Raw genomic sequence first — 70,290 nt, 5'->3', positions numbered from 1 at the left:
TAATGAACGCCAGCGACCTTTTAAACGGCCAAATGCACATTCTACCACCATTCTGCACTTGCTTAGCCTGTAGTTAAACAGCTCCTGACTCCTGTCCAGGCTGCCTGTGTATGGCTTCATAAGCCATGGCATTAAGGGGTAGGCTGGGTCCCCAAGAATAACTATGGGCATTTCAACATCCCCAACGGTTATTTTCTGGTCCGGAAAGTAAGTCCCTTGCTGCAGCCCTTTAAACAGAGTAGTGTTCCTGAAGACGCGAGCGTCATGAACCCTTCCCGCCCAGCCCGCGTTGATGTTGGTGAAACGTCCCTTGTGATCCACAAGTGCTTGCAGCACCATTGAAAAGTACCCCTTGCGGTTTATGTACTCGGTGGCTTGGTGCTCCGGTGCCAAGATAGGGATATGGGTTCCGTCTATTGCCCCACCACAGTTAGGGAATCCCATTGCAGCAAAACCATCCACTATAGCCTGCACATTTCCCAGAGTCACTAACTTTCGTAGCAGCACCTGAGTGATTGCTTTGGCTACTTGCATCACAGCAGCCCCCACAGTAGATTTGCCCACTCCAAATTGATTCCCGACTGACCGGTAGCTGTCTGGCGTTGCAAGCTTCCACAGGGCTATCGCCACGCGCTTCTCAACTGTGAGGGCTGCTCTCATCTTGGTATTCTGGCGTTTCAGGGCAGGAGACAGCAAGTCACAAAGTTCCATGAAAGTGCCCTTACGCATGCGAAAGTTCCGCAGCCACTGGGAATCGTCCCAGACCTGCAACACTATGCGGTCCCACCAGTCTGTGCTTGTTTCCCTTGCCCAGAATTGGCGTTCCATGGATAGAATCTGCCCCATTAACAACATGATCTCCAAAGCACCGGGGCCTGTGGTTTCACTGAATTCTGTGTCCGTGTCCATGTCCTCATCATGCTTGTCGCTGCGCTGCCGCCGCCGCTGCCTCCTCGCCTCGTTTTTCTGGTCCTGGCTGAGCATAAACTCCACGAGAACGCGCAAGGTGTTTGCAATATTCATGAGTGCTGTCTTGACCTCAGCGGGCTCCATGCTTGCCGTGGTATGGAGTCTGCAGTGTTCACCCACCCAGGAAAAAAGGCGCGAAAATGGTTGTCTGCCGTCCGTTGCTTTCATGCAGGGAGGGAGGGAGGGAGGAAGTGAGGCTGTACCCAGAACCACCTGCGACGATGTTTTTTGTCCCATCAGGCACTGGGATCTTAACCCACAATCCCAATGGGCGCGGGAGACTGCGGGAACTATGGGATAGCTATGGAATTGCTACCCACAGTGCAACGGTGCAGAAATCGACGCTAGTCCCGGTACTTGGACGCACACCACCGAATTACTGTGCTAGTGTGGCTGCACTCATTTCGACTTTATACAACCTGTTTCTCAAATCCGAATTATCTAAATTCGGATTAATCCCGTAGTGTAGACATACCCTTAGGCAGGAAATTACTTTTCCAGTCTCTGAACTTTAACACAACATGAAAAGAGGACAAATTGACAGTACCATATTCCTATGAGAGTGAGAGATGATTTTTCTCCTTTTCTGTTCAACCCCAGACAAGAGAGAGAAAAAAAATAACCCTTCAGTACTGATTGTCCCCCTTCAGCGATCAGTAGCGTCTCTACTTCTTTTTACATTGTCTCCAGCTCTGCACAGGGCTGCATATAACTACTTCCCTTTCATAGTCTCCGCACAGCCCTATTTATTTTCATAGAGATTTTTTCAGGCTGAAGATTCCGACCACATTGTATTCATTCCTTGTACATTTCTGTAACTCCTTGTTACTTCATCACTAATGATTTATAAAAACAGGCTTGAGAGTAAAACAAGAAGGTAATAAACCGATTGTTTTTTAAAAAAAGATGTGTCCTCAATTAATAATATTGAAAATTGTTTTAATTTGTTTTCTATTTATCTTTTATGGCAATGTACTCTGCTAAAAATATTAAGGGAACAGTAAGGAAATTAGTAGCTCAGAGCTTGTGTTAACATCGTTTGAAGAAGAACAAGGTGTTGAGTCTTCAAAAGTGTTATAGAAAAAATGTTATTTTAAAAGGGGAAAGTGATGTTGTATGTTAAAAGGCAGGCTTAGAAATTTCCAATGATTATTTTCTGATTCCTCACACCCCGATTCTGCCTAGACAGGAAAGCAGGGGAAATGTGATCATCGGTCAATAGATGTTTCTGACATGAAATGGGGCCATGAGGCTGTTTGTAGTTAGCTCCAAAGAAACAGAAGAGGGGGAAACTGCCAGCTGGGAGCTAAATATGCAGGACTCAAGTGGACTCAAGTGGTTTAGCCCAGTGGTTCTCAACCAGGAGTTTGGGGACCCCTAGGGGGCCGCAAGCAGGTTTCAGGGGGGCCGCAAAGCAGAGCCAATGTTAGTCTTGGTGGGGCCCAGGACAGAAAGCTGAAGCCTTGCAATGTTGGGCTGAAACCCAGGGCCCTGCCACCTGGGGCTGAAGCTAAAGCCTGAGCAACTTAGCTTTGTGGGGACCCCTGTGGCATGGGGCCCTGAGCAATTGTCCTGCTTGATACCCCTAATGCTGGCCCCATCCCTGGTCCACATCCCCACTCCTCCCCTCCCTCCCAGCTCCTCCTGCACACCACTGAACAACTCTTCCGTGGTGTGCTGGGAGGGAGGAGGAAGAGGGGAGCAGCTTGGCTGCCAGTGGGTGCTAAGCACCCGCTCATTTTCCAGCCCTGGAGCACCAACGGAGTTGGTGCCTATGAACTGGAGTTCTACTAACCCTGGGCTTACACGGCAGTGTAGACATACATTGAGTTAACTTATCTGTGTTCGGGAAGCACAGTGCTGGAAAGGAGGGTGAGGCGTCTGTTTACTCAGGTGCAGAGTGCGTGGGGGAAAGCATTGTTCCAGGGAAACAATATCCCCACCCCCTCCCTGGGGACTGAATAACCTGTGACCATTGGTTCAAACAGAATTATTTTGTATGTGGAACTGAGGTGGATCTTATGAGAAGGCAGGCGGAGACCTTGAGACGGCAGACCCTCGGACTTCAGTTTGCCAGCAGGCTGCTTGGCTGGATATCGCCTGGTAAGAGATCCCCCAATAAGATTTGAATTGAATTTGACTTTTCTACATAAAGTGTTCATCATCTTTCTTCTTCTTCCTCTGCTGGGCTCCAGCTAACACCTGTAGCTTTCATTAGACCTGTTTAAAGAATATTAACTGCATAAGATTCACCCTCTAAAATCAGTGAGAGCAGAATACGGGTCCGACTGTTCTGTGTTGCTTTTATACCAAAGGTCAAGACACACCTTTATTACAGAAGGTGATGTTTCCTAGGCAGCTATTTAAGTACAGGATCAGCTAGTGTGTTCTCCATGAGCCTGCTTAGCTCAGTTGGTAAAGCATAGAACTTTTAATATAAAGTTTGTAGCATTAAGTCCTGTGTTGGGTCAAAGGTGATTAATCATTCCCAGCTCAGTACAAATTTTCCAGTGGGCTGCGCCCCCAATATTCTGCACATTCATGCACTCGCCTGTCTTTGGTCTTATAAATGTGCCCTGGTGACAGCTCATTTGTTGGCAGGTCCTGTCGTCCCCTCCAGTAGTGGAAACTTAGATTCGTAATTTCAGGCGTAGTCAAAATCCCTTCTTTGGTAGCAGATCCAGAGAAAGAGGAAACCTGTGGTTCTAGCAAGTCCTTTGTCTTGCATGAAGTCCAGTAACTCATAAGAGAACATTGTTTTCTACTTGTAGCATGGAGGTCAGCAGCTACACTATTGGCATTGAACGTGGCTTTTGTGTTTGCTTCAGGGCTTGGAGCTCAGCCAAAGGGAGCAGGAGGGTGTTTATCATAAGAGATGACTGAATAGCAAAGTAAAGATGATTCAAGCCAGGGCACTCATGAGCCCCAGGAAGATGAATTACAAAACAAGGAGGGACAGATCCTTAACTGACCTAAACAAATTTAGGACCATTGACTTCAAAGGAGCTACGCTGATTTACAGCACTGAGGATCTGAGCCAGAAGAGAGCACCCATCCGTGTACTTTCTGCCCTATGTGCCCGTGACCGTATTCACTTTTCTTTCTTTCTTTCTTTCTTTCTTTCTTTCTTTCTTTCTTTCTTTCTTTCTTTCAAATGAAACATACCAGCAAACCTCCCAGTATGGAAAATATGAAAAACAGATTTACTCCCAATCTAACTCCAGATCTTCTCTCTATCAGGCTAAAAAAATTCTAGTCCCTGAAATCTCTCATCATATTACTCTGACCAATTTTGCTGACCTACTCTGGACCTTTTCCAAGCCAAGAATAAATCCCTCCAGTGGAGGAATCACTGGGTGAAACTCTACATCTTGTGCTATGCTGGAGGTCAGACTAGAATGATCACAAACATCCCTTCTCCCCTTAAAATCTGAATCTCAGCTACATCTTTCTTAAAGGGAGCTGATCAGAATGAGACAGATGGCCCCAGATTATATTCGTCAGCAGCATTTTATCCTGGTTTGTTGGCTGATTTGCAATTGGGATAGAGCTGCAAAAGAAAAATAGCTGTTGTTGCAAAAATTATCCACAGATCGTTAATTACATTCATGTGGTCAGAGCCTCAGCTTCATGCCTATTCGAAAAGATTGTTAATGAAAGAAAATACAAAGGCAGACAGGCCCAGCTATTGTGTGTGTTCCTTGGGGGCTTCCTTCACCACCTTTTTGGAAATGTGATGACCACTGAGTTTTTTCTTGGGGAAGTCAGAAGGTCCCTTGAGCAGGCAATTTGTACTCTTTACTGTAGAGCAATTTTCAAACTCATTTTTTCCACCCTACAATAGGGAAGGCACTGCATAAGCCGACAGGCTCAGAGAAAGCAAGACTGAATCTCTGCTCCACCACAGCCAGTTCTGGAGATATCCCTGGTGGTGTTCTGCTGAAGCACGCTCAGGCTGTCCAGTTCATCTTACCTCTTTCTCTGCTGACATGAAGGTTTTTTTCGTGGGACTGGCCACTCTCTTGTGCTTTGCAGGAGGTAAGTCCAGGACAAAAGTTGAATTAAATTGAATTTTTAAAAGGACAACATCCAGATGCTAGAACAGAATTCAGATATGAATTTCCAATGGGCTGGTTGTTAGACACTGCAGAACAAAGGTTTCTTTAGCTTATAAAGAAAGGCTGGTCCATTGGCTTGGGTTCAATTCCATGTTCTCTCCATGCCTTAGTCCCAGTTCCTCAAAGGTATTTAGGTGTCTTATTCCCATTGTTTTCATTTTAGTTCTTTGATAGATTGATTCCAATACCTTTGAGCAGGGCATAAATTCTCACACAGTATTTCCCGGAGCTCCCATTTCCAACCCCCCCCCCATTTGGGGCTCTGGGTTTCAGTTGTGGGTCAGGGTCAGGGGCGACAGATTCTTCCTAAAAGTGTTGGGGGATCCACGATGCCTTGCCCACTCCAGGGCCCCGCACCTTTACCCCTGAGCCCTGCCGGGGAGCCCAGGCCCCTCCACCTGTCTGAGGTGGGGGGGCCCAAGAGCAGCCCCCAGCCCATGTCTCCACCCACCGGACTCCCTGCCCAGGGCAGATGGAGAGTCCACAACTCCCCACAGCTGCTCATGTGGTTCTTATCCCGACCCAGCTCTGGCTTCTGGCCTGGCCTAGGGGCTAGGCTTCAGGGAGAAGAGGAGGGGCAGGGGGCCAGGGCGAAAAGTGGATGGGCCATGGCCCGTTTGCCCACCCCGTTCTGGCACCCCTGAGCAGGTATCTTGGGGCTTTAGCCTTGTGGGTGTGCCAGGGTTTGGGGCTTCTATGGCGCTCCAGGGCTCAGGGCTTCAGCTCCACAGGAAGCACAAGGACTCAGGCCTTGAAAATATTTACCAAAGCTCTGCTCCGAAGAGCTCTGGCAGAATCTAATCCCTGCCTTGGAGGCTCCGGGTCTTAGGGCTGGTCTACACTGAACAATACACAGCCCTCAGAGATGTAGTTAAGCCAACCGAAACTCCGGTTAGACAGTGGAAGACACAGCTCTAGGGCTTGTCTACACTTAAAATGCTACACTGGCGCCATGGCAGCTGTGCCACTGTAGTATACTACCTATGCCAACAAGAGGGGTTCTCCCATTGGCAAAGGTAATCCACCTCCCTGACAGGTGGTAGCTAGGTCACCAGGAGAATTCTTCTGTGCTGCCTACCCGGGGACTTAGATCGTCTTAGCAACGCTCCTCTGAGGTGTGGATATCTCACACCACTGCTCATAGATATTGGAATCACTCAAAGAAATTGAAAACAATGGGAATAAGACACCTAAAGTTTAATCTTTCAATAAAGGTTATGTCCTGGGATGAAACCTCCAGGAATACATCCAACCAAAATTGGCAACCCTAGCTAGTGTAGACCAGGCCCATGTCTCTCTAGGCTTGTTTCTCATTGGTAAAACAGCACTTCCCTGCCTTGTATGGGTGTTGTGAGGATAAATGAATTAAAGACTTGAGGTACTCAGACAGTATGGTAATGGGACCTGTATAAATTCCTAAGATATCTAGAGAGAGAGCTGTATCTGCTCAACCTCCAGGAAGTGTAAGATATATGACAGAGACCAACAAACTGATAGATTTCAGAGTAGCAGCCGTGTTAGTCTGTATCCACAAAAAGAACAGGGGTACTTGTGGCACCTTAGAGACTAACAAATTTATTAGAGCATAAGCTTTCATGGACTACAGCCCACTTCTTCGGATGCATACAAACTGATGACACCTTTAATGGGTCCCCCTAGTGGACAAAGCGTGAAATGCTGTCTACATCCCGCCAAATAATGTTTTTCTTTGGAGCAGTACCAGGCCTTGTGCTGTGGGTCTGCTCCTACACCCATTGACTTCAATAGCCAGTGCTCCATTATGCCATCCAACTCATTGTCAGATGAAGCCCTGCGTTGTTTCTTCTGTTTATCTGACGTAGGGGAGGCTCTGCGCTGCAATGTCTGCAAACGCAAGTTTCTCCTCTTTGGATGCGTCCAGGGATCAGGTGAAACGACGTGTGGATGGAGGGAGAGATGTGTGAATATTAAAGCTTCTCTTGGTATGTATGGATTTCAAGGACTACTGACATCGAACTGTGTACTTATAGTGGGGTTATCCCTGAAGCAAAAGTTGTGCACCACAGACTTGATGGACAGGGGAGCAACAGTCAGACTGGGATATGGGGAGGGGGCAAGTTGAAAGAAAGTAGCAATTGCTTTCTTCTCAAGTATTGCCCACAACTCCAAATTCAACCCACAATCTCAGACTCAACAGAAATACTTATGGCACACTGGTGTCCTGGTTAATGACTCAGCCTTCTAGGTGCGATGATAATAATGGGTGTATTTTTTGCAGGCCTGGGGTCTTGCTGTGTCACTTAGAAGTCACTTGTCTTTCTGTGCTTTCTGCTACACATAGTTGTCTGGAACTGTGTGTAGCAGAGCTGGTCAAAATATTTATTTTCAACTGCAGACCGTGATGCTGGTGCGGGAGTGTTCTAGACCAGTGGCTCTGAACCTTTCCAGACTACTGTACCCCTTTCAGGAGTCTGACTTGTCTTGCCTACCCCCAAGTTTCACCTCACTTAAAAACTACTTGCTTGCAAAATCAGATGTAAAAATTCAAACGTCACAGCCACTATTACTGAAAAATTGCTGACTTTCTCATTTTTACGATATAATTATTAAATAAATCAATTGGAATATAAATATTTTACTTACATTTCAGTGTATAATATATAGAGTAGTATAAATAAGTCATTGTCTGTATGAAATTTTAGTCTGTACTGACTTTGCCAGTGCTTTTTATGTATCCTGTTGTAAAACTAGGCAAATATTTAGATGAGTCAATGTATCCTCTGGGAGACCTCTCTTTACCCCCAGGGGTACGAGTAACCCTTGTTGAGATCCACTATTCTAGAGAGAGTTTGATGGATGGATGGTGGTTGTTGAAGTTGTTGAAACTTGAAAATTTGTGTCAGGGCCGTCCCTAGTCGTTTTGGTGCCCTATGCAATCACCCCCCGCCCCAGGGGTGTGTGGCCCCAGGCCTCTGCAAGGGGGGGGGGGCTGGCCCCAGGCCTCCGCAGGGAGGCAGGAGCAGGCTTGGGGGGCAGGGGGGAAACCACCCCCCAGCATGAGCCGGCAGAGCAGAGTGGGTTGAGGCTGGGTCACTCCACTTCCTGCCACCCAGTGAGTGCAGGGCAGGCCCGACCCCGTACTCATGGGGCGGCGGGAAGTGGATTGACCCAGCCCCAGCCCGCTCTGCTCTGTTCCCCTGGCTCCCAGCCTTGGGGCTTGGGGGTAGGGGGAACCGCCCCCCAGCATTCACCGGCGGCGCGGCTGGGAGCCGGTGGCATAGAGCGGGCTGGGGCCGGGTCACTCCACTTATCGCTGCCTGGTGAGTGCAGGCCCGACCCCTGCTGCAGTCCTCAGGGGAAGGGGTGGAGTGGGGTGGGGTTGGGGTGGAGCAAAGGTGGGAAGAGGCAGGGCTTGGGCAGAGCAGGGGCAGGGGTAAGGATGGGTAAGGATGGCCCAGACTTGTGTCTTTCACCAACAGAAGTTGGTCCAATAAAAGATATTACCTCACCCACCTTCTTGCTCTAATATCCTTGGACCAACACAGGTATAACAATATCACAAATAACAATTTTTAATCTGTCCCTTTTCACGGCAGAATTTTCAAAGCTATTTATTTTTTTAAAAGATTAATTGCCTTTTCTCTTTCTCTCTCTAAATCCAGAATTGTTCTGTTTTGTTTTGTTTTGTTAAGGATTGAGAGATCATATATATTCACAATCCCAAAGTCGGTAAAACTACTCACAGCAAAATGAAACTACTCATATCATATATATAGGTATTTCATCAGGTGACTAAAATTGACAATACAGAAATACGTACAATGAAAACAACAAAAAAATGGGGAAAAATTACAGAACAACCAACAGACTTCCCCCCCCCCCACACACACACATTTCTTTTCTTCTCTTTAGCTCTATCAGAAATCTTCAGAAAGTGAGAAAGTTAAATAAACACGTCCATGAAAAATTCATTTTTTTAAAAACAAACCTAACATTTCAATGACATTTTGTTCTCTTGGAGAACTGTGGCTCAGCTCCGCTGTGTGGCATCAAGTGAGAAGAACAACATTTTGCTCCCTAAATCCTTTAGAGATTCTTGAATAGGAGATGCTACAGAAGCTCCCAGTGCTATTTGCCAGTGAGGGGTGTGCACAAAGGGGGGCAAAGGGGTGCACTCCGCCAAATCTCCGTGTGTTCGTGCAGCTCATGGAGGGAGGAAGTAGCAGGGGGGCTGGCTGCTAGCTGAGCTGTCCCCGCCCCCAATAGCTACTGCTTATCCTGCCCTGCTGCTGGAGTCCCCGGTGTTGCCGCTGTACTATACACTGAAATGTAAGTACAATTTATTTATATTCCAACTACTTTATTTTATAATTATATGGTAAAAATGAGAAAGGAAGCCATTTTTCAGTGATAGTGTGGCTGTGACACTTTTGAATTTTCATGTCTGATGTTGTATGCAAGTCGTTTTTAAGTGAGGTGAAGCTTGGGGGTAGGCAAGACAAATCAGACTCCTGAAAGATGTACAGTAGTCTGGAAAGGTTGAGAGCCGCTGCTTTAGACTTTTCTCTGCTAGATGGAAGGGCCCATTATCAAATATTTGTTCCCCAGGTAAGTACTTATAGACTGTAATCAAGTTGGATGTATATTTTTCTAACCACGCCCCTTTTCTATCTCTCTCCTCAGGGAAATTGCCTCTCTACTACCGGCTGAACTGCACCTCAGTGTTAAATTGCGGCAAGGTGAGGGCACCCGACGAATCTCACCTTACTTATGACTACACCTGCTGCAACACTGATTTCTGCAATTGAGTTGGAGGGGAGGAAGGTGTGTGTGTGGGGGGGGTCAGTGTCAGTGAATCATTTCAGCTCTTTTTGCTGTCTCTCTTCTTCGCAGTGCAGAGAAGGGGAACGGATCATGAGTCTCTTTTTCTATATTTCTTTTAAATTCAGGGTTTTTTTTTTTAAGATTCAGAGATATTTCCATTCTTCCAGGAAAACACCTGCTTTCCTATTGTCTTTAAAGCAGGGATCATGTCTCATAGTGATGAGGCTTGGGGTAAAATGTTCTAAAGTGTCACTGTCAGAAGACTAATGTGGAATATTGGAAACTGTGTTCAAAATTACATACTGTCACTTTATGTGTGAGGGGGTTGCCTGGCCTGCAGCCAGGCTAGAGGGCTCTGAGGGAAACATGTGATCTGAGTTGTCTGAGTCAGTTAACAGACAACCAGGTGGGGTGAGTTGCGCCTTTCTGGTTGTAGGGAGCAGCCTGCTTTGTCTCTCTCTGTTTCAGAGTTCTTGTGTGTCTTATCGTTCAGAATTCTAAGAAATCAAGTTGTGTTACGTTGCAACCTTCCAGCAAGAGTATTTATGTTCTGATCCAACTTCTCCATGTGTATGCCATGAATATAACACCTAAGTCCCACTAACTTTCCATTTTACTCATAATCATTTTTCTTAGTTCCAAAGTCATAGGGTCTTTAGGAATCCATGATCTACTAAAGTCAATGGGACTGAACTCATGTAACTAACAGTAGAACCTAGCCATGTGTCTATATTTTCTTCTCCAGCTGGTCTTATTTATCGAGGTCTAAACTTGGCAGGTCTGATGCTGTAATGGCTGCTTAGCACACTGTTCGGAGTCACCTCGCTTTTGCCTTGTACTCCCCCCATCTATTGGTTGTATCCACTTGTGGTGTCTCCTTCCTAAACGTAGATGGTAAGTGCTTCAGGGCAGGGACTATCTTTTTGTTATGTGCGTGTACAGCGTCTAGCACAATGGGACCTGGGCCCCTGTCTGGGGCATCTGGGCACTACCACAATAAAAATAAATAATAATAATAATAACATGATCTCTGTGTTATGGAAGGGAGCAAACAGATTTTTGGTGCTGGGGATCTTAAATCAACAAGAATATTCCACTCAATTTACTGTCTATTTAGATTGTGTGCTCATGACTTAGGACTATCTGTTGCTTTGCTTCTGTGTAGTATGCTGCAAAATAAGGTCCTGGTCTCAGGTGCTACTGCAATATACATAATAATAATGTTAATCTTTCAAGGAAGAAATACACACACCAGCCACGCGTATTTAAATTGCCAAATAAATCATTCAAATGTGAAGCCACTTCAGTTTTCAGTGATTCATTTTCACCCTCTGTAAAACAGGGATAACATACTCACGAACCATGCCAGGGGTTTGGAGGCTAAATCCATTAATGTTTGTAGACCACGTCAGGATTCCCCACTGGAGAAGTGCCAAACATGACAGGTATTATTCTATAAAACTGGAAGGCAAAACAGTTTAAAAATGGAAAGTCAATAGGAAGATATTTTAAACATAATCCAAAACTCGCCTGTGGAACTCAGTACCACAAGGTGTCACTGAGGTCAAGAGCTTGTAAAAAGGATTAGACGTTTATATAGATAATGAGACCATCCACAGTTACATCAGACAAGAAAAAAATTGATGGATATAAATTCTGATTCTTTGGGGCATAAGCCATACAACTGGGAGAGCTCAGGGAGAAACTTCTGTGGGCATAGTTGCCCTTTAGGGCGTTACTTTTACCTTGTTCTGGTTGGGAGCAAAGACATATTCAGGCTTAACTGCCATGATCTAACGGTCTGACACTCTAGCACAAGTAAAATTGTGTACGTGCAAGAAAATGCAAGTAAGTCTGTCTGTGAGCAAATGAAAGATACAAGGAGGCACAAAGCTGGAAGAGAACAGTTTGAACTAGCACAAAACAAATCGGGGAAGAGAGCTAATGTGAAAATTAGAGGCTAATCCATATGTATAAGGAAAGGTAGTAGAAAGTTATATATAGTTGGCATAACAAAGGATCAAGGAAGCTGTGAATTGACTCGTCCTGGAGGTGACTGTGTTGGTACCATCCCATTTACCAATCTGCTTCCCACTTGTAAGTAACCAATCACTGCTTACGGATACTTTTCCTTATTAATAAAGATTTGTTTGTTCCATCTACTGGGCAGTCCTAAAGCAACTGGTCATTGTCAGAAGCAGGAGAATAACTGACGAGATGGATCATGGGTCTAACCTGGTCTGTCAATTCCTGCGCTCCTATGAAAGGCAATATCATTTGAGGTCTTGGGCACTAGGTGAAGTGCAATGTACTCCCTCAGTGGGACAATGTCTGGGCTCCCCTGCTTTGCATCCATGTCGTTATAGCACTTTCAGCTCCCACCAGGCCTTAAATTCAGATGAAGCTGTCCAGAGCAGAGCTCTGGTAAACGTTTTCAACCCCCAAGAATTTCAATAGCATGCTGGGGGTGGCATGGGCAGCTCTAGGAAATACTTTAGAGAATTTAAGCCATTGCTCCCACATAAGTGAAACATCCCCTAAGGGAGGACTGATTCACTGGGGCAGAGAAGCTTTCACAACAGGCTGCAGAAAGGGGCACTCTACCCTGTACCAGGTGATTGACAAGGGTGCCTCTTTTTAGAAAGAGAAATCTTTAATCAGACTGGGACTTTTCAGCTTGGAACTCTTTGCCAGAGGATGATGTGAAGGCCAAGACTATAACAGGGCTCAAAAAAGAACTAGATAAGTTCATGAAGGTTAGGTCCCATCAATGGCTATTAGTCAGGATGGGCAGAGATGGTGCTAGCCTCTGTTTGCCAGAAGCTGAGAATGAGTGACGGGGATGGATCACTTGATGATTGCTGGTTCTTTTCATTCCCTCTGGGGCACCTGGCATCAGCTACTGTCAGAAGACAGGATACTGGGCTAGATGGACCTTTTGTCTGACCCAGTGTGGACATTCTTATGTATGTTAGAGTTGGTTCTTCTGAAATGAGCAACAAGGGGAGGGTTAATTTAATTAATGGAGATATCCTATCTCCTAGAACTGGAAGGCACCTTGAAAGGTCATCCAGTCCAGTGCAGTCCCCTGCCTTCACTAGCAGGACCAAGTACTGATTTTGCCCCAGATCCCTAAGTGGCCCCCTCAAGGATTGAACTCACAATCCTGGGTTTAGTAGGCCAATGCTCAAACCACTGAGATATCCCTCCCCCCAGGGTTAAACTCATCAGCACCCCCTCTGGATGGGATGGAGCTGGGAGACAGATGGGGGAAGGGAGGAAGGGTGCTGGATCTCTCTGCCCTAGAGGGTCCCTCTCTGTCCTTCCAGCTGAGAATCTCTGCCAAGGGACAGACCAGACAAGGGGGAAGGAGGGAAGTGGAGAGAAGAGCGGGAGTGGAGAGAAAAATGCTGAGGGGAGAGGAAAACAGCATGGAGGGTGGGGGAGAACAAGCGAAGGAGTGGGAGGCTGGGATGGTGGGGGCGTGTGAAGAAGTTTCAGTGAATGATTTTTTTTTTTTTCAAAAAAGTATTTGATAAATAAAAGAGTTACAGAAACATTCAAAAACATGACAAATGGATCCAGTTTTGAACACTATGAAATATAAACAACCAACATTTTGATTTTTTTCATGAAAAACAATGTTTATTGGAGCCTCATGGCATCTGTGCCAAAATAAAACACGTTCTAGAGGCTCTTCTGAAGTTGGTCAGTGGGAATAATATTATTTGTGGGGTTTTGTATTTTTGCCACCAGACACTGTACTTTCCCCCCCCCCCCATACCATTTTTAATGATTATTCATGCCAAGCAATTCTTGCAAAACTAAGGAAAGATTGGCATCTTGTGGACACACTGAAAATAGCCAGCTATAAATCATAGACTCATCAGCACAGACATATCCTCATCTTCTCCGAGGATCCAAGAGGATAATTGGACATGGTCCATGCTGAGTCCATGCTGGTGCAGTTATGACAAAAGTTATACACAAGTCTGGACAGAACGTACAACCTAAATATCAGATAAGAACCTTGGGTCTGGATCTGGCTTTGTGTCCAACCTCCAATCTGAATCTCTCTCCCATTTGTCTTCAAACTTTCAAAAAGTTTGGAATCAGATCTGGATTTCATATCCCAATGTACAGGTGTGTCCTGATCTGATGTTTTGTTTCTATCCACAGTAGATCTAAGCTTTCTGAATTCATAACCAGAGATTTGTTTCTGCCCATTATAAAGCTGTGAAATTCAGATCAAATCTTTGTTCCATAACTCAGAGCCAGAATTGTTTACCGCTTATGGAGTTCACATCCAACCCTAGATGTAGAATTTGCCTCCAAAGTTTTGGGTTGTGTCCACTATGGCGCAATAAAAGTCAGGTCTAGATCTGGGTATGGAATTCAGATCTGGGTTTTTTTCTTTCCCCACTGCTTGTGTGACCCTTCTGCCAGTTGGAGTTGGCAGCAACAAGGGCTGGGTTCAATATCAAGGGTTCCTTGTCAACAATACAAGATACAACACAAAACCAGCTTGAGTCCACACCCAGTAACGTGGGACAATTACACAGCACTCCTGAGTGCCTCTAAGAGGCAATACTTCCCACTCGCAAGCACACAGTCGGAGTGTAGGAAAGGAACTTTTAATAAAAAGGAGGGCCACAAGCAGGATTCATAAACATAAACCCATGAATAAGACACCCACCCCAGAGTACATTGGGCAGGGTCCTTTTGCCTTAGGTTCTTAAATCCAGCAACTACAAGTTTGTTTAATGTGCCCCTCCCTTCACCGCACCTTACTCACAGTTGCTGTCCTTGGTCAATGCAGACCTAGAATTCAGAGGTGCATCTGCAGAGCTCACCCCTGACCCCAGCTTGGGGGAAGGAAAAGAAGGCACCTTGCACTCTCCACCAGCTGCTCAGCGCTCTGGGACGCTCTGTGATCCAGCGGTGGTGGAGACTTCTCAAAAGTGTGTGGGGAGGAGGGGGCAGGGACCCTGCTCCCTTCGTGGCACCACCCTACCCCTGCCCCTGGACAAGCTGGAAGCTGGAGCAGGCTGGGAGCTGCAGACCCTCCACCTGCCCAAGGTGGGGGTGGGGGGCAAGAGCAGCTCCTGGCCTGTGTCCCTACTCTGTGGGATGGGGCCTCAGAACTGCAGCCCAGCCAGGGTAAGAGCCGTTGACCTGGCAGCTGTGGGGAACCGCAGTAGACCCTCCACCTGCCCTGGGTGGGGGAGCCAGTTCCCTCAGCCTCTCCTCATAAATCATGTGTCCCAACCCCCTGATCATTTTCATTGCCTTCCGCTGGACTCTCTCTAATTTGTCCACATCCTTTCTGAATAATCACTTCCCTCGATCTGCTGGCAATGCTCCTACTAATGCAGCCCAATATGTCATTAGCCTTCTTGGCAACAAGGGCACACTGCTGATTCATATCCAGCTTCTCATCCACTGTAATCCCCAGGTCCTTTTTTGCAGAACTGCTTAGCCATTCGGTCCCCAGCCTGTAGTGATGCATGGGATTCTTCTGTCCTAAGTGCAGGACTCTGCACTTGTCCTTGTTGATTTCTTTTGGCCCAATCCTCCAATCTGTCTAGGTCACTCTGGACCCTATTGCTACCATCCAGCATATCTACCTCTCTCCGCAGCCTAGTGTCATCCACGAATTTGCTGAGGCTGAAATTCATCCCATTGTCCATAACATTAATAAAGATGTTGAACAAAACCGTCCCAGGACCGGCCCATCAGGCACTCCGCTTGGGCAAAGCAATCCCATCATGCTGAGCACTGAGGCAGAGTGGATGAGACAGTGCAAAGGAGAGCAACTCCAAAGTCCTCTTCCACAACTCATCACTAGATGTCAGGGGAGAGCTCATTCAGACCCTGCTTACATTTGTCATAGCTGCAGTTCAAGAAAGCATCCTTAATCAACAAAGCACTTAAGCACTGAAGTCAATGGGTCTTAAGCAGGCACTCAAGTGATATCCTGAATGGAGGTCTGTAAGAGCTATGAAGTACAGATCCAGAATTCAGCTCCAGAGTTTTGAGTTGGGCCCACTAGGGAGCAATGACATTTAGGTCTAGATCTAGCTCTGGAATTCAGATCTTGAGTGGCATCCCATCCTCTTCCAACCTCCTATTGCTAAGAATGATCAAGCCCAGATCCAGAACACAGATCTGGAGGGGGTGTGTGGGTGGGTTGGGCATCTCTCTGCCTATGTTTTCCATCCGAGTCTCCTCCGCTGGCTGAAGCCCTGATGAATGACTCATTACCAGTTTAAGAAATTTGACACTGCAGATATGACCCTGTGACACCAGCTGGTCTCCGAATGGGAACACCCACATCGCATTCAGTGCCAAGCATTCATTAAAGTGAAAGCAGTTCCTGCTGTCAGGGAAAAGAGCCATGGCTGCTGTCTTCCTCCCCGGTAACCTCCAAGACGAGGCAACTTGTTCGGTCTGCCTGGAGTTCTTCAAAGACCCCGTGTCCATAGAGTGCGGCCACAACTTTTGCCGAGCCTGCATCACCAAGAGCTGGAGAGGCCTGGAGATGGATTTCCCCTGCCCTCAGTGCCGGGAGATCTTCCCACAGAAGAACTTCAGGCCCAACAGGCAGCTGGCCAACATGTGCGAGATCATCAGCCAGTTTGCAGTATCTGGGACGAAAGAGGCTCCGGAGGAGGGGCTCTGTGAGAAACACAGGGAAGCGTTCAAACTCTTCTGCAGGGATGATCAGAGGTCGATCTGCGTGGTGTGTGACAGATCCCGGGAGCACCGGCCTCACACTGTGGTGCCCGTAGAGGAGGCTGCCCAGGAGTACAAGGTATCTGTCTGTCTGTCTGTCTAACATCAGATCTGTATGTCTATCTATATTTGTATTTATCAAGTCTCCCTCTCCCACTCTATCATCTACACCCCCCACTGTGTCTCTAGCTACACCAGTGGTTCTCAACCAGGAGTATACAAAACCCTGGGGGTATGCAGAGGTCTTCCATGGGGTACATCAACTTGTCTAGCTATTTGCCTAGTTTTACAACAGGCTACATAAAAAGCACAAGCGAAGTCAGTGCAAACTAAAATTTCCTACAGACAGTGACTTATTTATACTGCTCTATATACTATACACTGAAATGTCAGTACAATATTTATATTCCAGTCGATTCATTTTATAATTATATGATAAAAATGCGAAGGTCAGCAATTGTTCAGTAATAGTGGCTGTGACACTTTTGTATTTTTAGGTCTGATGTTGTAAGCAAGTCGTTTTTAAGTGAGGTGAAACTTGGGGGCAATGCAAGACAAATCAGCCTCCTGAAAGGGGTACAGTGGTCTGGAAAGGTTGAGAATCACTGATCTATGCCATGAAAGCACATGGCAATCACCTAGTTCAGAGGTTTTCCACAGAGCACTCTTCTGTGGGGAGCTGGCACATCATAAACTACTGGTCTCTCCATTTTCTCCAGCTGCACTAAAAGACATCTAAAAACACACAAAATACTTTCCTACCATTACCTTTCTGTGTAAGCAATTGCTGTGGCTGCTACCAAGATGTTATGTGATTGCAAATGGGAAGGGAGGGTGTGGGATCCTAATTCTAGAAGACAATCTCTCTGTCAAGATATGGTGCATACTATGGGAAAGCTGGAGAATGCTGGCTCCAGTTAGTTTTCCTTAAGTATATTGAATTTAAGCCGTGTGATTGAAGGAGCCTGATGCTGCAAACGTTTACTTACTCAGTTGCCTTGCTAGAAAACGAAGGGTTAAATGAGCGAGAGTCTCCCGATCTATTTTTGTCAAGGGAGAATTCCCAAGGATGAATAAGGTCTTTTGCAGACACTGGTTCTCCTGAACCAGGGCTAAGTTTAATTAAAATGGAATTTACAGCTGATAAATCCAACAGTATTGTGTGTGTGAGAATGTCCTCTCGTGTATATATGAATGTGTATGTGAGTTTCTTCTGTGTGTGTGTGTATATGTGTGTGTGTGTGTGCATGCGCATATATGACTGCATTCCTTCTCTGTGTCTGTCTGTCTGTTTGTATGTATGCATAGGTCTGCCTCTTTTTGTGTGCAAACACGATCGTTTCATTTGTATGAGTGTGTTTGTGTGAGTAACCCTGAGTTTTTTCTCTTGTGTTGTCTCTGTGCACTGAGAACAAAATACACCAACACAATAAGATCCCAACAAAAACAAATAATAATAATCAAATAGAATGTTTCCCCTTGTTCCTAGGAACAAATTAAGAGCCGTTTGGATTTCCTGAAGAAAGAGAGACAAGAATTGCTGGAATTTAAATCAAAGGATGATAAGAAAAGCCAAGAGCTACTGGTGGGTGCCTGCTATTAATGACAAGATAGCAATGAGTTAGGAGCCTCTTATTGACATTTATGTCTGCACGGTGGTAAACTTGATTCTTCTTAGTATGTAACACTGTATTCCCATCAGGGGCGCCGGAACAGGTGGGACCAGGGGGTCATAACCCCACACTTTTTACCGGCTGTAAGGGTGAGTGACAGCGGGAGGGGGCAGAGAGGAGTGAGCGGGGGGCAGGATCTTGGGGGAAGGGCAGTGCAAGGGCTGGGCCTTGGGGGAACTGGTGACATGAAGGAGGGGGCTCAGGGAGAAGGGGCAGTGCAGGCCTGGTGCCTTAGGGGGTGGCGTGCAGCAGGGGACAGAGCCATGATTCAGGCACCTGTAGCCCCCCACCACTTTTAGGGTGCTTCCGCTGCTCCTGATTCCCATTGGGTTATTACGGAAATAGGTGTCATAGAAATACTAAAACTGACCTAAAATCTGAAAAGGGACTTGTGATTTTTGATGCTCCAGCCCCCCCCACACACACTTTTTTGGTGCCCTTGCCCTATTTAAGACACCTTAGAGTCATGGAACCCTAGATTTTAGAGGCCAGTCTGACCTCCTGCAAAACAGACCCAAAGCCCCCCACCCAGTAATTTCTGCAACAAGCCCATCTTCCCAGTTTCAGCCATAGCGTGGCTTTTAGAAAGGCATCCAATCTTTATTTAAAGACTTCAGGGATGGAGAATCCACCACATCTGGTGCTTAATTTGTACCAGTGCCGAATCCTGGCACTTCTAGCCTTGGCAGTTCATAACCCCAGCACTTCTGGGCTTGCTGCTTTGGTTATGAATGTAAGAAAATTGCTTGAGCCCTGGCACCTCTTTCATTACAAAATTAAGCAGTGACCACATGCCTGTGGGAGTTGTTCCGAAGGTTAATTATCCGGTCAAAAATGGGAGTTAAAGGGGCTTAGTTTTCAGGGGATGTGAGCTCAGCATTTTCTGAAATCCTGGACTCTTTGTGGTGTCTCAAACTGGACCCTTCAGAATGGAAACCCCCCAAAATCATCGATCGCATTTGAGAATATAGGTCAGCAGCAACAACAGAGAGATTTTCCAGTGGAAAGTACGGTAGTTCTTGTCTAGTCAAAGTGCAACACAACTACATAGCAATCAGTGCAAAATGCTATTTAAGTCAACATTTATTGACTGCTGGCTCTGGACTCCCGCTGGATCACCAGCTGTTGTCTCGGTAGAAGGAAAAGGGAGCTGTTGATAACTTGAGACGCTCCTCTGGTGCTGAGCAAATACAGAGGCGTTGAACCTGTGTAACTTTGGTGGGAGCTGTGCAAATCGCCACAGGGCTGGATCAAGCCCCATGTTCCCATTCCTCTGTCACTGGTCATGCCCAGCTGAGCCTCATGTATCCTGATCATCCTCAGAGACCTCGAGTACCATGCAAACTTCTACACAGATTTACACAGTTTCCCCTGCTTAGTATTATATCAGCCTGCTCGATTCAAGATTGAGGGGGGATGGAGTGTGAGCGGAGGATGTCACAAGGGAGTGGAACATAAATGCTTGATTTGGAGAAAATAAACAATGGAGGGGGGAGGGGAATCCAGCTTTAACTCGGAAAATTCATGCAACCCAAATCTAGGTGAAAGGAGAAAAAGAACCCAGGGGAAGTTTTTGACCATACATGCATTAGAGCAATACATTTCATTCCTTATCCTCTGTTGCTATCTAGTGCCCATTTCATGTCATTCCTTCAAAGCTAAAGTTTGTTGTCCTTCCCCGTTCTGTTTATTATCTTGCTATTATTAATTATTGATGATGATGATGATGATTATTATTATTACAGTTCCTAGGAGCCCCTGTCATGGACCAAGACTCCATTGTGCTAGGCACTGTACTAACACACAACTAAAAGTCCCTGCCTCGGGAGTACTTTCTCCCTGCCAATCAAACAGTATTGTAGTGGCTTAAGTGTAGACATACACTTAGCCTGCAGAGTAGAAGTAATCTGGGACAGCCACAGGGCTGGCAGGGGAGAGGCTGACAGGCAGAATTCTGCCATTCATTGGTTGATAGCCTGGAAAATGGCAATGACAGCAGCCAGTCAGGTAAAGTTATTCCCAGCTGAACCTGGACCATGACTGCCTGCCAGTTTGCAGCTAGAACACAGCTCAAAAGTAGCACTTCCAAGTTGTCTGAAAGTTTTGGATGTCCCCCCAGGCCATTCAGATAAAAGGGAGAGTATTGCACACTAAACGCAGTGAGACTCATGATAGACTCATGAGAGCTGGCAACACTTGTTAATAATTCTGATGACATTTCAACCCTAGCCAAAAGCCAGGCTGGCAGATGGTTAGATAACTGTCCCAGCAATTATTTTTGTGACCTGAGGCCGGAGTCACCTAACCATGCTTGTCTAACCAGTTTGCCTGGTCTTTCTCCTGTCTTTCTGTGTGACTGGATATCCCAGAGCACATTGTTCCACACTGTTGTCTCAGTAGAAGTAAAGGGGAGCTGTTGATAACTTGAGACGCTCCTCTGGTGCTGAGCAAATACAGCACTTTATACAGAGGTGAAAGTAAGCACTTTATACAGAAGTGAAAGTAAGCTGGTACAGTCCGGTACGGTGTACCGGCAAGAGCCAGTACGCCGTGCCGGACCGCACTGGCTCCCACAGCGGGGATTTAAAGGGCTCTGGGCTCCCCGCCGCGGCGGGAACTCCAGGCCCTTTAAATCCTGGCCCCAGCCCGGCAAGGCTCGGGGCTCCCCGCAGCTGTGGGAGCTCCGGGCCCTTTAATTTGCCTCTGAGCCCCAGGGGCTCCCAGCCACCTCTGCAGCTGGGAGCCCCAGGTTGATTTAAAGGCCCTGGGGCTCCCAGCCACAGCCAGTGCCCCAGGGCCTTTAAATCTTGAGAGCCCCACGTCTTCCAGTTGAGGCCACGCCTCTTCCAGATGAGGCCACGCCCCCCTCAGGACTCCGGCAGTACCAGTAAGTCCTGTAAATTACTTTCACCCCTGACTTTATACCATGCTGAGTCACATACATATTTGTCCAGAATACGCCGATACAAGCACAGCCATGCTATGTGATGGCTGTGCGTGCACAAATGCACTTCAGCCCCAGCGGTGTGGTGATAAAACTACCGTGTGCGCACAACCAGCAGCCACAGGCATAGGCACCAACCCGGGGGTGCTCCAGGGGGAGGAGTGGGGATGGGGTCCACTCAGGGGAGAGGGTGGAACTGGGCAGGAAGAGGTGAGGTGGGGGTAGGGCTTGGGGAAGGAGTGGAGTGGGGGCAGGGCCTGGGGCTGAGCGGGGGTTCAGCACCCCCGGGGACAGGAGGAAGGTGGCACCCGTGGCCACAGGCCCTAGTCTTTGCACCGTCTCCCAGTCTGCCCCTTAAAGTAGCAGAAGGGCCCCATCAACATCTGTAGAGCCATCATCGCATGTCCCTTCTCAAAACTCCCCTCTTCTGGGCGCGTACAGAAAGGCACACCCACATTTGTCACCCTGTCTCTCCCTCCCCATTTGCTGGTCTCATCCATCCGCCTCTTCCATTTTGCCTTTTAGGGCACGTCTACACTACAAAATGAAGTTGGCCTAACTTATGTCAGCGTACAGTCACTGCAGTAATTACATCACTTGGGTGTGTTTACACTCTGCAGCTTGTGTTGGTGGTGCGCTTGCCTCACCGGGAGCGCTTGCACCGATTGTACTGTCACTGTGGGGAAGCTTCTGAAGGTCGGTAACAGTTGATGTAAGCAACGCAGCGTCTATACTGACACTGCGTCGACCTAAGTACATCCACATTGACTCTATGCCTCTTGTAGAGGTGGAGTTAGTAAGTCGGTGTAGTGGGTGAGGTACATCGTTGGGAGCGAAATTTTAGTGTAGACGCTGACAGAGCTGGGTTGACGTAAGCTGCCTTGCATTGACCTAACTCTGTAGTGTAGACCAGGGCTTAGTTTTTAAGCTCTTTGGGCCTTGAAGTCCCCCTTCAATATATAAATGATGTAGTCAATATGTAGTTAGTTGGTTGGAACTGGGTTAAATGAGAGCATAACTAACTGGGGTTGTGTGAATTTACTTATAGTTCAGAGATCACATAAAGCGGAAATTCACTCATGTTCTTCACAAGTTTATAGGCAATCTAAGGTTCTTATCAGCCCACCATTACCATAATATCTAAGCACCTCACAGTCTTTAATGTTTTCATCCTCACGGCACTCCTGTGAGGCAGGGCTGTGCTACTACCCCCATTTTACAGATGGAGAACAGAGGCCCAGAAAGACAAAAGCCTGAGCCAGAGCCCACTGAAGTGTGTGGAAAGACTCCCATTGACTTTAATGGGTTTAGGGTCAGACCCTGAGGCAGGAGCGTTGGAAGCTTCCTAGAAGTGTGGCGGGGGGGCACCAGCGCCTGAACCATAGCCCTGCCCTTCACTCTGCCCCTTCCCCAAGGCCCCGCCTCTGTGCTGCCTCTTCCCCCAGAGGCCCCACCCTCACACCACCTCTTCTCCCTGAGACCCTCCCCTGCAATGTCTCTACCCCCTGAAACCCCTCCCTTGCACCACCTCATCCTCTTGAGATCCCGGCCCCTGCTCGCTCCTCTCTGCCTCCTCCCCCTGACACTTGCCCTTAAGGCAGGTAAAAAGTGGGAGGGCTAGCTTATTTATTTAAGATATGCTCTCGTAACAAAAGGAATTCTTTTTGTGGGGTGAGTTCTAAGTCCTGTGTTGTTCAGGAGGTCACATTAGATGATCTCAACAGTCCCTTCTGGCACCGGAATCTATGGAAATTTGGGGGGGTTGGTTGAATTGGTATTCGTCAGTGGGAACCTGTTTCAGCAAAAATTTCTGACTAGCTCTATTCACTACCTCATGCTGCCATTGCATTCAGCGATGTACAATCCATCAAATGAGTTTACTGACCTGCCCTCTATCTGGTCATTTATTTTTGTTGAAGAAAACTATAGAGTTGGAGCGGCAGATGCTCATCTCTGAATTCGAGGGTCTGCGCCAGTTTCTGCACGACCAGGAGCATCTCCTCCTGAGCCAGCTGGAGAAGATGGAGAAGGGCATTGCCAAGAAGCAGAATGAGAACCTCACCGAGCTCTCCAAGGAGATTTCACTCCTCAACCAACTGATAACAGACTTGAAAGAGAAAATCCAACAGCCGGTGCTTGAGTTGCTCAAGGTAAGGCTGGAGCCATGAGCTCTTGGGCATGGAAGGAGAAGGCCTTTACCCATCAGCATCACAAAAATAAGACGTCTCAATAACGGCAGCCATTTCTCCCAACAGAATACATACATAAATAAAAATGAATGGCCGGGTGTGGGGCGTGGATGGGAATTTTGATTTGAAAAATGTCCAACCAGCTCTACTTCTGACTGATGGCTGCATTCAAAGCTATTGGGATTGGTACACAAAAGAGAGTGCGTCATGGGGGAATTCATCCCCGCCGCTCCATGTTATTCCTTTTAGCCCAAGCAGCTAGCTAAAACATTTGTGGCAGGGATGGTGTCCCTATCCTCTGCTTGCCAGAAGCTGGGAATGAGCGACAGGGGATGGATCACTTGATGATTACCTGTTCTGTTCATTCCCTCTGGAGCACTGGCCACTGTCAGAAGGCAGGATACTGGGCTAGATGGAACCTTGGTCTGACCCAATACGGCCATTCTTATGTTCTTATGTCTTGCGGGTCGTTCCAGCTGGGAGGAGAAATTGATGGTGGAGTCAGAGACCTTTCATGCAATCTAGTTCATTTACAAGTCCTGTTTCCCAGAACACAGAAGGACCCAAACAACAGAAGATCATATCTTTGCTCACAGCTCCAAGCCTCCTTTCACTAGCAGTACATCATGATTGTCCAGGGTGTATCTGTAGTGTCTCTTCCAGCCTGTTCCTGTGTGGTTCACCCACACATCCTCACCCAGTAACCAGCCCATATGGTTCTAATTCCTTGCATATCCCTATGTTTTAGGTGGGGCTGCAATAAACGAGCTTAAGTGTTTTTTGCAGGTATCTGACATTCTCCTCTAGCTTCAATGACATTTTGTCCAAACCACAACCCTCCACTGAAGCGCTGGTTGGAGGATTTCAGTGGTATCTTGTGTTGGGCTCTCTGCACAAGGGTCCGTTTCATCCATAGAGCCAAATCCTCAGCTGGTTGAAAATTGGTACACATCCATTGAAGTCACCTGTGCTGATATACACACAGGATGGGTATCTGGCCCTCAGCTCTTATAAAATGTAAGGAACAAGGGGAATGTCTTATCCGGAATTATCAATGTGGGAAATGTCAGTGTAGGCATAGGCACTGACTCCGTGAGTGCTCCGGGGCTCAAGCACCCACGGAAAAAAAATAGGGGGTGCTCAGAACCCATGGACCATGGCTCCACCAGCACTTGGCCTCTTTTCGGGTGGCCCTGTTTCTGCTGCACCTCTTCCCCTGAGGGCCCCGCTCCACTCCCTCCCTCCGTCACTCACCCTTAATGGAGGAGGGGGCAGAAAGGAGCAAGCAGCACAGTGGGCAGGAGGCACTTGGCTGAGGGGTGGAGAGGAGCGAGTGGTGAGTGGGCGGGGGGGCGTCGGGGGGAGGAGGTGAAGAGGAGCAGGTGGGAGGCGCTCAGGGGAGGGAGCAGAAGAGAGTGAGGGAGCCGCCGGCGGGCGGGCAGGGGCAGCCTTTGGAGAGGGGGAAGTGCGAGGGTGGGAAGAGATGGAGTGGGGTTGTGGCTTTGGGGGAAGAGGCCGAGCGGAAGTGAAGACTCGGGGCAGAGCAAGGGTGGAGCACCCACCAACAAAAAAGAAAGTCAGTGCCAGAGTGTAGGGACTTAATTTTGGCCATGACTAGGGATTGAAAAGAGAAAAGAGTAACGAGGAGTCCAGTGGCGCCTTAAAGACTAACAGATTTATTTAGGCATAAGATTTTGTGGGTACTTAGAGCTAATACTGATACTTAGAGCTAAAGTATGAGTTTGAAGTCAAGGATAAGGACTAATGCATAGGAGCACTTATAGACTTGCGTTTGGTGGGTAGTCCACAGAGCGGGTGGGAATGAAGAACACACCCTGTCCAGTGAGTGACATGAATGCAAGGGAGTATCTCTTTCTTTCCCCTCTTCTAGGATGTGACGAGCATCTTGAACAGGTACGGAGCCACGTTTTTTTTACACTTCCTCATGCTTTTCTCACGAGTGCTGCTGAACAGTCAGTGTTAGCCCTTCAGAGATATTCAGGGACACGTGGGCACACTGGGACAGAAAGGGTGCCTGCCACTCCACACAAACCCTGGGCTCCTTCTAGCGTCTTCTGTGGAAATTTAGAAACTCTCAGATCTCCTTTTCCTACCAGGGAGCTCAATCAAGCACCAGATTGAAAACCATGGAGACTGGAGTCCTGCTTTTATTTATCTGTGTAACATACAACTCACCCTTTACGTATCCCATGAGCACCATTTATTAGGGTTACCATATTTCAACAATCAAAAAAGAGGACAGGAGGAGCCCTGCCCTAGCCCCGCCCCTGCCCTAGCCCCGCCCCCATCCTGTTCTAGCCCCGGCCCTGCCCCTTCCACTCCCTCCCACTTCCTGCCCCCTCAGAACCCCCAACCCTCCCTCCCACTCCTTGTCCCCTGACTGCCCCCCAGGACTCCACCCCCTCCCTAAGCCTCCCTGCCTCTTGTCCTCTGACTGCCTCCTCCTGAGACCTTCCCCACATCCTAACTGGCCCCCTAGGACCCTACCCCCTACCTGTCCCCTGACTGCCCCAACCCTTATCCACACCCCCACCCCCTGACAGCCCCCCCCAGAACTCCTGACCCATCTAAACCCCTCTGCTCCCTGTCCCCTCCTGGGACCCCTGCTCCCAACTGCCCTCCAGAACCTCACCCCCTACCTAAGCCTCCCTGTTCCTTATCCCCTAACTGCCCCTTCCTAAGACCCCCCCCAACTGTCCCCCAGGACCCTACCTCCTACCTGTACCCTGACTGCCCAAAACCTTATCCACCCTCCCCCAGAAAGCCCCCCCTGACCCTCCCCTGCTCCTTGTCCCCTGACTGCCCCCTCCTAAGACCCCTGCTCCTAACTGCCCTCCAGAACCCCATCCCCTACCTAAGCCTCCCTGTTTCTTGTCCCCTAACTGCCCCCTCCTGAGACCCCCCCCCACCTGTACCCTGACTGCCCAAAACCTTACACCCCCCAAACCCCAGACAGCCCCCCCCCGAACTCCCTGACCCATCCAACCCTCCCCCCTGCTCCCTGTCTCTTGACTACCCCCCCCCCAGAACCTCCCTGCCGCTTCTCTGGCCCCCGGCCCCCTTACTGTGCTGCAGAGCAGCGCGCTCGGCAGCGGGGGAGGGCAGCAGGGTCGGAGCTCCAGACGAGCGATCTGTGAATGCAGGGAGGGAGGGGGAGGAGGGGAGTGGTGTCAAGTTTCAGGAGAGAAGTGCAGGAAGGGCTCTGGCTCTGGCTCTGGCTGTCGGAGCCCCGGCTGGTCTGTAAGCCGCGCGCACGCTCTGCATGGGGGGGGGGGGGGGAGGAGGGGAAGTCCGGACATTGACAAATTCCCCCCGGACGCTATTTTTAACCCGAAAAAGCCGGACATGTCCGGGGGAATCCGGACGAATGGTAACCCTACATTTATGTCAGTGATTCCCAACCTGTGGGGCATGGAGGAACGTTTTGGGGGGAGCAGCAGGGAGGAAACACCACCCAGCTCTGTTCTGCCCCCAGCTCTGCTCAGGCCCTGCTCCCAGCCCCGGCCCTGCCCCCCAGCCATTCCCGGCTTCAGACCTGCCCCCAGTTGTGGCCCAGCCTTGGCCCCCTTACCCCTGTCCACACACACACCCTCCACTGGAAGCTGTGGCCCTGCTCCCAGCCCTGAAAAGTTTGAGGACCACTGATTTAAACCCTTAGGATGAAATTCAGCTTGGCACGGTGGCTCAGACATGGCATGGCGCACCACTACTTAAGCCTCACCTATAGCCTGATCCAAGGCCCTTTGAGGTCACTGGGCATCTTTCAGTGACTTCGATGGCCTTTCCCTTAAGACCTGGATGTGGGACTCCAGTGTTGCATAGTTCCGTCGGCAGGCCCTAGTTGCATCGCATAATTCCATTGGCAGGCCCGAGATCCATTACATAGTTCCATCAGCAGGCCCTCAGCACTGAGACGGATTTTACCCAGAGTCAGTGACAGCCTTCCCCACCAAGGTAACAAAATCCTGCCCTGAAGTATGGCACAATAACCAGGATGCTAGTGGAGGACTTTCAAATTCTGCAGTTAAGTGCTTGTTCTGCCAATTTGTCTGGGACCTCTTGGGGGATATTGGACAAGTCTCTTAGGGTATGTCCACGTGGCAAAGAAAAACCTATGGCTGGCCGGTGCCCAGGGCCGGCTCTAGGCACCAGCAAACCAAGTACATGCTTGGGGCAGCACATTTTCAAGGGCGGCATTCTGGCCATCTTTTATTTATTTATTTATTTATTTGTTTGGGGTTTTTTTGCTTCGGACGGCAAAAGCCTAGAGCCAGCCCTGGCAGCAGCAGCACGTCGCCCTGGGGCCGCTGCGGTTCGCGCCGCAGGGGAGCAGCACCCGCACCTTGTGGCTGGGCTGGGCAGGCTCCTAGCGGGGGACACTCGGGCTGGGGGCCGCCCCTCGAGGCACACGGAGCCACCTGCAGATGCCACAGGGTGACCACCCCCCTAGGCAGCAGCCGGGCTGGGCGAAGTGGCCCGAGCCACCCAGGGACTGCGGCAGGGTGGCCAGAAGCAGCAGCGGGGCCATAGAGGGCGGGGCGCTGCCATGCAGGGCCCACATCCCGCTCTCCGGGGCTCCACTCCCTTTGGGGCTACCCTGCCCTAGCTTAGGGTTACCATATTTTGTGCCTCCAAAAGGAGGACACTCCACGGGGCCCTGGCCCCGCCCCCAGCCCCGCCCCCTCCCCCGCCCCAACTCCGCCCCCTCCCCAAAGTCTCCGCCCCCTCCCCTGCTTCCCGCGAACATTTAATTCGCGGGAAGCCTGGGCAGGTAAGGGGCGGTGTGGGGGGAGGAGGTGCGGCCCAGGCTGGCCCCCCGGCGGCTCCAGCCTGGGTCGGCTGCGGCCCTGGGGTGCCGGCCCCGGCCCCCGGCCGACCACCCCCAGCCCGCCCAGCACTGCCAGCCGGCCCCTGGCGGCCCAGCACACCCCCCGGCTCCCGGCCCCGGCGGTCCAGCGCACCCCCCGGCTCCCGGCCCCGGCGGTCCAGCGCACCCCCCGGCTCCCGGCCCCGGCGGCCCAGCGCACCCCCCGGATCCCGGCCCCGACGGCCCAGCGCACCCCCCGGCTCCCGGCCCCGGCGGCCCAGCGCACCCCCCGGCTCCCGGCGGCCCAGCGCACCCCCCGGATCCCGGCCCCGGCGGCCCAGCGCACCCCCCCGGATCCCGGCCCCGCGGCCCAGCGCACCCCCCCGGCGGCCTGGCTCCCGGCCCGACCCCCCGGCTCCCGGCCCCGCGGCCCAACGCACCCCCCGGCTCCCGGCCCCGCGGCCCAACGCACCCCCCCCCCCCCCCGGCGGCCCGGCTCCCGGCCCGACCCCCCGGCTCCCGGCCCCGCAGCCCAACGCACCCCCCCGGCGGCCCAGCTCCCGGCCCGACCCCCCGGCTCCCGGCCCCGCGGCCCAACGCCCCCCCCCCCCCCCGGCGGCCCGGCTCCCGGCCCGACCCCCCGGCTCCCGGCCCCGCAGCCCAACGCACCCCCCCGGCGGCCCGGCTCCCGGCCCGACTCCCCGGCTCCCGGCCCCGCGGCCCAACGCACCCCCTGGCGGCCCGGCTCCCGGCCCGACCTCCCGGCCCCGCTGCCCAGCGCACCCCCCCGGCGGCCCGGCTCCCGGCCCCGCGCACCCCCCCCGGCGGCCCGGCTCCCGGCCCGACCCCCCGGCTCCCGGCCCCGCGGCCCAGCGCACCCCCCCGGCGGCCCGGCTCCCGGTCCGACCCCCCGGCCCCGCGCACCCCCTCGGGGGCCCGACCCCGCGGCCCCGGCCCGGCTCCCGGTCCGGCACCACGCGCCCGGCCCCGCGACCCCGGCCCAGCCCTCCCTCCCGATTTTCCCGGACATGCCCGGCTTTTGGGGGATTTCCCCCCGGACGGGGATTTGAGCCCCCAAAAGCCGGACATGTCCGGGAAAATCCGGACGTATGGTAACCCTACCCTAGCTCCTCAGTCCCCTGCCAGGGAGGTCCCCTGGCTTTGCCCTCCTGGGTCCCGGCCGGTCCTGGAGGTGGGAGCCCAGACTGGAGGGACCCTGGGCTGAGGCGCGGCCTGGGAGCCCTACTGCTTACCCCGACCCTGCCAGCGCCAGACCGGCTGGAGGCGAGGGGGGAGCGGGCGTAGTCAGCACTGGTGGGGGGAGCCCAGGGCTGGGGCCGCAGGGGGTGCGGGTGGGGTGGGGGTGAGAGCCCAGGGTGGGGAATTTTTTTAGCTTGGGGCGGCAAAAGACCTAGAGCCGGCCCTGCCTGTGCCAGCTGACTCGGGCTCAAAGAAGTTGGGCTGCTGCTTGTTGTTTAAAGGAGGCAGTTTGGCCTAGTGATCCGAGCATTAGATGGGGCTTCAGCAGACATGCCAAACCCACAAAAAATATGCAGAAATTTGGCTTGTTTTTAGCTTAATTAGCTTGTGAGTTGCTTGTTGGCTAGTTTTTGTTGCTTGTTTGGCTTGTAGCTTTTTGCTTGTTGTAGCTTATTGCTTCTTTCTTTTGATTGGCTCCAGGCAAGCAGGGGCAAGGGGCAAGCAGGGGCAAGAATGGGGGGGAGACTCAGGGGTGCACAGTGATCCCACCACAGGCCCAGACTGCACACTGGGGGGATCAAGTCACATAGAGTGTTTGGGGTTCTTAGGGATTGGCTTGTTTTCACCTTGTTTTGAAGTGGGAATAGCTTTTGGTTTATTTATAAGGTGACCAGAAAGCAAGTGTGAAAAATCAGGATGGGGGTGGAGGTAATAGGAGCCTATATAAGAAAAAGACCCAAATATCGGGACTGTCCCTATAAAATTGGGACATCTGGTCACCCTACTTATTTACCACATGAAAGTTGGCAACTGTGGGCTTCAGGAGGTGTGGATTCTATTCCTGGCTGTGCAGGGTGGGATGATGGGCCGCAGTTTCCCCCTCTGTGAATGGGGATCATGATACTGACCTCCTTTGAAGTCTGCAGATGAGAAGAGCTACATATAATTAAAAGTAGGGGATAGCTCCCCCTCCTTTCTCTGGCTTGGGTCAGCAGTCCACTCCTCTCCACTTTGTCTGGCATGGGGAAATCTCCCTCTCCTGTTTCAATCTATTTTATACAGTGCCTGAGAAGGTCCAACTCAAAGGGTGGAAGGGTTGGTCTCCTTGGGCTGTTCGGTCCTTTATCTCTGGGCTGAGTCCTCCAGTTGTGGTGATTAATAATTAAAAACAAACAAGACATTAACAGAAAGGGCTTGAGCGTCTTCTCCCCGCAGGCATATCCCCACATCCACCCAGAGGAGCGGGGAGTCACATATCTCTGCAGCATTGTACATGCTTCTCCTGGCCCCCTGAGTGGTTGGGGATCTGTCTATGACGAGCTGATGGGATGAGGATAGGGTAGGGCACTGATTCAATGCCCAGTTAAGTTAATTGGATTCTTTCCATTGACATCAATGGATCACATCCAAGCAGCAGAGAAGATGTGAGGACTGGTGTGCTAAGTCCATGGTTTACTACACATGCTCCCCTGAGAAATAAGTGAGATAGATAGATCTTGATGAATACTATACATTGAATTCATTATTTGCAGAATATTGTCATTTTTTTTCAGTGAACATATTCAGCTAGCACTATAGCTGGAGAAATACTATTAATCAACACCACTTTAGTATGACTAGCCCAGTTTTGTGGTGGAAGACATAAGTGGGGCTTAAAATTTGTGCTGGCCCTTCTGCCCAAGGGGTGAATTTCATTCTCAAGCGCTAACACAAAACGAATTGGATACTTTGGTGAATATTTGTGAGCATTGGAGCAGCTCTATAGATCATCATCATAATATAGAACAATTTCCATTTTTTCTTCAGAAGCAATGGTCTGAAGTTTCAGAAGCCAGTTCCTGTCTCTTCTGATATGAAAAGCTCTATCAGCAATTTCTCTCTCAAGACTGTTGTCCTCAAGGGAGTGTTCAAGAAATTCAAAGGTGAGTAGAAGGAAAACCTCTATTTTAAAATATACTTGGCCTTCAGTAATGTTTTCTATGGATTTTGGTGCTAAAGAGGTCCCTGATATGTTCAGTGCCCAAGGGAAAAGATAATGATTCTTTGTGCGTGTCTTTTTTAGCCTCTTTGGTAACAGATCATTGCACCAACCAAGAGCAGCCAATAGATGGTGCTAAGACATTTCAAAAGCATGAGAAATTAGTGAAACTAAAAACAACAGGGCCTTTCTTAGATGAAAATCCCATGAGATGAAATTCACTCCTGAACCAAGAGCCTTTGCCACTGAAGCCCGGTTTTGAGGTTTTAAGTGGTGCCTAGACCTCTGCAGAAGGGGGAATTTCACCTACTGACTTCAGTGGACAATTTGCTTGACTAAGAACCAAAAATAAGAACAAGGCCCAACAACATTAGAGAAGCTCTGTAGAGCTCTGTGACTACAGACAGACCCATGGGACAGAATTTGAGAGAGACGTTAAACATTAAGGCCAGTCAAGAAGTGACTGGCAATGATAATGTTTACAATGATTTTTCACTCATTATTGACACCCAAAACCAGTCTGTTAGCTAAGCGTGACTCCGCTGAGTATTCAGGCTCTTCTCAAGTCAAAAGCAATGAGATGGATTTCCCAAGGTTGCCAACGCTTCTCATTTTTATCACCACTCTGCTGACACTGGGCATTGTGCTCAAAACCCCAGCTTCCCAGAGTCAGGCTATTTCACGAGAATCTCTGCTGTCATGTTTTTTAAAAAGGAAGTTTCTAGACCATGTGGTTGCACAGAAAAGCTTGAGAACATGGCCCGAGAGTGTAGCCTAAAGTCTCAGAAACCAGACAGCACAGAAAAATAATAAGAAAAGTATTAATATTTTAAGCCAATCTCATGATTTTTTTTTGGAGCGGGGGGTAACTCATGATTTTTGAGAGCTAGGGATTGGCCATCCTGGGCGGCGTGTATAAGAGGCCAGGGGAATCTAAGCCTCCCCAAAAAAGGCCAGCCATGCAGGGTGGAAATGCCGTGGATGTGGTGCAGGTCACTCCTCCGGAGGCATGTCAGCCAGTCACCACCTTTGAAGCACAGGAAGTGAAGCTCCATAGAAGTAGGGGGTGGGGCCTGGGCTCCACTCTGCCCCCACTCCGCCTCTTCCTTTGAGGTTCTGCCCCTCGGCATCGGCACTAACTGACTTTCTTCTTCTTTCAGAGACTCTGCAGGATGAACTGGGAAAAGGTGAAAAAGGTAAAAGGAACGTAGTCTTTACCTTGTGGTTGTAAGTTACACAGGGTTTTGGCACAGGTGCCAACTTTCTTCTTTCCGGGTGGGTGCTCCAACCCTCTCTGCCCTGAGGCCCTGCCCCCACTCTGCCCCTTCTCTCAAGGTCCCACCCTTGCTCTGTCTCTTCCTGCCCCCACTCCACTCCCTCTCCCCAGCGACTCCTGCCCACTGCTGAACAGCTGATCGGCAGAGCCCACCACACAGCTGATTGGTGGGTGCTGAACCCACTATTTTTTTTTTTCCACACTGGAGCACCCATAGAGTCGGCACTTACGAGTTTTGGTGGAGGAAAAATGACAATTTTAATTTTCTTCTCTCTCAATGGTTTCCAGATGCAGTTGGCTTAGGCCTGGTCTACACTAAAAAGTGAAGTTGACCCAGCTGTGTCGCTCAGGAGTGTAAAAAATCCACACCCCATAGCGACAAAGCTAAGCCAACCTAATTCTCCAGGTAGACTGCACTAGGTCAACAGAAGAATTCTTTTGTTGACCTACCTGCCTCTTGTGGTGGTGGATTACCCACGTTGACGGGAACGCCTCTCGTTAGCATAGGTAGTGTCTACACTGAAGCACTACAGTGGCCCAGCTGCAGCTGTAGCATTTCAAATGTAGACTCAGTTCAAGAGTCAAAAGATGGGTTTTCTCACTGAGGGTCTGAAAGTCAAGCTGGATCCTTTCTGCCTGTTACACACACCAGCCTGCAGCTTGCAATGGAAAGCACAGAGATTTTAACTTACTCTGATTTCATCCAATTCCCTCTGGTTCCTCGGGCATTTCAAACAGCAAATTAAGGTCCCAATTTTGCCAAACTTACACTGAGGTCTGGTCTAGAAAGTTTGACTGGCATAGCTATGTCAGAAATGTGAAAAAAAATCATACTTCTATGGATATCCAGTAGAACCTCAGAGTTACGAACACCAGAGTTATGAACTGACCAGTCAACTACACACCTCCTTTGGAACCAGAAGTACGCCATCGGGCAGTAGCAGAGGCCAAAGAAATGCAAATACAGGACAGTACAGTGTTAAACGTAAACTACTACCAAAAAAAAAAAAAAAAAAAAAAGGAAAGCAGCATTTTTCTTCAGCATAGTAAAGTTTCAAAGCTTTATTAAATCAGTGTTCAGTTGTAAACTTTTGAAAGAACCATAACGTTTTGTTTAGAGCAGGGTTCTCAAACTTCATTGCACCGCGACCCCCTTCTGACAACAAAAATCACTACAGGACCCCAGGAGCAGTGACTGAACCCTGAGCCTGCCCAAGTCCCACCACCCTGGGCATGGGGGTATGGGGCTGGCAAAGCCAAAGCTCAAGGGCTTCAGCCCCAGGTGGGGGGCCTGTAACCTGAGCCCCGCCACCCAAGGCTGAAGCCCTGGGGCTTTGGCTTTGGCCCCAGGTGGTGGGGCTCAGGCTTTGGCTTGGGCCCCAGGCCCCAGCAAGTCTAACGACAGCCCTAGCAACCCCATTAAAACAGGGTTGCAACTCACTTTGGGATCCCAACCCACAGTTTGAGAATTGTCAGTTTAGAGGTACGACCCTTTCAGAGTTACGAACAAACTCCATTTCTGAGGTGTTCGTAACTCTGAAGTTCTACTGTATCTGTGCTGGTAACAGGCCTTGTGTAGATGTAATTATGCCAGCAAAAATACCTTATTCCGTTCAGGGAACTGGTTTAAGCTATACCAGCAAAAGAACTCAGCTGCATCTCCACTATGATTAGCTATGCTGCTATATCTTACTGATAGCAAACCCTTTTAAGTGTAAACAAGACCAAATTGGGCCTTTACTCCATGAGAAATCAAGAGAGCACACTGTGAAGAAGGGACTGATCCAAAGCAAATTGCTGTCCAATGTTCTTTTCAACAGGCTTTAGATCAGACCATAAGTTATAATTCACGGCAATGTTGTCAACTCTCACAATCTTATCACATGTCTCACGATAGCTGATGTTTTATTTAAAGCCCCAGTACCAGGAATCATGTGATTCGAGAGAATCTCAGCTTTCATTTTTTTAAAAAAAGAATAAGTTCCCAGCCCTGTTGTCTGTGGCAAGATTGGAAAAATGTGACCTGAGGGCATCCCAAAGACTCAGAAACCAGCTAACAAATAACCCCTCATTTCTCATTGGTTTTTTAAAACCTTGGGATGTTTAAGCCAATCTCAGGATTTCTGTAGGGATGGGGGTCAGACTTGTGATTTTTGAACATTTGGGGTTCACAAACTTGCAAGGGGTAAAATCCACCCAGGTGCAGAGAACACACGAATGGCCACACTGGGTCAGACCAAAGGTCCGTTTAGCCCAGTATCCTGTCTTCCAACAATGGTCAATGCCTGGTGCTTTGGAGAAAATGAAAAGAACGGGTAATCATCAAGTGATCCATCCTCTGTGGCCCATTCTCAGCTTCTGGCAAACAGAGGCTAGGGACACCATCTCTGCCCATCCTGCTAAGAGCCATTGATGGACTTATCCTCCATGAACTTATATAGTTCTTTTTTTAACCCTGTTATAGTCTTGGCCTTCACAACATCCTCTGGCAAAGAGTTCCACAGGTTGACTGTGCATTGTGTGACAAAATACTTCCTTTTGTTTGTTTTAAACCTGCTGCCTATTAATTTCATTTGGTGACTCCTAGTTCCTGTGTTATGAGAAGGAGAAAATAACAGACATGGCCCACCCACCACCTTAGTCCTACTCAAGGCCTATTTTGGAGGCCGAAGCTTGAGATAAATGATCCCTAAGCCTTGTAGTGATCTCTGCTAAGGTGTGAATTTCATCCAGTGACAATACGAGAGGCAGAATCAAGACTGCAATCATTTTTTAAAAGTGCATAAAATCAATATTACCCTTTAAATGAATCCAGGTGATTTCATGGCTCAGATATTTTGGGGCTACACCCTCTGCCTAGTACAGACCCCCTCTGTTAACAAACAGACCTTTCACCCTCATTCTGTTCTAGTCCACATCACTTTCACGGCTGCCATACCACCAGCTTTCACACCCATCTCTGTGGTGCTGCCACAAAGTCTTGACCTTTCGCAGGCGCAGCTGAGGGCCTGGGCAAAGCCCCAGAGGTCCTAGGCTGAGGTTTTCAAGCCTGGGTGCCTAAAGTGGGGCTCCTCAACTCATAACTGGGCAGCTAGATCTCTAAGGGCCTTGTTTTCAGAAGCGGTGAGCAGCTACCAATCCAACTGAAGCCAATGGGAGCGGCCGGATCTGGGAAGCCAGAGCTGAACGCTCTTAAATTTGAAGCAGTTTGGGGGAGGCAAAACAGAAGCCACATTGGCTAGGCCAATGGGCATAAAACCATGAGGCAAAATCCAGCCTCTGTTGAAGTCAATGGTAGTTTTGTAACTGACTTCAGTGGGGCCAAGGTTTCATCCATGAGGACAAAGATGGAGCCTATTTAAATTCATTGGGAAATTTCAGGCCCTTTTTTGTGGTACTGAAAAGCTGGGATTTTCAGTGAAGCGTGAGGGAATTTAGGCCTTGGAAGCCAAATCCCTGATGCTCCTAAAACCCCAGATTCTGTTTGCCAAAATCTGGGAATGGGTGACAGGGGATGGATCATTTGATGATTGCCTGTTCTGTTCATTTCCTCTGGGGCACCTGGCATTGGCCACTGTCAGAAGACAGGATACTGGGCTAAATGGACTTTTGGTCTGACTCAGTACAGCGGTTCTTATGTTCTTATGCTAACACAACTTGACAGTTCATGGGAGGAAGCTGTATTGCTTGAGAACATGCCATTTTCACCTCACAACTTTGCTGGCTATCGTCACAATTTCAGGTGACAGGGTGCGTCTGCACAGCAACTAGACACTCGCGGCTGGCCCGTGCCAGATGACTCAGGCTCGCAGGGCTCAGGCTGCGGGGCTGTTTCACTACTGTGTAGACATCTGTGCTTGGGCTGGAGCCAGGGCTCTATAACCCTGTGAAGTGGGAGGTTTCCAGAAGTCGGGCTCCAGCCCAAGGCCAGAAATCTACTCAGCAATGAAACAGTCCAAGCCCCACGAGGCCAAGTCAGCTGGCATGGGCCAGCCACAGGTTTTGTGCTGTGTGGACATACCCTTAAGCTCTCTGATTGTTTTAAGCCTGACTTTGTGAATAAAGCATCATTTTATCTACCCTCTTCCTTAAAACGCATCTGAATCCAATCTGAGGTATGGAGATATGTTTAGGCCAAGATTTTCAACAACAACTGGTAGATATTCTAAGGATACTCAGTTTTTAAGAGGCTCTGATTTTTAGAATATGGGGTGTCAAGCACCTTATGTGTCTCACGTTGAGCACCTAAATATGTAAGTGGCCTCATTTTTAGAAGTGCGAAGCCACCACAAATCCAGCTGAAGCCAGTGGGAGCTGCAAATTCAGATCTGAATCGTCTCAACTAGGAACCAGTTTGGACTGGAGGCTCCAGGAAATGGAGGCACCCCAATTTTGAAAAACTTGACCTAAGTATCAGTTGCTTTTTATTACAGCAGAACCCTTGTTTTACAAACTAATGAGGGAGTGAGGCATTTATAACATCGAAAAGGTCATAAAAATGCACCTCTAAAAAGATGCCACAGGGGGCACTTCATTGCTTTCTTAGGTCTGGTCTATACTACCCGCCTGAATCGGCGGGTAGAAATCGACCTCTCGGGGATCGATTTATCACGTCCCGTCGGGACGCGACAATCGATCCCCAAATCGGCGCTCTAACTCCACCAGCGGAGGTGGTAGTAAGCGCCGCCGACAAAAAGCCGCAGAAGTCGATTTTGCTGCCGTCCTCACAACGGGGTAAGTCGGCTGCAATACGTCGAATTCAGCTACGCTATTCACGTAGCTGAATTTGCGTATCTTAAATCGACTCCCCGCTGTAGTGTAGATGTACCCTTAGTCCTTCAAACCACAGCAAAGTGATTTCCAGAGCACTGAAGGCATCAGAACGTACAAGGACAAGCTCTTCATTGACATCACCATCATAATGGGATTTCCCCCTTCTACTCTCATTGGGAAAAATGGCCATTCATAGAATCAAGCGTAGGTGCCGAGTTGCCGAGTTGCTGGGGTGTGCTTAACCCCCGTTCTGCCCCAGGCCCTGCCCCACTCCACCCTTCCTCCAAGCCTCTGCCCTGCCTCTTTCCACCCCTGCCCCATCTCTTCCTGCCCCCAGTTCTCCCCCTCTCTCCCAGCACCTCCTGTATACCACAGAACAGCTGATCCATGGCAGGCACTGGGAGGAAGGGAGAAGAGCTGATGAGAGGGGCTGCCGGCAGGAAGGAGGTGCTGGGGAGAGGGGGAGGCACTGACCTCTGGGGCTGCCAGTGGATGCAGAGCACCCACTTTTTTTTTTCTGGAGCACCCATGGAGTCGGCACCTATGAATTCAAGCTTCCAGTGCAGATATAAAATTGCTAATCATTTGCATGGGGTTTGCATCATTTCTCCTTCTGCTAGTAATTCTACATTGTTGTTATTATTATCCACAGAGGACCTGACTCTGGATCCGGATACAGCCAACCAGCTGCTTATCCTATCCACAGATCTCAAGAGTGTGAGGATGGGATGCCGAAAACAGGAGCTGCCTGACAACCCCAAGCGATTTGACACTAACTCCCGGGTGCTGGCTTTGGAAGGATTCAAGTCGGGAAGGCATTACTGGGAGGTGGAAGTGGGGGCCTCAGACGGCTGGGCTTTTGGGGTGGCCAGGGAGTCGGTGAGGAGGAAAGGTCTGACTCAGTTTTCCCCCGAGGAGGGGATCTGGGCAGTGCAGCAAAACGGAGGGCGCTACTGGGCTGTCACCTCCCCTCAACGCACCCCGCTTTGCACTGGTGAGAGGCTCAGTAAGGTCCGAGTTTACCTAGACTACGAAGGGGAAGAAGTGTCATTCTACAACGCTGAGAATATGCAGCACATGTTTACCTTTAATGTTGCCTTCAATGAGAGGGTGTTCCCCCTCTTTTCCGTCTGCTCCACAATCACCTACATTAAACTGTGTCCCTGAAACTTGCAAAACAATTCACTGAAGACTTACCCAGGTGCCCCTCACAGAAAAAGCAGCCAGAAACCATGAAGATGAGCATGGCATTAATGCAATAGCTAGGTAGTTAGCTAGCTAGCCTAGGCAGTTGCTTGTGTTGTCACGATCAGGTGATCTAGCCCTGACCAGAACAGGTCCAGACAACATGGCCGTTGGTCTACATCTGCAATCCGTGAGGTTGGGCCAAAAGCTCCTTAAAATCAATAAACAGACTCCAGTTGATTTAAGTGGGCTTTGGATCAGGCCCCAGTGCGGGTGCAATGAGGGGAGATTTTCAGAAAACTGCCAGTATAGACAAAGATTAGCAGGGCAAAAGCAATATGACCGGGTCTAAGGACTTGTAAATTACCACATTTAAGCCAAACCAATTTAAATAAGGACTGCTCTGGTTTATATGCATCAATACGCAGGGTTTTGCTCTAGTCTAACAAGATCAATCGTAAATCCATATAGTTAAACTGTTGCAAATTTTCTAATACAAACCAGGTCTAACGCTGCTGGAAACAGCTGAGCCTTGTCTAAATTTCAGCTTCCATCACTGGAGCTGCACCAGTTCAGCAATTGCTTAACAGTTTCCCTATAGTAGCGGAGGCCTTAGTGAGAGCCTCTGATTGTTGTCTGTATTTGAAGGCTAGATGCTAGTCCTATTTGTGTGACCCATGCACCTCTTCTATATCTCTTGATGTGTAAATTGTTTGAAAGTCAATGGCAAATAATTCTTTGCATGATGGGGCTTGGAAGCTCATTGATTATCAAAAGGCCTTGTAGTAGAAATAAAATCTGAAGGCGCTCTATGAACATTTATTTTGCTTTCATTTGATATTATTCAGAATTGGCCTCATACATTTTCCATACGATCAGACCCAAGGATTATACACCATTTAAAACTGGGCTTGAATGGGATGAAAGTGATATTTCAGTCTTGTGCTGGGTTTCTTCAGTGGGGGGAATATCTCTCATAATTTATTTTTATTAGAAGCCCCCAGACTTATGTATTTATACAGGAAAACTTCAGCACAGTGAGAAGTTCTGTCTGGAAAACGCCTTGTTATGTTGTAACTTTATAGAGACTAGCAACCTGAATCTGAAAACCTGGGTAATGAGTCTCATGCAAATAGACTTTCCTCAGTATTTCAGGCTCCAAGACAGGTTGAAAATAACCCTAGGAGCATAAGGGAGGATGGTGCAGTTATAAGAACACTAGCATGAAATGAAAGAGACATGGCAGCCCTTATCTGCTCTGCTACAAACTCCTCTTGTGAACTTGGACCACTCAATCGCTCTGTGTTACTGTTCTCAATCTGTAAAGAGGCAATAATACTGAACTCCTCACAGTAGTGCTCTGAGGATAAATACATGGACGATTGAGAGGTATTTGGATACTATGTTAATGGGCACCATATATGACAGATAGGGGAATATTATCTTTCATAGTATTTCTGTGGTTGTCACACTGGTGCTAGCTAGAGCCAAGGAGAGCAGAGATGAATGAAAATTAGGGAGGTGGGGAATGGTATTAATTTCAATTTTTGGTCCCTCAGAAAAGTGTTATTCAGGTTTATTTTGAGTGATCAGCATGATATAAAATCCTAAATGAATCTGACAGAGCATATTGCTTCTCATTATTGCACAATGTAAAAATGTGAGTGCATGCCATGAAGGATGCCACTGAGTAAACCATGCGTATGCAGCAAACATCTAGGCAAAGGCAGTATTGTGTATGGATTAGAAAAGGGGACTTGGAAACAGGATCCTGGATTCCATTCCTGGCTATCACAATGACATAATCTCTCACCAATTAATGCATTAATTAACTATTAATTTCCACTTCTGGGGAGATATATTTAACTTAACCAACCTCCAGGGTGCAAAACACACTCAGTGCAGCAGCTTGTAGCATTTCCACTTATTTTTTCCAAGGAAAGACCCAGCTGGTGGGCCGACTGCAGCTGGCGTAAGTCCCTTTTCTTGTTTCTTTTTTAAAGCTGGCTGAAGAGCATGGAGGAAGATCCAACAAATGTTTTTTATGTGTATTTAGGTGCAAAGATCACTCTCCGTATATTTCCATCAACTCCTGGTGAATAAGGATACGTTTTGTTGGGTTCGGAACATTGATTACAATCTGAGCAAAGCACAGGTCAAAAGATCATCATCATTCTGTACTAGAGAGATGAAGAACTTGACTAAAAACCAAAATAAGAACAAGGCCCAATAACCTTAGACAAGCTCTGTGACTACAGAGAGACGTATGGGACAGAATTGGACAAAGTCATTCAAAACAAAGGCCAATTGAGAAGAGACTGGCAATGATAATGTTTACAATGATTTTTCACTCATTACTGATATCCAGAAAGTCTATTAGCGAAGCGTGAATCCAATGAGCATTGAAGCTCTTCTCAAGTGGAAAGCAATGAGTTGGAGTTCCCAAGGTTGCCAATGCTTGTGATCTTATCACCAGTCTGCTGATACTGGCATAGGCGCCGACTCTGTGGGTGCTCCAGCCCCGGAGCACCTATGGGGAAAAATTAGTGGGTGCTCTGCACCCACCGGCAGCCAAGCTTCCCTCCCCTCCCCTCCCCCCCACCGCCACCGCCGCCTCCTCTGCCTACCTCCCAGCGCTTCCCGCCCTGCTGCTGCCAAACAGCTGTTTGGCTGCTCCAGGAGAGTGGGGGAGGAGCGGGAATGTGGTGCGCTCAGGGGAGGAGGCAGGGAAGAGGCGGGGCCGGGCCGGGGATTTGGGAAAGTAGTCGGAATAGAGGCAGGGAGGGGGCGGAGTTGGGGCAGGGACTTTGGGGAAGGGGTTGGAATGGGGGTGGGGCAGAGGTGGGAGGGGGTGGGGCAGGGGCCGGGCCTCATGGAAGGGGTAGAGTGTGGGCATGGCTGGGGGCAGAGGCAGGTTGAGCACCCACGGCGGGAGCAGAAGTCGGCACCTATGTATACTGGATGTTGTGCCAAAGCCCCAGCTACCTGCCCAGAGTCATGCTATTTCAGGAGAAAGATGGCATTTGCTACAACTTCCTGAAGAAATGAGACCCTGGCTGCCTGGTACTAACTGCCATTTTCAACAAATGCAAACAGTTCCTCTGTACTCCCAGCTCCTGGAAGAAGTCTATGATGGTGCTCGTCTACAAGAAAGGGGAGCGAGATGAAATAACTGCATGGATTTTGTGGACTTGATTCTTCTTCTTTGCATCAAGTAAAGGCTCTCAGTGAGGTACAGTGCACCCAGCACACATGGGTCCTGATCCTGTTTTTTTTTAAATCTACTGTAATGTAAATTCTATATAATACTATTCAACTTCTGGTTCTTCTGATGTGATAGAACTCAGACAGAGTTCTTAGAGTATATTACAGTACTCAGAGTATATTGCTTCTCATTATTGCATAATGTAGAAATGCAAGTGCATTCCATGTTGGATGCCATTGATTACATCATGTATATGCAGCAAACATCTAGGCAGAGGCAGTATTGTATATGGGTTAGAAAAGGGGAGTGGGAAACAGGATCCTGGATTTTATTCCTGGCTATCACAATGGCATTATCCCATCACCAATTTAATACATCTAATCCATTTAATACATTCTTTAATCAAAGTTTGGTTAGTGCTATGGAAAAAAAAAAAGAAAAAGTGCCAAGCAATTAATGGGATGACATATGATCTGCTGCATTTGTTGTATGCAAATGAAGTGCAGTGAACACACAGCAACACTGAAAACTATTGATTTCCACTTCTGGCAAACTGTATTTAACTTAGACAATCTTCAGGGTGCAATACATATTCAGTACAGCAGGTGGTAGCGTTACCACACATGTTTTCCAGGGATAGGACCAGCTGGCCAGCAGTGTGCATGTGGCGAGTCCCTTTTCCTGTTTGTTTCTTAAAGCTGGCTGCAGCGCTTGGAGGACGATCCAAAGGAGACTTTTTATGCAAATCGAGGTGCAGTGATCACACTCCTTACATTGCTATTGACTCCTGGTGAATCAAGATACTTTTAATTGGGGTCAGAACATTGATCCAGGTTCTGAACAAAGCACAGGTCAAAAGATCTTTACCATTCTGGGCAATCGAGAAGAAGGTTTTTCAGCTGCAGGCTCCATAGCTCAGGGGTTAGAGCACTGGTCTTGTAAACCAGGGGTCGCGAGTTCAAATCTCGCTGGGGCCTAGTGTTGTCTTTTTTTTCTCTCTTCATTTCATTTTTAAAAATTATTTATTTATATCAACAAAAGCTTTTATCTCGCTTTCCAGGAAATCAGTCACATTCCTTGACTTTTTTCAAATGTCAACCGGTGTCTTGATGAACCACCAGTTAACAAGCAAAGTGACTAGATAAACTTTGAAGCAATGCTATTCTTCAGGTCACTTTCACCAACAGAAGTTGGCCCAACAAGAGATGTTACCTCACCCATCTTGTCACTCTAATATCCGTGGGGCAACACTGCAAATGGTAAATTCTTAGAAAGGCTAGAGAGATATAATGTGGGATCATCTAAGCACCTGCAATCATGGATTTTAAAAAGTAGTACCTTATAATCCCTTTTCCTTTGGAAGAAGGTTTTTAACTGGAAGCAGTTGCTGCCTCAATTTACATTACAAAAAAAAAAAAAAAAATGGGAGGGAGAAAGGGAAATCAGTAGGATAAAAATCTGCTACTCTCTACAGCTGTTACCAGAACTTTAGGAACCACTGGCAGATCAGACGGGTGATAAGTTTTTCACTTATGTTGTTGGAAAGAAAGAATGAATGACTGGAGCGGGGAAGGGATTAAAGGGGAAAAATGAATTAAAGTCAATTATCTCTCGTTGAAAGCTGAATCCTTGAGCAGAACTGGGCGCTGAAGTGTTGACAGAGGGAGACGAAAGCGAATTGGAGCAAGAGAATGGAAGAAAAGTGTGAATGATTCTGAAAAAGCAAAACCCTCATGCAATACGTTACCTAAGCACAGCTCTCAAGTACTTACTCAGCCGCAGTTTGTCTATATGGCTCGTTGGTCTAGGGGTATGATTCTCGCTTTGGGTGCGAGAGGTCCCGGGTTCAAATCCCGGACGAGCCCTTGTTTTTATTTTTTAAAATAATTATTGGCATTCTAAAAAACATTCAACAGTTTGCCTCTGGGCAGCACAAAATATGCCCTGACTTAATTCTACCGTGTAGGAGATCTTTTCTCGAGGTGAGCTGTACAAATGCACAGGGACCGGGCAGTGACGTCCTTAGCTTGTACTGTTGCAGTGGCTGCTTCGCTTTGGGGTTGGAAATTTGCCACATGGTTTGATGAGTTTTTGCTGAGCCAGGCAGCACGCAAAGGGATTGAACGGAATAGCAGGAAGGAAAATAAAACAAACAGGGGAGGAGTTAACCTGGGAGAACCAAGCTGATGGGGAAGTGGGGAAGAAGAGATCAAGGGGGGTCAAGAAGCGATGTCAGGAGGCTGTAAAGAAAACATTCCCTATAGGGTAACCCAGGGTGACATGTACGCCGCAGTGCAGGGCTCCCTGCAAGTCACCCAAGGGACTGATAGCTCCCCAAGGGGGGGGGGGGGTTTGAAAAGCTAGAAGTGGCATAATAGCAGGGCATGGAATCAGGGGACTGGGGGGGCGGGGCTGCCAGGATGGGAAACAACTGGGGTTTCCTGGGGGGAGCGCTGTAAGAAGGGAATTCGCGGGCGGTGGGAATTGTTTTCAGGGCTCCTGGCAAAGAGTTAAACGGGGGGGGGGGTTAAAGAGGAGCACAGTCAGTAGCAGGGTTATTTTTGGGAAAGGGGTACGAGGGTGCCTTACCGGGCTGCTTGGTACGGGAAGGAGGGAGGAATTTGGGTTGCTTTAATGGAGACCTGCAGAGCCTAATTAAGCTCATAGAGGTGCAGGCACACAAATCACACAACGGGCAGATCACACAACTGACAGAGCGCAGCAAGTCCCCGGTCCCGCTCCCCCGGCCGGAGCGCCAGGCACAGCGCGGAAGCCCCCGGTCCCATTCCCGCGGCCGGAGCGCAGCGAATCCCCGGTTCCGCTCCCCAGGCCAGAGCCCCGGACGGAGCGCAGCAATCCCGCGGCCCCGCTCCCCCGGCCGGAGCTCGACGGCTAGTTAAAAACGTCCCACGGCCTGAAGCGTCCCGCGGGCCATAGTTTGCCCACCCCTGTAGTAGAGGATAATAGTAATCCTAAAACTGTCATATTCATCAACACACATGAAAATACAAAAATCACACATGCATGCCTACACAAAAATCGCACGCGGAGGTGTGCACACAGCTGTCAGAGACATAGACATCACAATCATTCATAAATACACAGGAAGGTATAATCCACAGATTAAGAAACACAAACGAGACATGAGACATTTTTCAAAAAGCTAAATCATAAATAGGCACATAAATCACATGAACTTACACATGTATGCACACGTTTAAAATGAACACACATACACAAACAGAAGCATTGTCATACATAAGTATTCACAAAGCTTCATGTATGTATGTGCACATTCACAAACAAACCACACAATCTTGCGCTCACACACACATTTACAAATATCACAAAAAGAACAGGAGTACTTGTGGCACCTTAGAGACTAACAAATGTATTAGAGCATAAGCTGACAAATATCACAGCAGTTAGTTAGGGGGCATTTGTGGACACACAGTTTCACCATACACAAACACACATACAGTCACAACCATCTGTAATCACAAAACCACTGATTAAGAAAAACCAGTACATTGGCATGAAGACATCAGCAGAGCAGCACTGCTGATTGATTAGAAATATCTAGACAACCCGAGAGCACCCCCGTCTTATATGTGTTTCTGTAGTGTAGTGGTTATCACGTTCGCCTAACACGCGAAAGGTCCCCGGTTCGAAACCGGGCAGAAACAAACCCAATGATTTTGATGTGGTGAATATTGTGTCATAGGGTAGTGTTTCCAAAGTAGGTTAAATAGAAGCCTGTTTTGGAGAAGATTAAGGCTAAACGCTTGTCGCACATCCGCTGATTCTCGTCTCTCTAATATCCTGTGACTGACACACCAACTACATAAATCCTGGCAACTTCTATTTAGATATTTTGGGGGGTGGACAAGTAAAACTCAGTCATCCCTGGTGCATTTATCTTGCAGTGAATTGCTTTGCCTATAATGCCAAAGGGAGGGAGCATTGGCTGATTTGAGATCCACATTCTCCTAATTTGCAAGCCCCTTTTGTCATGAAGAAGTGACAGACAGAGCAGCTTTGCAAGGATACCTACAGATCCCCCTGCTAATGTCCTGAATAGTTGCTGGCTGTGCTCTCTGGGCTGGAGACTAAATCCACAGCTGTCATGCAGAGGGATATTCCACTTCGGTTATTTTTAGAGATGTGAAAACCGTCTACAAACAGGACCTTCCTGAAAACTGACCCTCTGTTCAGTTAAGGTCAGTGTTTTATGGGAGGGGGCTATCAGGCAAGTGCAAAAGCATAGCTGCTAATTAGCACCGCGAAATTAAAAGTCTCCACTTAGCTATTTAAAAAATTGGAACCTGAGGGAAAGGTATAAAAGTTTTCTGGCAGCGGTGGGATTCGAACCCACGCCCCCGAAGAGACTGGAGCCTTAATCCAGCGCCTTAGACCGCTCGGCCACGCTACCTCAGTGAAAGCTTGTGCTTGTGTGTACCTCTTTCCTTGTTATAGTGCTCTCCGCACTGCTGGAAAATTATCTATTATTTTCATGCACAATTGAAAAAAGTATAGTTCTAATTACAACATCCATTTATTACTCTTCTTTTAATGTCAAACCTCTGCTGCCTATACCCCTGCTCGTGTATAAGGCAGATTGGCACAAAAATTGGCACACAAAGAAAACCAAACAACTGACGCAAATAAAGGATTTCCTTGTTAACCCATAGTTACATTCCTTCAGATCTGGGAGCTTACTATTGAACTAGAAGGGCAGTGATCTGTCTTTTGACATAATTATTACCTGGCTGTATTTAAAAGAAGAAGAAGAGAGAGCAGACAAATAAAATGATAGTAATGTGTTATTATTATATTATGTGGACTACATCCACCCTGATTGAATTGGCCTTGTCAACACTGGTTCGCCACTTGTGAAGTAACTCCCTGCTCTCCATGTGTCTGTATATAATGCCTGCATCTGTAGCTTTCACTCTATGCATCCGAAGAAGTGAGGTTTTTACTCACGAAAGCTTATGCCCAAATAAATCTGTTAGTCTTTAAGGTGCCACCAGACTCTTTGTTGTTTTTGTAGATACAGACTAACACGGCTACCCCCTGATACTTATTATACTACTACTACTACTACAGGTTTTCCTCCAGAACTGAGTGATATCCACTCTCATCCTGGGTCTCTCTCTTTCTCCCCTCCAGTAGAAATTATCTAAAATATCAATGGCAAACTAGTTTAATACCTGAATGATTTTGCTAAATGGTAACTAAACGAAAAATTGGGAGAAATTCCTCTCCTTTTCACCATTATCTGCAGCCAATCCATTCACACTCTGTGTTTCACATGCCCCCTACGCTATCCACTATCCTCCACTCACCCACATTCTAAATAGCCTTCCCCCCCCCCCCTTCTTCTCTACCCCCTCCACGTCTTCTTATTGTTGTTATTACTTCGATCCCTCTTCTTATGCCACCCTCCATTCCTGGGCTTACAGCTAAGCACAGATGTAAGCACATGGGCTCAAGTAACTGTCTGTTGGCAAGTTGCCCTGATAGTTATCATGTTATACTATCTTTAGTTGAGAGATTCTTTCTACCCTTCACTTTATTGGACTAGACCCAGCTCCTTAGTGTGACTGACAGGTTTAATTTGACCTTTTTTTTTTTTTTTTTTTTTAAGTGTCAGGCATCCTAGTATATTTTATTCTCGTTGGAAATCCTCTGATTGTTGATGTGATGGGGACACCAATGACCAAGAGTTTGAGTAATGTCTGCTTAAGGCATGAATTGGGTCCCAGGTGCCCTGAAAGTTCCCAGCAGGGTGACTTAGGCCCCAGGTTCTAGGGGGCAGCCTCAGGGAACAAGAAGACCTCTTGGTTATTGAGTGTCCAAGTGGCATTTTGCTGGCTTCGCTCTGTGGAATCTGGAAGACTGAGACTTCTGTGTTTGTAACCCTTTAAATCCCCAAATCAATCAGAGGAAAAACTCTAAGGACAATTTTGGAGGTGATACATTCTGAGGAGCTTATGCCCTGAAGACTAAGAAATGAAGGTCTTGTAGTTTATCTATATGTATACTGCAAGTTTATCTATCTATCTATCTATCTATCTATCTATCTATCTATCTATCTATCTATCTATCAGTAAAAAGAGAATGATGTCCTTGCAATTTCAAATTTAACTCCACATAATGAATTTTCTTTTTGTTTGTTTTGTTTTGTTGGGGTGAAGGAGGAGTGGATTAGATAGATAGATAGATAGATAGATAGATAGATAGATAGATAGATAGAGTGAACAAATTTGTAGCTATAGTAGGGCATTATATAAATACAAAGACTATGAAACTGGTGCATTTTTCTTCAACATAAAGCACATCAACTCCAAGAACATAGTTTATTCCTGCCCAAAAGAAAAAATAGTTGTGATGTTTTTGAGTGGATTTATGTTGTAAACGACAGTTAGCACCAGCTGTGATAAAATAGGATAATGTACTCTAGGCAGACAATATTGTAACTAGTAGACTCGTGGAAGATGCAAATTTACAGTAATTTGACTTCAAAAAATGACAGGCTAGATAGAATACAGTACTAGTAGCTCTTGTCCACTTTGGTAAGAAAACTGGTAAGCCATTGTGACAATAACAGCTTAACAAAAGTTCGTTTCAAAGCTTCTACTATGTTATGCAAAAACAAATTGCTCTTATAAGTGTGACAGTGACTGACTTTGCACTGAATCCTTATTATCCATATAAATAAAAATCCATATAAAGAAAACCCAACCCTCTCATACCCCAACAAAACAAACAATCAAAAACAGAAAGTTAATTCAAACAAACAAAATGAAATGAAATAATTAAATCAAAGCTAAATTTGAAAATGCCTGGACATCACTATCCTTTTGCTGGTTCCAATCTGTAATGCCTGTAACATCACTGCTTTATTCTAATGTGGTCCCATAATGTATTAAAGGCCCTGTAAGAACAATGGAGGGAGAAAGGAAGAAAGGAAGAAAGAAAGAAAGAAAGAAAGAAAGAAAGAAAGAAAGAAAGAAAGAAAGAATTAGGAATTGCAGATATAAGATTATAAGATTCTTTCATGACTATTGGACTTTTAAAGCACTAAAAAGACAGGGAAATTGTGCATTAAAATTAAAAGTACAAAAAAAAAGTCTGTACATTTAAAGGTACTCAAGGTAGCTTAGTTCTTCAGTGAACCAAATCTCCTATTTTCCTTTGTTTCCTCAGTTCCTGCCAGTTTAAAAAAATATGATTTCAGGAACCCATCTCTATCTTTGGTAGATTTTAATTAGAGAAACAAATATGGACTTGTATTGAAAACTGATTTGCCATTCTACACTAGATAGATTTTATCTGAGGATGAATCCGTTGGGAGGTGGTATGTTGGAAGGGAAAGGGATCCCATGATTCTGAAAGTGTCTTATTTACTAATCCACAGAATGCAAATTCTGGAGCACCACTTAGGCTTCTTCAGAGATCCTGTGTGTGCGTTTGGGCTGTGGGGGTAAAGCTGAAATTGAAAAGACTCGTCTAAACGAAGAACTATAGAAGAGGTTCAGAAAGTGAAGATACTTTCTAGTCCTGAAGGACTTGGGCATTTTTGAATGATGGAGGAGAAGCTAGAGAAGAGAAGGCAGGTTCTAGGAAAAGGAAATCTGACCAGCGAATGGAGCCAATTAGGCAAAAAGAAATAAACGGCAGTAGAAAGTTGAGCTTTCTCTTACCCTTAACATGGAAAAGAGACAAGTGAAGTCACGGAAAGGCATAAGTAAGAGGGAGACAGGGTGGGTGAGGTAATTCCTTTTATTGGACCAACTTCTGTTGGTAAAGAGACTAGCTCTTGAGCTCCACAGAGCTCTTCTTCAAGTTCTTTACCAACAGAAGTTGGTCCAATAAAAGAGACTACTTCAACCAAATTATCACTCTTACAAGTTAAGATCAACAAAAACTACAATAGTAGTAAGAGATAAGAGCCGTTCAGCTAGGCTTTCTAAACAGCTGGCTCGTTGGTCTAGGGGTATGATTCTCGCTTTGGGTGCGAGAGGTCCCGGGTTCAAATCCCGGACGAGCCCTCTTTTCCTTTAAAAAAAAAAAAAAAATCCCGTTCTTTCCAACATTTTCTCTTTTGCTATTTTCTAACTGATCAGCTCAGCTTTCGACAATCCCTATTACCATAAAACCTAGTGGGCTGATAGTGACAATACAGGAGCAGTGTGTCTGTTCAGTGCAAGTTACATGAGCCTTGATTTGGGGCTTTAAAAAAGTGAAATGATCCCAGCCTGCACACAGCTAAAAGTGACTGGGGTTTCAAGCCCTGTCCGAGAACGGAGCAGCTGTTTGTTCTCCTGGTTGAGTTTCCTGGTGCCTTGCAAGATCCTGTTTCGCTCAGTTGCTGGCCCTTTGCCACAGCTTGCTAGTCATCTGCTACTCCCACTGCCAAAAAGGGGAGCAGGGGATTGTAAAATAGACAGAGGCGACATGACGGTCTGTTCTGTTCATTCCCTCTGAAGCACCTGGCATTGGCCACTGTCAGAGGACAGGATACTGGGCTAGATGGACCTTTGGTCTGACCCAGTGTGGCTCTTCTTATAGAAGCCAGGTGCCTGCTGGTGTGACCTGGCCATTCCTTTTTGTTTCAGAACCTGTGGGATTGGGGCGGGGGGCGGGGGGTGTCTCCCCCACCATAAAATGCACAGATGGGGGACAGAGGGTTAGAACAGGGAAAGAGCAGCTGCGAGAGAGGTACCTCAGCCACAACCCATTGCAGTGGATGGGGAGGCTTTGGAACAGCACCTTACAAAACTTAAGAGGAAGCACACTGGATGAAGCAACAGAGGATCCTGTGGCACCTTTGAGACTAACAGAAGTATTGGGAGCATAAGCTTTCGTGGGTAAGAAGTGAGGTTCTTACCCACGAAAGCTTATGCTCCCAATACTTCTGTTAGTCTCAAAGGTGCCACAGGACCCTCTGTTGCTTTTTACAGATTCAGACTAACACGGCTACCCCTCTGATACTTGACACACTGGATGATTACCTGCTCTGTTCATTCCCTATGGAGCACCTGCCATTGGCCATATATCTCCTCACTATATGTTCCATTCTATGCAGCCGATGAAGTGGGCTATAGCCCATGAAAGCTTATGCTCAAATAAATTTGTTTGACTCTAAGGTGCCACAAGTACTCCTCGTTCTTTTTGTCAGGAGACAGGATACTGGGCTAGATGGGCCATTGATCTGACCCAGTATGGCAGTTCTTCTGTTTTTATGTTGAATACTATGGCGGAATTATGCAAGCAGGCTGTAGAAAAAGGCCAGGGGGAGAGATGAAGTGGAGAGTTCTGGGGTTCTGGAGGAAGTGGGTGGACACAGGGATGCTGCATCATCGGTAGGGCCCTGCCAAATTCATGGCCATGAAAAATGTGTCATGGACCATGTAATCTGGTTTTGTGTGCTTTTACCCTATACTGTATAGATTCCACGGGTGAGACCAGTGTTTCTCAAGTTGTGGGACCTGACCCAAAAGGGTGTTGTAGGGTGGGTTGCAAGGTCATTGTAGGGGTGTCGCGGTATTGCTATCCTTACCTCTGCACTGCTTTCAGAACTGGGTGGCCAGAGAGCTGTGCACCCAGCTCTGGAGGCAGCACCCCCCCAGCAGCAGTGTAGAGTGCTGCCTTTACTTCTGCGTTGCTGCCTTCAGAGCTGGGCAGTCAGAGAGTGTTGGCTTCTGACCAAAGGCCCAGCTCTGAAGACAGCAGCACAGAAGTAAGGGTGGCAATCCCATACCATGACATTCTTACTTCTGCACTGCTGCTGGCAGTGGCTCTGCCTTCAGAGCTGGGCTCTTGGCCAGCAGCTGCCACTCTCCAGCCACCCAGCTGTGACGGCAGCATCACCACCACCACCAGCATAGAAGTAAAGGTAGCAGCACTGCAACCCCCCCCCCAATAATCTTGTGACCCCCCCCAACTCCTTTTTGAGTCAGGATCCCTACAATTACAACACTGTGAAATTTCAGATTTAAAAAGCTGAAATAATGAAACTTACAATTTTAAAAATTCCATGACCATGAGATTGACCGAAATGGGCCGTGAATTTGGTAGGGCCCTAATCATCACAGTATAGCAGATGGGGCCTATGCAGGGTGAACAGAAGTGGGGGCTGGATCACATCAGGGAGAAGAGGCAATAAGGTGTCAGGGGGTTTCCCAGGGTGCAGAGGATTAGGGGGTCTAGGTAGGGTATAGGAGTGGGGATGCTGGAAGGGGAGAGCAGAGGATTGGAGAGAATGGGGTTTTGTGGCACAATAGCAGGATTGAGGGGGTTCTGTGGGCTCTGGTGGACAAGGGGGGTGTATCAAGGCAGAAGACACTAAGTTCTGAAGGCTGATTTGTGAGTCATTCATTGGTGCTGCAGACATAAGGGAGCAGTTTGGGTGGACACACGATTTAAGGAGAAGCATTGTACAGAAGGTGCAGGCCGTTAAGAAGCTCGTAGCAAGTTGTTGTGCTGCTGGGAGCCTACAGGGGGGCACTAGAGCTGGGCCTAGATTTTGAGGTGCAGAGATCACAGGGAAGGAGGGTGACGGGGTGCTGCATGGAACACCAGGGAAGGTGCTGAGGGAACACATCAATGAGTTTAGTGAAGTGCCCTTTAGGGGTGAGAGGTTATGGTGCTCCAAGGAGCACAGGGATAGAGTAGGGTGGGGTGGGGGGTATGCAAGGAGATTTCAGGGACATAAACTCCCTGTGGCAGAAAAAACTAGTGTAAGAAATGCTGGAATTAAATATGATACCATGGGCATGAGGAGATCCCAAACCTATTCCTATTATGAGGCAATCGCTGATCAGGGAATTAATCAAAGAAACCTCAATGTCACAGTGGGAGCAAAATATAATATCCCAATCATCTGTGAGTGTTCAGAAAACACCCCAAAATACAAAACATACACCCAAAGAGTCCTAAATATGCAAAATACCCTACCCACACAAACACACCCACTCCAGAACAGATACCCAGGAAAATACAGAAGCAAAGAGCAGGCAGCTAAATCTCCAGAGTGTCAACACCTCATCTCACATAGTCTCATCTGTCTCCCTGGAAATGCACCTGAAGTCATGCACTCTCAGAATCATGCTCACACAAACTACACCTGAAGAAAGAATACAATCAAAACTCAAAAAAAGAGAGGGCCACAGGATTTCACATGCTAACAGATGCAAGGATTAACTTCATCCAGAAGGGGGCAATACACACACAAATGTTAAGCTTAACCTAGTCCATTAACAAAAGGTTAAACCACAGAGGGGGTGTAAATGAAAAACAGGTGGGTTTCTGTAGTGTAGTGGTTATCACATTTGCCTAACATGCAAAAGGTCCCTGGTTCAAAACCAGGCAGAAACAAACATATCACTACCTTTTTGCAGAGGTAATTTTACTTGTGTCTTAAAGTAATAACATTTATTTTTTAAGATCTTACAAAATATTCTTTTTTATGCAATCTCAAGAGTTGTTTGAACTTATAAAATGGGCTCAATCAAGTTACAACAGATAAGACAAAGTTATCTTGCCACAGTGATATCCTGGAAAATTGTTTACATATATATTTAGATTACAATTGACAGGTTTCAGAGTAACAGCCGTGTTAGTCTGTATCCGCAAAAAGAAGAACAGGAGTACTTGTACATATCGAAGAAGTGCATCCGAAGAAGTGGGCTGTAGTCCACGAAAGCTTATGCTCTAATAAATTTGTTAGTCTCTAAGGTGCCACAAGTACTCCTGTTCTTTAGATTACAATGTTGCAAAAGAAAAGGTGGCTAAGAAATACATTTTTAAAAAAATGGCCTTTGGGACAGATTATGATCTCATTTACACCGGGCTAAATTATTAGGCTTTCCATTTAGTATTTGTAGTAGTAGTAATAGTACTAGTCATTATCATAGGTCTAGTAGCCCAACTCACGACCAGTGCTAGGTATGGTAAACACAGAACAAATAGTGTTGCTGTGGCCGTGTTGGTCCCAGAATATTAGAGAACAAGGTGGGTGAAGTAATATCTTTTATTGGACCAACTTGTAGTAGTGAGAGAGACAAGCTTTGGAGCTTATACAGAGCTCTTCTTCAGATTGTGTAAGCGCAAAAGCACCCAACCTACAGAGGTTGGTCCAATGAAAGAGATCACCTCCCCCACCTTGTCTCCCACAAAACAAATAGTTCTTGCCCCCAAAGAACTTACCATCTAGAAGTCAGTATGAGAGGAAAATCATCCTCAATGATTAGGGCTGGGGAAGGGGACTAAATGACCTGTTTCAGAGTGGTAGCCGTGTTAGTCTGTATCAGCAAAAAGAACGAGGAGTACTTGTGGCACCTGAGAGACTAACAAATTTATTTGAGCATAAGCTTTCGTGGGCTAAAGCCCACTTCATCAGATGCATAGAGTTGAAAATACAGTAGGATGAGATATATATAGATATATATATACAGAGAACATGAAAAAACGTCTGATTTTATCTATTCAGGGGACACCATCATAGGACCTAATCACATCAGCCACACTATCAGAGGCTCGTTCACCTGCACATCTACCAATGTGATATATGCCATCATGTGCCAGCAATGCCCCTCTGGCCAAACCAGACAGTCTCTACATAAAAGAATAAATGGACCCAAATCAGGTGTCAAGAATTATAACATTCAAAAACCAGTCGGAGAACACTTCAGCCTCCCTGGACACTCAATTACAGACCTCAAAGTCGCAATACTCCAACAAAAAAACTTCAAAAACAGACTCCAACGAGAAACTGCAGAACTGGAATTAATTTGCAAACTGGACACCATTAAACTAGGCTTGAATAAAGACTGGGAGTTGATGAGTCATTACACAAACTAATAACTATTTCCTCATGCTAATTTCCCTCCCTACTGTTACTCACACCTTCTTGCCAATTGTTTGAAATGGGCCATCCTGATTATCACTACAAAAGTTTTTTTTTCTCCTGCTGATAATAGCCCACCTTAATTGATTACTCATTAGAGTTGGTATGGCAACACCCATTCATGTTCTCTGTGTATATATTTCTTCCTACTGTATTTTCCACTGCATGCATCTGATGAAGTGGGCTTTATCCCACAAAAGCTTATGCTCAAATAAATTTGTTAGTCTCTAAGGTGCCACAAGTACTCCTCGTTCTTTTTTTTAAAATCACCTGTATTTCCCTTCTTAAATAAGGATGATTAAGTCTTTTGGGGATGGGGAAATACAGGAATGAAACCAATAGATTTTTTTTGTTTGAAACTAGATAGCAAATAAGATTCTAGAGAAATTAAACTAAAACCCTAGAGAGGTTAACAGAGAATGAGTCTGTGATGTGTTCGGAGCATGGACTGGCTCTTTCTATGTTCTTGTAAAGTGCCTAGCATAAGGGGGTCCTGATCTGGACTGGGGCCTTTGTCATCTTTCTTAACTCTGGAATCACTACAGCCATGTTCATTTGATAGACAGATACAGATATTGTCTCCTGTCTATTATCACTCTAATTTTGGTGGGAAAGCTTTGTTCTGAGGGCCTTACCCAAAGTCCCAATTGTCACTGAGTGTGGGAGAATCCAACCCCCACTTCCTGCGATTCACCGTGACTCTCAGCCAGCCAGTAAAACAGAAGGTTTATTAGACAACAGGAACACAGTCTAAAACAGAGCTTGTAGGTACAGAAAACAGGATTCCTCAGTCAGGTCCATCTTTGGGGGAGGGAAGCCCAGACCCAGGTTCTGGGCCTCCTCCCATCTCTCCAGCCAGCTCCAAACTGAAACCCCCTCCAGCCCCTCCTCTGGTCTTTGTCTCTTTCCCTGGCCAGGAGGCCACTTGATCTCTTTGTTCTCTAACACCTTCAGTTGGCACCTTGCAGGGGAGGGGCCCAGACCATCAGTTGCCAGGAGACAGGGTGTTGGCCATTCTCTGTGCAGACAGCCTCACACCTGCCTAGGGCTCTGCAACAATCAGACACCCTTATCCCACCACCTAGAAACTTAAGAAATGAATAGTGGAAACTGAGGCACCCACACAGTATTCAGAGAAAACATTAAGAACATTCCCTCTTTGTCAAATCTCTCCCCCCTTTGAGACCGAACTGAGTAGGGTCACTTTAGCTGGTGACCTGGAGAAATTTGAACCCACCAACATTCCCATGAACAACAAAGAGTCTGGTGGCACCTTAAAGACTAACAGATTTATTTGGGCATAAGCTTTCGTGAGTAAAAACCTCACTTCTTCGGATGCAACATTCCCATGGATGCTCAAGCATTGCTCCCATTCCTTGATGGGAGTTACACCAGGCCCTTCCAGTTTCATGCTGTCTCTTAGGTCTGGTGTGCTTGATGGCACGCACAGGCTGCGTGTGGGAAGGTTTATATGGACCATGCCCTTTTGCCACTTCAAAACCTCTGGGGTTCAAACTGAGATTGGGTCTTCTCCCAGCACTCCAGTTTGGAGGGTTGTGATTCGGGCTCTCGTGATTAAGAGCCTCCTTCTTGACCTTGGCCACCCTCTGACCAGGTGTCTCTGTCAACAGCAGCTTGGCATTAGCCCCTTTCATTTGATGCAGCCATGTCGGGGGAGAGTGGTTAGTATACACGGTAAAGCACCACCCAAATGGATACGACTGCAGCTTTTTAAGGGCCTTCACCATGACCAGGCATTTCTTCTCTATGGCCACATAGTTCTGCTCCCGGGGCAACAGCTTCTTGCTCAGGTACCTGATGGGGTGTCTCTCCCCTTTAGCATTGGCTTGCATCAGCACCGTGCCCAGCCCTGCGTCTGAGGCATCCGTCAACACTGTAAAGGGCTTGGCAAAGTTTGTGTTTACCAGATTTACTGGGCCCTGGATTAGAGCCTCCTTCAGCGCACAGAGAGCCTTCTGGCGCTGCTCGGGGTCCAGACCACCTCATCTGGCTTACCCTTCTTACATAGCTCAGTGAGCTAAAGTGGGGTACAAACCTCTGGGAGTACCCTGCCATCCCAATTAAGGCCCGGACCTGTTTCTTGGTCTGGGGAATGGGCAAATTTCTGATCGTCTCCATCTTGGCCGGCTCTGGGCTTCAGCAGCCACTCCCCCACCTTGTGGCCCAGGTACGACACCTCTGCCATCCCCACCTTACATTTTCCAGCTTTTACCTTCAGTCCTGCCTCCTTGAAGCAGCCCAGAACCCTCTTCACCTGGGACGTGTGTTCCTCTCAGGTCTGGCTAAAGACACAGATATCATCAATGTATGCCAGGCCAAGTTCTGCATCCCCCTCAGTAAATGATCTACCCGGCACTGGGAGGTGGCCAACACCCCCTTGAGGTCGAAAAGCAGGACCAGGAACTCAAAGAGCCCCAAAGGAGTGGTAAAGGCAGATTTCAACCTGGCATCTGCGTGCAAAGGCACCTGCCAGTCGCCTTTGGTGAGATCCATAGCAGAGAGGTAATGAGTGCCCCGAACTTGTCTAGAATCTCACCAGGCCTAGGCATGGGGCAGGCATCAGGCACGGTGATGGCATTAAGCTTCCAATAGTTCACGCAGAATCGGGGTAGGCATCAGACACGGTGATGGCATTAAGCTTCCAATAGTCCACACAGAATCGGATCGACCCATCTTTCTTGGGGACCAGCTCCTCGAGTGAGGCCCATGGGCTGTTGAACAGCTGGATCACCTCTAAAGCCAGCATGTCTTTGACCTCTCTCTCCAGGTTCTGCACTGTTTTCCCAGTGACTCTGAACGGGGGACACCTGATGGGAGGATTGGCTCCCATCTCAGGGAAGAGATCCACCAGAGGGTCTTCCCCCTTCTCCTCCCAATCGTCCCTTACCAGGTCCAGGGGTCCCCTCACTCTCCTCCCATACAGCAGCTTGAAAGGGAAGAACACTGTGGATTCCTGGGCCACTTCCCTGTACCGCAGGTTTGGCAGGTACTTGTCCCAGTCCTGCAGATGCTGATTCATAAAAGTCCTCAGCATCATCCTCAGGGTCCCAAAAAATCTCTCCACCAGCCTGTTGTACTGAGGGTCATATGCAGAGGCCCAGGTGGGCCAGACCCCACATTTCTCCCACAAGCCTGGAGCAGGGCTGACATGAAATTGGACCCCTTGTCTGTAAGGACCTCGCTGGGCACCCCCACTCTCCTGAAGACGGTCAGCAGTGCATCTGCCATGGTATCTACCTCGGTGGAGGATGGAGCCACCGTCTCTGGGTAGCAAGTGGGAAAATCCATCACCACCAGGATGTATTTCTTCCCCGACCAGGCCGCCTTGCCGAGGGGCCCCACTATGTCCATAGTCACCTTCTGGAATGGTTTATCTATGATGGGCAGGGGTCTCAAGGGAGTTTCACCCATATCCCGGGCCTTTCCCATCCTCTGGCAGGGGTCACAGGACCTGCAGTACTGTTGGACTGTGTCACAGACTCCAGGCCAGTAAAAGTTCTGCAGCAGCCACTGCCTGAGGCACTGGATTCCCTGGTATCCTGAGAGAGGGACATTGTGGGCCAGGTACAGTAGCCCGCGGTGATACTTCTGGGGTGCCACCAGCTGCCTCCTGATTCCCCACAGTTCTACTTCCCCTGGGGGAGCCCATTCCCGGTACAAGAATCCCTTCTCCCACAGGAATCTTTCCCTGCAATCTTCCCCAAGGGGGTTTGCAGTACTGTGGCCAGCAAGTTCCCACAGCTTCTCCAAGGAGGGATCCTTCTGCAGCTTGGTCTGGAATTCAGCTGCTGGGGAAGGAAGTGGAACCTGTTCCCTCTTGCTGCCTGGGCCTTGGATCACAACCTGAGCCCTGTCCCTGGTAGCTCTCTCCCTGCCATGGAATCACTTCCCAGAAGCAGGTCTGGGCAAGGCAAACCTAGTTGGCAGCCATCCTGCCCTGCCTGTGACCCCCTCACTCAGCTGGGGTCTTGGCTCCCACCATGCTCAGCGCTGCCCTTGCTGTCCCAGGTAAGCTCACTGCTTTGGTCACAGCATCAGAGCCAGTGTGTGAGCCCCCTCTCTGGTGTGCAGGGGTTGGGGTGTATCTCTCTGTCCCACTCAGTCCCAGGGGTCTGGTTACAGGCTGGCAGGTATCCGGAACTTAGCAGCTCCTCCCCCGTGCCAGACAGGTCATTTTCATTTTCATTGACAATTTCAGTCTCAGCCAATTGGTTCCCTGGATTCAAATTCAAATCCTTGGCTGTTACAGAGCAGGGCCTGGATCCTGTCCCAAAGAGACACAGTCATGCCCCAACAGGACATCACAACTGATTGTGATGGTACCTCCCCTAAGGCTTTATGGAAATATGCTTAGAATGTGTTTTATGCTACATATGCCATGTAACATATCTCAAAGGTTATGATCTACTGAATGTATTAATCCTATTTGTATGCATGTATCATTATTCGAAAGTATGAATGTTATGAATGTTGGCTGTGTACTGGCTTGGTTTCTAAATAATCTTAGTAGAGCATTTGGTCAGTTCCTGGAGAAAGGAATGTTGAAATTAAGTACCTAATCAAGAAACGCTTAAAGGACAATGGATCTTGGAATGCTCCAATCCACCTAAGAAGTCTTCTTGAAGATGTTCAAGGTAGCATGTAAACAATGGATGCTACCTGTAAAAACTGTGAGTTGTGCATGGACATGTGACTTGCCCAGGTGACTCCTAAACTCCATCTTGGAGCTGGATTTTGCATAGGAAGGAGGAGGGGGTCTCCACCCACAAGAGAAAGTCTATTTAAACCCGTGGAAGACACCCTCCATTTTGTCTTCAGCTGGCTAAAGAGGGAGCCTCTCCACCCCCCAGGATACTTGAAAGAAATTGGAACAAAGGACAGTAACTACAGGGGGTGTGAGTGATTGCTGGACCCAGGCTAAAAGGAGATTAGTCTGTAAAAGGGAGCATTCTGGAACTGGTGAGGATCTTATCTGTATTCAGTTTGATTAAACATAGATTTGCGCATTTTATTGTATTTTGCTTGGTGACTTACTTTGTTCTGTCTGTTACTACTTGGAACCACTTAAATTCTACTTTCTGTATTTAATAAAATCACTTTTTACTTATTAATTAACTCAGAGTACGTATTAATACCTGGGGGAGCAAACAACTATGCATATCTCTCTATCAGTGTTATAGAGGGCAAACAACTTATGAGTTTACCCTGCATAAGTTTTATACAGGGTAAAACAGATTTATTTGGGTTTAGACCCCATTGGGAGTTGGGCATCTGAGTGTTAAAGACAAGCACACTTCTGTTAGCTGTTTTCAGGTAAACCTGCAGCTTTGGGGCAAGTAATTCAGACCCTCGGTCTGTGTTGGAGCAGACGGGAGTGTCTGGCTCAGCAAGACAGGGTGCTGGAGTCCTGAGCTGTCAGGGAAAGCAGGGATAGAAGTAGTCTTGGCACATCAGGTGGCAGCTCCCAAGGGGGTTTCTGTGATCCAACCTGTCACACTGATATTTTGGAGAACCCCAACTACCAGCCAGCCCAACCCCTCATGTGTCTGTACAAGGATCTGAGCCATAAGCAGGGTGAGGGGCTTCATCCCTGGGACCTTCACCCAGGTCACACAGCCCTGCAGCATCTGGTGAAGCTGCACCACCCGGGGCCTGACAACAGTTCTCTCTGTCCCAGGATCTGACCACACCAGGAATGTCTCGCCATTGACCGTCACCTTCTGCTCCCACTGGGAGTCCAAGGGGTGTGAGCCCAGGAAAGTCCACTCAGACATATAGGCTGGGGCCAGGAGTGGAAGCCTGTCCACCATCCCACCCATTTGGCTGACGGCGTCTATGGCCTTTGGATCCAGCATGGGAGCTAGATAACGGGGCTTTTCCGCAGGGTCCCCCTGGTTCAAATCACCAGCCTGCTCAAAGGCAGTGAGGTGGGCATCCACATCCCCCACCTCCTTAACCAGTGGCAGCCATTTAGTATGAAGGTTCCCTGCGGAACTGGCACCCCGGGGTCTATCTCCCCTCACCTCTGGGAAGTCCCCTATGCCTCTCCGCTCCACCATCGCCAGTTCATGCTGCTGCTGCTTCTCCTGCAGCTCTTTCTTGTGCTCTCGCCGTCTCTCACAGTCCTCTCACTCCTTCTCACTGTCCTCCAGCTTTCTCAGACTCTGCTCCAGTCCCATCTGTGTCTGATCCCTTGATGGGAAACCTGATTGTGAAGACCCCCGTCTGGTTGGGGAGAGAAGTCTTGGGGATGCCTGGCTACTGCTCCAGCTGCATGATTAACTGTGCTTTCCTGAACTTTCCAATGTGTAACCCTCTCTTTTTGTACAGGTTTACAATGTCCTTCTTAAGGAGATGGTGATAGGCCATCACTTCACTGTTCCCAAGTTGTTGTGGACTCGCAGGCCCGTGTGTTCTCAGCTCCCCACGGTCCAATGATGATGATGATGTGTGTGAATGCACCAGCCACTCATTCCTGGCAGTGTTCTCCCCTCTGGTCTGCAACATTACCTACCATCCCCTTCCCACTGCTGATTGCATTTCAAAACATATGCACAACATGGGAACAGCTCACAGTAAGTCATAACACAGCCTCCCCTTGCTTGTTCATGACCCTCGAGTGCCATCTTGTGGCCTTTTTGTGTCACTGTTTTCTAAATGCTGAAATCCCTGGAGACTATTGCATCAGTTGGGATTTATTTTTTTTTTTTTGGTTGTTTTTTTTTAATCTACAGCCATTTGCACACTGAAATCTGCTTGCAGAGAATCTCTCTCTGTGTCTTGCATTCTAACTATCTGTAGCTATCTGTATTTTAACAGGGATATTAGTTGTGATGCAAACTAGCTTCATTAACTGCTACTACATTTAAGGTTAGGTCAGGGTTTTTTTGTTTTAATGACAGGTTTATGGTTGCTCATAACTTTTCTGAAAATTACTCTGTTGAATTATAATGGGAGATTATATTACATTTGTCTAATCATTCACTGAGTCGTTCATTTCCTCTCTCTCTCTCTCTCTCTCTCTCTCTCTCTCTCTCTCTCTAATTTCTTCCTTTCTTTCTTTTTCTTATTCCTTTCTCTTTCCCTCCTTCTTCCCTCCTCCATTCTACCCCTTTACATTGTTGATAACTGGGTAAACATTCCTGGATTTCTTCTCCATTTTCTTCGGAACAAGATGTACCAGGAGGAAACCGGACTGGGTATTTTCATCCTTAATAGCAAAGACATCTCCTTCTTTCCCTGTCACCTTCTCTGACCTAAGCATATGAGTCCATTAGACATATTAAAAGCAGTGCAACGTGCAAATGCATTACCAATATTTGTTTCAAAGCACCAATAAAACAGGGTGAAAGTATAGAATGATCTGCACACATAGGGGCTTAATGGCCTAAAAACCTAATAATAAATACAAATCAAATTAATAACAACATTAATTTGTTAATTTTGTACCACTCAAGATCTCAAACTAGAGTTTATGTGGGACTTAAGTGGTTGCCTAGGCCGTGTATTGGCCCTCTGCACTGGGGGCCCATCTCATCCAAACTCAGCATCATGTAGTATTTTCAATATCATCTATGTTCAGGAAAGCTCTAAAACAAGTGCTTGAGAGGCAATAAGAACATAACATAAGAATGGCCACACTGGGTCAGACCATAGGTCCATCTAGCCCAGTATCCTGTCTTCCGACAGTGGCCAATGCCAGGTGCTCCAGAGGGAATGCACAGAACAGGCAATCACTGAGTGATCCATCCCCTGTCGCCCATTCCCAGCTCCTGGCAATGTGATCTAGTGGGCCAAGCACAGGAGTGGGAGTCAGGAATTCTGGATTCTATTCCGAGCTCTGCACCTGAGCTACATGATGACTTTGGGCAAGCCACTTCCCCTTTTTATAGTTTCATTACCCCCATTTTATAGTTTCCCCACCTATAAAATGGGGGTAATGATAGTGTTCCATCTTTGTGAAGTGCTTTGAGATCTATATCTGTTAAGGGCTCTAAAAGAGTTGGGTATTTTTAAGTCCCACTGACTCCAATGATTAGTTGAGCATGTGCTTACCTGCTTTCCTCAGTACTGTTGCTTGCCTTAATCAGCTTTGGAAATTTCAGCCTGTGATTTCTATACATTTGTAGCCAAAAATTCACCTGAGTTAGAACATTCTTCAAAGCGTCTTTGAAAGCAAAGGAAAATAATCTTTTGCCATTTTTATTTGTATTTTTGGTGCTTCTTTACAATGGAAACTTTTTGCCTTTCCCCCAAAAAGTCTGGTTTTAAAAAACAAACAAAAATTAGGATGATCAAAGTGAGAAATTTTTGCTGGCTCCCAGGTGTGAATGGGGAACATTAATTAAAGAAGCAGGGGTGACAAATATTCAACAGTGAAAGTTTTTCTCTCAACTGCTCGTCAGGTGTTTGAGTTGAACGGAGTTGCAAAGCAATAAAACAAGGTTAAAAAAAGCACAAATAATTTTAAATGATGTGAGGAGAAATAGCCTCCCCATATGTCACTTGCACAATATTTCTGTTAGCAGTTCTCCAGTCACCTATAGAAAAAACAGAGTGGACAAGCCTGAATATTTAAATGTAAAAGACCCTTTCAAACCTTCTTTTCTACTACTACTACTAAATAGAGGAACAATAGAACAGTAGGGCCCACTATGTGGAAAGCACCATCCACACACACACTCAAACACCCGCTTTCCCCCTCTCTTTGAAGGTTGCCCTTAAAACAATGACACCCAGTAACCACAGTAGGCCATTCCTTACCTCTAATGAACTTTTGATCTCTGGATTTACTGGGCTCAGTTTCCATTTGAAAGTGGATCCTCGTGCTTCCTTCTCTGGTGGCCTGTACGTTCCCCTCTCTTTAGAATTTTGATTGATTGCTTCTGATAGGGAGCATCTGGGAGAAGAGATATAAATAACCCAGGATGTAAAGAAAATTAACTGTATTTAAAACAACATCTCTCAGGCCTCTTTTCACCACCATAAAGAAGAAAAACAAATGGGCACAACCACACTCTACCTCTCCTCCACTGTCTCCTTGGCAGCTCACCTTTAACAAAAGAGGGTCTCCTAGTTACCTAGGTTTTCATACCCATAACACCCCACTGGTGTCTAGTGAGGCACTATCTGGGATCACCCAATGACACTCCCAACCTAGCATGGAGCCTTAGAGCCAACCACACAGAACTCTATGTGTTGAGCTGAAGGAGTAACTCCATTCTCCTGAAGCAGCTGTAGGCTGTTATCCTCTTTTGGGTCAATCCATTAGATGGTGGATGGTCAGGATGGTCTAGATAATACTTAGTCCTGCCATGAGTTCAGGGGACTGGGCTAGATGACCTCTCGAGATCCTTTCCAGTCCTATGATTCTATGTGTTAAATCAGTGGGTTAGATAAAGACACAGAGACAGCAGCTTTTTCTTTCCTCAATGATTCTTCATAGATTATAAGGCCAGAAGGGACCATTTTAATCATCTTGTCTGACCTCCTGCATAGCCCAGGCTAGACAATTTCAGGCAGTTATACCCAGTCTCTAGCCCATAACTTATGGCCGAATTAAAGAAGATCTTTTAGGAAGAGCTATCCAGTCTTGATTGAAAGACTCTCAGTGATGTACAATCTACCACATCCTTAGGTGAGTTATTCCAGTGGTTAATTCTCTCACTGTTAAAATATTGTGCCTTTTAAAAAGTCTGAATGTGTCTTGCTTCAGCTGCCAGCTTTGAATGTCTCCCTCCCATTCCCCCTCTTCCCCCTTCAGCAATTATGGTTCCTGCTGCTTGTACTTCTTCACCAACTCTGTTATCATTTTGGTCAGGGTAGCCTCTTGGTGGCAAAGCTGGGTCAAGTTCTCCTTCTCTCTCTCCAGTGTTTCTCTCTCCTCTTTCTCCAGCCAGATGAGGAGGAGCGCATTTTGGGACACGAACACACAGCACACACACACAGGTAGGGCCTTGCAGCACACACACAGAGGTAGGGCCACACCCCGCTGCAGACACAGACTGAAGTTAGCTCTGTGTGAGAGGACTCCCCCAGCACTCACCTGCACACCCCTTTTTTGGAAATAAACCCAAAATATACTGTCTTGCGCTGTATAGAAAAATCTGCACAGTGCAAGCTCATAAAAAGCTGCCCTCTTCCTCAATGTGAAGAGAGATGTGCACACTTCTTGCCCCCCCCAGTTAGAAATTGCATAAACTGGGTTTTATTATAAATAAGAAATAAGTTTATTGACTACCAAAGATGGATTTTAAGTTAACATAAGAGAGAACAGACAGAACAAAGTAGATTACTAAACACGCAAACTAAGCTAACGAAGAGTCTTCACTAAAGAAATTGGTTACAAATAGTGTTTCTCACCCAGGGCCGGCTCTAGGCACCAGCAAAACAAGCTGGTGCTTGGGGGGCACATTTTTAGGGGCGGCATGGCCGGCGCCAGAGTGCCACCCCTAAAAATGTGCCCCGGCCGCCCTAGCTCACCTCCGCTGCTGCTGCCACGGCGCGCGAAACAGCTGATTCGCGTGCCACTATTCGCCCTTCCTCCCAGGTTCTCAAACCTGGGAGGGAGGGGGAGATCCTGAGTGGCCGTTTCGCGCGCCGCTGCTCCCCCTCCGTCCCAGGCTTGAGAGCCTGGGAGGGAGGGGGAGAAGCGGCGCCTGCGCCGCAGCCACTCGGAGTCTCCCCCTCCCTCCCAGGCTCTCAAACCTGGGAGGGAGGGGGAGATCCCGAGCGGCCGTGGCGCGCGAAACAGCTGTTTTGCGCGCCGCTGCTCCCCCTCCCTCCCAGACTTGAGAGCCTGTGGGGAGGAGGCAGGGCTGGGGATTTGGGGAAGGGGAGGAGTTGAGGCGGGGCCGGGGGGGGTAATTAAAGAACGGGGGGGCGGCCAAAATTGTTTTTGCTTTGGGCAGCAAAAATCCTAGAGCCGGCCCTGTTCTCACCCTAGATATTGTTACAGGCAGATTGCAGAAAGTCTTGAAAGGCAGCTGCACTGGTCTCCCTCTTGAGACCTCTGATATTATTACTCACAATCTAGGCACCCTTCCAGCTTGGGTTCAACCCTTCTCCCCGGAGTTCAGTTTTTGCTTCCAGGTGTTTTTTCAGTGTCTCTTTGGGTGGGGAGGCAGAGGAGAACCATGATGATGTCACTCCCCTGCCTTATATAGCTCTTGTGTAAGGCAGGAACCCTTTGTCTTCTAGTGGAACACCCCTGGCATTCCAAAAGGGGAGGAGGGGAATCCAGTACCAGGTGACTCAGGCCCACATCTCTACATGGCCGTGGCAGCCATTGCTCCTAGGCTGCCTCCAACATCCACAGGAAGACTAAGCTCTTTCACCGTCCATTGTCTCTGCTAATGGCCCATCAGCCCCGTCTGGCTTTTTCATTCTTGTACCTGAAGGGCTGGTTGGGAGTGACACCCAAAGTAACATATTTGAAATACAGAGACATAGTTAATATTCCTAACGTCAGATACAGAAATGATACTGGCATACAAATTGGACAATCACATTCAGTAAATCATAACCTTTCCAATGATATCTCACATGAGCCATCTTGCATAAAGTCTATCTCAGTTATGTCATATTCATATCATAAGCATATTTTCATAAAGAATATGGAGTGTAACGTCACAACTTGTACTCGCTTAAAATCTCTCTCTTTGTACTTAAATAAACTTATTTTATTCTTTCATCAAAACTAATCCTGTGCTGTGAATTGTTTGGGTAACTCCATTTCAGGTAGCAAACTGCTGTATGTTCATTTTCTTAGAGAGGCAACGGACCTAATATACCTAAACTGTCCAGGAGAGGGCTGGACAGTGCAGAATACACTTCTTTGGGGAAAATCTGGGATGGGGAGTGTGTTGGGGTCACTCTGCAAGTGGTAACAAAGGCTGCTGGAAGCAAGAATGTGTCTGGTATGTTGCGGACGGGCTGCTGGGATCAGAGTTGCTGGACCACAGACACCCAGGATGTGACTGGCATGTTGGCAGGCTGACTGTGAGTGATCCAAGTTGGCAGCTACTACAGCAAAACATTGTGAGGCATCTAAGGATTGAGGGCAGGGTGACACAGCCCCTCCTAATGGGCTTTGTGTGAAGCTATAAACTAAGGTTGGAACCCAAGCAGTTATAACCTGTCTTCCAGTAGTTCCTAACCAGGATTTTAATACAAATGGCAATCATTCCAGGAAACTTTAGCTTTGAAGTAATAAACACAACCCCCAACCACAAGGGTAACTGGGTGGAACTTCATGTCCTGTGATATACCGGGGATTAGATTAGATCAGTGGTTCTCAACCTATTTACCATTGTGGGCCGCATAGGCAGATCTCTATGTGTTATGTGGGATGCATCCACACACTATATATACTACTTGTATCATGGGCAGTGCATGAACCTCCTCCCTTCGGGGAGGCTAGCCCCCTGACCCTGCCCCTTCCAACCGATGCCCCTCCCCTACCCCACCCCTTTTGCCCGCCAGAGCCCTGAGCCCCCTCTACCCCTCCATTGGCTGGAGGAGCCCCGGCCAAACCGACCTGAGTACCACCACAGCCACCCTGAGCCCCAGACCACCAGCTGGCCAGCCCATGCCTTGCTGACTGCACTGAGTCCTGGGACACTGGCCTAACCTGATCCCTGGGATGCTGCCCAACCTGACCCCCGGATGCCAGATGGCCCGAGCACTGGCCCAACCCTCAGGATGGCCCAAGCCCCTCTTGGATGCTGGCCAGCCCAAGCTGAGACCCCATTGGCTTTGGGGCACAAGGGGAGCGAGGGTGGGACCTCAGGGTGGAGCGTGGGTGGGGCCATGGCCTGGGTTAGGGGAGGCTTAGCCTCCCCAGGCCTTTTATACCCCCCATAATAACTTGAATAACCTTGAGAGCAAAAAGCCAGAAGGACAGGACAAGGAACAACTGAAGTTGGCCTGATTTATTTATTATTATTATTATTTATTATTTATTACAATTTTTGAACTGCAGAAAGAAATCAGGTAAAATATGCAGATGTTTTGTTTCTTTTTAAACCAAGATTTCATTTTTTTTTTAAACCCAATCAATTGTAGAACTGGTTGATTCCTTCATGCATGCGTCCCTTTCTCCCCCTCTACCTGTCGCCCTCCCCTCCCACCACCACCAAAAAAGAAACCTCCAGACTCTCAATGTTGGAGAACATTTTACAGAGAATATTGTAAATCTCATCCACCCAAACCAGTTCTAGGTGTAACCCACTCCTGTATGAAAGAGAGGGTAAAAGGGACTGCCCTAGGGACTGTTCCCAAAGGCAAGGTACAGAACCTAGATATTAGGGCAAAAGGTGCTGTAGAGACACTAATAGATGGTGGTTAGCACTTCCTTTCTTTTAATCTGACTTACTCACATGTGCTGCCACAGTGAAAGTCAATAAAATTAATGTATTGAATAGAGATGCTGCCTTAATCATGTTTGATACTCTATGCTGTAATAACAGCGATTATGGGTGTAACACGACAGGTATCAATGGGATTATATAAACAGGTCCAGGGGAAAACAAACTAGCTGCTACAGGTAGATGTAAGGTGTGGCATGTTTATGTTCATAGATCTTGGCAGAAGGTGTTGGCACCTGTTTGCTGAAAGTGAGCCATACACGCCTATGGATAAACTGAAATCTGGCATAAGAAGGCACAACCCCAGTGATAACAGTGTAGTTTTGTTCCCAGCACCAGCAAGGACTATGGCCTTCGTTAATGTCACTGAAAAATAAATGATCTAAAAAATGAAGGAAAATATGAGCATTAGTGACACAAGAGACAATAAATCTATGATTGTAAACCCCTTAGGGCAGGGACCAACTTTTTGTTCTGTCTTTGTACCATGCCTAGCACAATAGGGTCCTGGTTTTTCCTAGGAAAGGAGGGCCTGGCGTGGGATGACAACATGGGTTTGGGGCTATAGGGTCACCATGAAGAATATGCCTAGGACACCGTATTGCCTCAACATGGCCCTTCTGCTGGCCTTCTACACAGGGTTGAATTTCACCCAATGCATAGAATATATATAAACTATGTAAAACTTTGGGTTTAATCTACTATGATAGTATAGAAGGCTCAGTCTAAATATTCTGTGAAACCAGGTTATGATCCATCACATTGTGATGAAAAACAGGGCAATGTAACACTAAGAAGTTCAGATCAACATTTTACGAAAAATGATGAATTTCCCAAACAATTTTCTTACAGCCCCTAAGACATCCCTGTTTTTCAGGCTGTACATAAGTAAATTCAACATGGGGTGACGATAGTATAAAACACAGATACCATCCTGTCCTGCTCCAGTGAGTAGTAGGAATTGGGTCTCATGTATGGGAAGATGGCTGGTCCGTAGAATAGACCCACTACAGTCAGATGTGAGGAGCAAATGTCCAGTGCCTTTTCCTTTCCTTTGACTGAGCTCATTCTTAAGACTGAAGAGAGGAAGTGACCACAAGAGGCCACTATGATGGAGGAAGGGATGAGGAGCAGTATAAGAAAATGCCTGACTTTGCATGACTGACTTCTCCAAATGGGAAAATGATCCGCAAGGCTAAAAATTCTGCTTCTGCGTGGCAATGGAGCAGCAATTTAAAAAAATATAATAATAATAATAATTAATAAACAATTGATTATAATTATAACTATGGTGAGGAAAAGGAGGATGCGATTTAAATTGAGCACCAAAAATCATGAGATACTTTGCATAATCTTGGCCATGGATACACATTCTCAGCAACGTTGAGTGCCTGTATTTTCCAGTGACTTCATTTGAACTTATGGGTGCTCATCAGAAGTGAAATCCAAGCTGAAAGTGTCTCAAACTGGACATCAAACCTGTAGTCACCCAAAATCAGAGGTCATCCTGTGACATTCCCCTCTGGTGTTGTCTGGACCAGTGATCTGCTAGGCCTCTCCAATCCTTGACTCTGGGAGCCAGCCTTACCCTGCTCTGCTGTGAGATCCCCCACTACTGGGCTGTTCATGCACAGCCTCTGGCATGTAAGCTGCTCCCAGCTACTTGCAAGTGAATGACACTAGCCAATATCTCCGGTCCCAGAAACAACCCTGGGAATCTCTGTCTTGCAGTGTCAAGTTATGCCCACTGGACGCTGCAAGCTTATATAAATTCATCAATTTAACAAAGAAATTAATATGTACCAGGCTTGTTATCCCAAGGGGAGCCTCTGACACACTTCAAACCAAACGCACTGCTTCAGATAGAATAAACAAACAGATTTATTAACTATAGAGATAGATTTTAAGTGATTATAAGTCAAACCATAACAAGTCAGATTTGGTCAAATGAAATAAAATCAAAACACATTCTAAACTGATCTTAACGCTTTCAGTGTCCTTACTAACTTAGATGCTTCTCACCACAGGCTGGCTCTTCAGCCAGGCTCTCCCCTTTGATCAGTGGTTCAGAGACCCAAAAGAGGGGAGTGGAGTTGGCCCTCCTTTCCAG

At 47.6% G+C, this 70,290-nt stretch overlaps 2 protein-coding genes and 6 non-coding genes across 8 annotated transcripts; 7 read left to right on the top strand and 1 right to left on the bottom strand.

Moving 5' to 3' along the window:
- Positions 1-2,943: 2,943 nt before the first annotated feature.
- On the top strand, positions 2,944-11,187 carry LOC128848064 (lymphocyte antigen 6 complex locus protein G6c-like). The gene is made up of 4 exons (XM_054047820.1): positions 2,944-3,072; positions 4,814-5,007; positions 6,929-7,048; positions 9,750-11,187. The coding sequence occupies exons 2-4, from the start codon at positions 4,959-4,961 to the stop codon at positions 9,872-9,874; spliced, it is 294 nt and encodes a 97-aa protein (XP_053903795.1). The 5' UTR covers positions 2,944-3,072; positions 4,814-4,958; the 3' UTR covers positions 9,875-11,187.
- Positions 11,188-16,268: 5,081 nt separating this feature from the next.
- On the top strand, positions 16,269-39,483 carry LOC128848293 (E3 ubiquitin-protein ligase TRIM7-like). The gene is made up of 7 exons (XM_054048205.1): positions 16,269-16,704; positions 18,115-18,210; positions 23,162-23,392; positions 25,323-25,345; positions 31,266-31,381; positions 32,598-32,633; positions 38,139-39,483. The coding sequence occupies exons 1-7, from the start codon at positions 16,288-16,290 to the stop codon at positions 38,651-38,653; spliced, it is 1,434 nt and encodes a 477-aa protein (XP_053904180.1). The 5' UTR covers positions 16,269-16,287; the 3' UTR covers positions 38,654-39,483.
- Positions 39,484-42,780: 3,297 nt separating this feature from the next.
- TRNAT-UGU (transfer RNA threonine (anticodon UGU)) lies at positions 42,781-42,853 on the top strand. Its single transcript has one exon. It is a non-coding gene; the product is annotated as a tRNA-Thr (tRNA).
- An 816-nt stretch (positions 42,854-43,669) lies between these two features.
- TRNAP-UGG (transfer RNA proline (anticodon UGG)) lies at positions 43,670-43,741 on the top strand. The gene has a single exon. It is a non-coding gene; the product is annotated as a tRNA-Pro (tRNA).
- Positions 43,742-45,489: 1,748 nt separating this feature from the next.
- TRNAV-AAC (transfer RNA valine (anticodon AAC)) lies at positions 45,490-45,562 on the top strand. Its single transcript has one exon. It is a non-coding gene; the product is annotated as a tRNA-Val (tRNA).
- A 664-nt stretch (positions 45,563-46,226) lies between these two features.
- Positions 46,227-46,308, bottom strand: TRNAL-AAG (transfer RNA leucine (anticodon AAG)). The gene has a single exon. It is a non-coding gene; the product is annotated as a tRNA-Leu (tRNA).
- A 3,553-nt stretch (positions 46,309-49,861) lies between these two features.
- On the top strand, positions 49,862-49,933 carry TRNAP-UGG (transfer RNA proline (anticodon UGG)). Its single transcript has one exon. It is a non-coding gene; the product is annotated as a tRNA-Pro (tRNA).
- Positions 49,934-53,188: 3,255 nt separating this feature from the next.
- Positions 53,189-53,261, top strand: TRNAV-AAC (transfer RNA valine (anticodon AAC)). The gene has a single exon. It is a non-coding gene; the product is annotated as a tRNA-Val (tRNA).
- The last annotated feature ends 17,029 nt before the right edge of the window (positions 53,262-70,290 follow it).

This window comes from Malaclemys terrapin, chromosome 13, assembly GCF_027887155.1.
Source record: "Malaclemys terrapin pileata isolate rMalTer1 chromosome 13, rMalTer1.hap1, whole genome shotgun sequence".
Classification (NCBI taxonomy): Eukaryota; Metazoa; Chordata; order Testudines; family Emydidae; genus Malaclemys; species Malaclemys terrapin.
Note: the sequence above shows the minus strand (reverse complement) of the source record. Positions and strands in the feature narration are given on the sequence as shown.

Excerpts from the sequence above, each read along its gene's own strand:
- LOC128848064 (XM_054047820.1), top strand. The coding sequence starts at position 4,959 with ATGAAGGTTTTTTTCGTGGGACTGGCCACTCTCTTGTGCTTTGCAGGA. Across the intron at positions 5,008-6,928 it reads TCTCTTGTGCTTTGCAGGAG|GGGAGGCTCTGCGCTGCAAT; the intron begins GTAAGTCCAGGA and ends TATCTGACGTAG. Across the intron at positions 7,049-9,749 it reads GAATATTAAAGCTTCTCTTG|GGAAATTGCCTCTCTACTAC; the intron begins GTATGTATGGAT and ends CTCTCTCCTCAG.
- LOC128848293 (XM_054048205.1), top strand. The coding sequence starts at position 16,288 with ATGGCTGCTGTCTTCCTCCCCGGTAACCTCCAAGACGAGGCAACTTGT. Across the intron at positions 16,705-18,114 it reads AGGCTGCCCAGGAGTACAAG|GAACAAATTAAGAGCCGTTT; the intron begins GTATCTGTCTGT and ends CCTTGTTCCTAG. Across the intron at positions 31,382-32,597 it reads AGTGTTCAAGAAATTCAAAG|AGACTCTGCAGGATGAACTG; the intron begins GTGAGTAGAAGG and ends TTCTTCTTTCAG.